The following is a 60948-nucleotide window of genomic DNA, read 5'->3' as shown; positions in this document are numbered from 1 at the left end:
CAGTTGGAACTGACAACCAGAAGCGGCAGGTACAAACCACTACAAATGCCGGAGGAGAGATCACAGAAGCGCTTCACAGGAGGCTCCCAAGCACTGAGGATGTCACCTAGACAGGGGACGAAATGTCTGCAACACAAATTTCCAGCTCGGCGAACAGAACCACAACATTCTTGACAGGTGAAATAGTCCATTATCACTATATTTGCTGAAAACGAGATTGAGACAAAAGAGACTTTCACAACTTATTCTGAAACTAGGCAATGGCTTGCAATTTTCTTTTCACTCAAAATAGTTTTCACGCTGTGTGAATCAGAGACAAAGAACAAGGGGTTAAAATGTCAGCTAAAAATGTCTATACAGAAGTGTGATAAAACTTTCCCTATTGAATGGGAAGTGGAAACAGCTGCAGTTGTTGCTTTCAAAAGGGAAATAATACACATGATGGGTGAAAGTTGAGGAGAGGGATCAGGGTGTCGTTGAAAGCAGGGTGGATGAATGAACTGACTGTAGCACAATATATGGAGGTGCCAGTGTTGGACTGGGGTGGACAAAGTCAAAAATCACACAACACTAGGTTATAGTCCAACAGGTTTATTTGGAGGTACAAGCTTTTGAAGTGCTGCTCCTTCATCAGGCTGGCTATCTGATGAAGGGGCAACGTTCCGAATGCTTGTACTTCCAAATAAATCTGTTGGACTATAACCTTGTGTTGTGATTTTTGATTTTGTAGCACAATAGTACAGGAAAGCATTTAAATGAGGGAGTTAATTGAAATGTATCAGTAGTCAGGATAATGTAGTCAGATATAGACACAGCTCTCTGCATCCAAGAGCAAGAATCCAGAAGGGTGTGTCACAAGCCTGATACTAGAGTGCAACACATCTTCACGGGGCTCCAGAGGAACTTGCAGTGGGAAGGTAAGCATCCAACTGTATGTATCAATGCCCTAGGTCGGATTGGGAAACAGTTTCTGATTATTTAGTCACAGGCGAGGTCCCAGAGGGCTGGTGAATAGCCAACATTATTGCCCTCCTTAAACAGAGGAACAGAGATAATCCGAGAAATTACAGGCCAGTGATGTCAGTGGTAGGTCAAATTATTGTTGAAGATTCTTAGAGATAGGATTTACTCACATTTGGAAAAATGTGAAGTTTTTAGCAGAGGCAACATGGCTTTGTGTGGGGAAGATCATGCCTCACAAATTTGATTGAGTATCTTGAGAAAGTGAAAAAGATGACTGGTGAGGGCAGGGCAGTAGATGTCTATATGGACTTTAGCAAGGTCTGCCTGACCCGCTGTGTTTTTCCAGCACGACACTCGTAACCTTACTGTAAAGCCTCTTCCAAGGATGCCCACCTTGAAGAAGTTCTCCTCCTCCATTCACAAGGATCTCTGAGTCTTTTTCTCACTGCCCTTCTCCCCCCGCTGCTCCACTTCCCCAACCCTGGTCAGACCTATTGCCTTCAAAGCTACCTAACCCCCCTCCTATTTATCTCTCAGCTGTTTCTCCCTCCCACCTCCCCCAACATTCCTAATGAAGGACCTATGTCTGAAACATAGACTCTCCTGCTCCTCAGATGCTGTCTGCCTGCTGTGCTTTTCCAGCGTCACACTTTTCGATTCTAATCTCCAGCATCTGTAGTCCTCACTTTCTCCTTTAACAAAATGTATCATGACAGCTAATACAAAAGGTGAAGTCACATGGGATCCATGGTGTGCTGGTAAGATGGATACAGAATTGGTTTAACCATATAAGACAGAAAGTAGTGGTGAAAGTAGTGGTGTTTTTCTGACTACCCCTCACGTGTGGAGTTTGCACATCCTTGCTGTGCCTGGGTGGGTTTCCTCTGGGTGCTCTCATTTCCTCCCACAGTCCAAAGATGTTCAGGTTAAGTAGGTTGGCCAAATTGCCAAATTGTCCAGGGATGTATAGGCGAGGTGCATTAGCCATGGGATATGCAGGGTTATAGAGATAGGGTAGGAGGCTGGATCTAGGTGGGTTGCCGTTCAGAGGGATTTAATGGGTTGACTGGCCTACATCCATACTGTAGGGATTCTGTGATCCTACATATCTGTTACCAGTGGTATTCTGCAGGGATCATTGCTGGGACTCCTGCTGTTTGTGATATATCTGGACGAGAACGTAGGTGGACTGATTAGTAAGTCTGTGGATGACACAAAGATTGGGGGATCTGCGTATAGTGAGGAGGATTGCCAGAAGATACAGCAGAATACAGATAGGCTGGACACTTGAATGGAGAAATGTCAGATGGATTTTAATCTGGGCAAATGTGAGGTGATACATTTTGGGAGATCTAATGCAGGAGGGAAGTATACAGTAAATGGCAGAACCCTTTGCAGCTTCGACATACAGAGGGATCTAGGCGTCCAGGTCCACAGTTCGCTGAAAGTGGCAACACAAATGGATAAGTTGGTCAAGATGGCAGATAGCATGCTTGCCTTCACCAGTCAGGGGGTAGAGTATAAAAATTAGCAAGTCATGATGCAGCTGTATAGAACTTTAGTTAGACCACATTTGTCTACAGTCTGGTCTCCACATCACAAGAAGGATGTGGAAGCTTCAGAGAGGGTACAGAAACAGTTTACCAGATGTTGCCTGGTTTGGAGGGTATTAGGAGAGATTGGACAGACTTGGTTTGTTCTCACCCGAATGTTAAAGGATTTGGGGCAACCTGATAGAAATTGTCTTTTATCCCAGGATAGAAATGTCAATTACTAGGGGATATAGGTTTAAGATAAAGGGGGCTAAGTTTAAAGGAGATGCGAGGGACAGGCTTTTTATACACAGGGTGATAAGTGCCTAAGCGCTGGCAGAGGAGGTGAATACAACAGCAACGTTTAAGAGGCAGCTTAACAGATATATGGATAGGCAGGGAATTGTGGGATACAGACCAGAGAGTCAAAAAGGTTTTTGTTTAGAAAGACATCATTAATTGACACAGTCTTGGTGGGTCAAAGTGCCTGTCCCATGCTGTATTGTTCTTTGTTCTTTGAGTGTATAAACAGCTCGGGGCAAAATTGAAAGGCAGAACCACTAAACTCTGGATTATTACCTGTGCTATGTGCAAATTGGCATAGAATAAATAAGATTAGAGATTTAAATACGTACTTGAGATTGATGTGGGAGAAATGTGTTCATGGGGCACTGGGGAAGGCTGTAGCTGTACAGCTAAGCCTGTCTTCACCAGAACTGTGTAATTAGGACGGTAGAATAGTGATGAACTATTAGTAAGTATTAATGAACTAAAAATAAACTAACCAGGGATGAGGTTGCAAATGATCATGTGAGGCAAGTTGTGATAAAAGAGCTAGGACAAAGCAAAACCGTAAGGGAAGTGACAGGAAAGGATAGCGTAGATACTTAATATTGCATCAGTAGATAACATGAGAGGTTGTGAAAATACTAAAAGGAAAATGAATTGATGGCACAGTTAACTCATATTTACTTACTTTTCATTTCCATGATGGAGATGCAGTCGCTGGTGAACAAAGCTGGGAACTAAATGTTGGAATGTGGTCAACATTTAGAAAGGATAGGCAATATGGAAGAGGTAAAGTAACACTGTTAATAAAGGATTGTTATATTAGAGCAAGAGGATTGGTTAGCTCAGTTGACTGGATGGCAATGCAGAGTGACGCTAACAATCTGGGTTCAATTCCCACACCAGTTGAGTTAATCATGAAGGAATCTCAATCTCTCCCCTGAGGCAGGGTGACTCTCAGAATGAACCACCAACATTTGCCTCTCTGTCTCTAATGAGAGAGCAGCCCTAAAGTCCAGTAGGACTATGGCAACTTTACCTATTAGCAAAAAGATTTTAAGTCACATTGATGGTGGTTAGTCTCAAAATGACAGTAAACCATTTAAGACTGGAGCTGAGGAAGAATTTCTTCATGGAGAATGGTAAACCTTTTACAGTTCTATACATCAGATATGAAAGCTCAGTTATTGGGTACTTTCAATACAGAGAATGATAGATTTCTAGACAGTAAATATATGAAACAAAATCAGGAGAGTATGAGCATTGGAGTAAAAGGTCAGCCATGTTTTAATTGAATGGCAAAGCAGACTTGAAGAGCCATATAGCCTAATCCTTCTAATTGTGTTTATATCAAAAGATGTGGCCTTGCTTTTAAATCTGATCTACCAGCTTCAGTACACCACGTTTTTTAAGGACACAGTTTTTATCTTTGTATTTGAGTCATAGAGATATACAGCACGAAACAGACCCTTTGGTCCAACCCGCCTATGCTGACCAGGTATCCAAAATAAATCTAGTCCCATTTGCCAGCATCCCTCTAATGCCTTCCTCTTCATTTACCCCTTCAGACGCCTTTTAAATGTTGTAATTATACCAGCATCCACCACTTCCTCTGGCAGCTAATTCCATACACACACCACCCTCTGCATGAAATATTTGTCCCTTAAGTCCCTTTTAAATCTTTCCCCTCTCACCTTAAAACTATGCCCTCTAGTTTTGGAGTCCCCCATCCTAGGGAAAAGATCTTTCTGTTTATCCTATCCATGCCCCTCATGATTTTATAAACCTCTATAAGGTCACCTCTCAGCCTCCGATGCTCCAGGGAAAATAACCCCAGCATATTCAGCCTCTTCCTGTAGCTCAAACCCTCCAATCCTGGCAACATCTTTGTAAATCTTTTCTGAAGCCTTTCAAGTTTCACGATATCTTTCCTGTAGTGGGGAGACTTTAATTGAACACAGTATACCAATAATGGCCTAACCAATGATCTGTCCAGCCACGGTAGCACAGTGGTTAGCACTGCTGCTTCACAGCGCCAGAGACCCGGGTTCAATTCCCGCCTCAGGCGACTCTCTGTGTGGAGTTTGCACATTCTCCCCGTGTTTGCGTGGGTTTCCTCCGGGTGCTCTGGTTTCCTCCCACAATCCAAAAATGTGCAGGTTAAGTGAAATTGGCCATGCTAAATTGCCCGTAGTGTTAGGTGAAGGGGTAAATGTAAGGGAATGGGTCTGGGTGGGTTACGCTTCGGCGGGACAGTGTGGACTTGTTGGGCCGAAGGGCCTGTTTCCACACTGTAAGTAATCTAATCTAAAACATGACCTCACAACTCCTATACTCAATGCCCTGACAAATAAAAGTAACAATACCAAATGCCTCCTTTGCTACTTGTGACTTCAAGGAACTCTGAATCTGCAATCCAAGGTCTCTTTGTTCAGCAACATTCCCCAGGACCTTACCATTATGTGTTAAGGTCCTGCTCTGATTTGCCTTTCCAAAATGCAGCACCTCACATTTATCTAAATTAAACTCCATCTGCCACTCCTCAGCCCATTAGCCAATCTGATCAAGATCCCATTGTACTCTTCGCTGTCCACTACACCTCCAATTTTGGTGTCATTCTCAAACTTAGTAACCATACCTCCTATGTTCATATTCAAATCACTCACAGTTGGTTCTGCTATAACACGAGAGTTCATTTTATTGCACTCCTGTGTTAAAAAATTGCGTTAAAGCAGCGCCATTTAAACTAATGGGACCAGAATCGCATTATAACCAATACATACTTTAAAAATTCGCACTTTAGAAACAGTGTCCCCAATTTGTCAATCATGTTATAGTGAATTCACATTAACAAAACGTGCATTATAGTGGAGCGTGTATATAAATGACTAAAAGCAGTGGACTCAGCAGCAATCCTTGTGGCACACTGCTGGTCACAGGCCTCCAGTTTGAAAAGCAACCCTCCACCACCTTTGAGTCAGTTCTGTATCCAAATAACTAGTTCTCCCTCTATTCCATGTCATCTAACCTTGATAACCTTATCAAAAGCCTTACTGAAGTTCATATAGATCTCATCTGCCTTCATCAGTCTTTTTCATTACTTCTTCAAAAAACTCAATCAATTTTGTGAGACACTATTTCCCACACACAAAACCATGTTAACTATCCCGTATTTGTTACTTCTACTCCTCTTCCATACTTTCCTGCCTGTAAAGACTTGCTTAAAACCTGCTAGATACTGAACTTCAACCAATTCTGCAGATCAATGAGCAGAACTAACTGGATTGTACTAGGGTCAGAGGTCTCACTGGGTCAAAACCCTGGAATTCCCTCCCTTAAGGCATTGTGGATCTACCTTTGGCACATAGACTGCAAGAGTTGAAGAAGGCAGGTCCCCATCACCTTTTCAAGGGCAACCAGGGACAAGCAATAAATGTTGGCACATCCAGCAATGTCGACATTCCATGAGTGAATTTAAAAAATAAAGAACTGAAAATGAGGCAGCCAATTAGGAGACAACCACTTCAGAACAAATGTGCCGGTGTTTTTATGGCTGCTCAGTTCACATTTGGGACACCAATTTGGCCCACATCGGGTTCCAATGCACCTGTGAAAATCCAGTCTTTTTTTAAATCACCACGATGCTTCATGACTTGTCGAGTTTTCTATCATTTTCTGCTTTTATTGTATATTATACAGAATCTGTTTTAAAATTAATAGTCCTGGAGGGTAAGGAATTACCAAGAGTTCTGCAGTTCCCTTTTGTTTAAAGATTACCTCTTACTGACCAAAGCTAAGAAGTGAAAACAGTTTACTTTGTCGAGTCATACAGCACAAGCATGGCTTGAGAGAGTAGACTGAAATCAATTGTCAGATATTCTAGATGGTCTTAAAACGGCTGACACGGGCTGCTGGCTGCTAAATACCAAAAATGCAGCAAAGGAAATCCCCTGGGACCCTGTTCCTGCTGAAAAGGATAATACCTCAATGACAGAAAAATAAAAATAGTCTGCTTTTTCAGCCTGTTTATTTTTATTAAAAAGTCATATTTTCAACATTGATTATAATGTGAGATTCAGTCTTGCTTTTATGACATTCAATGTTTGCATTTTTGCAAGTGCATATAATTATTGTCATATTTAGTTTTTTTTTAAACAAGGATCAACCTTGGAAAGGTTCACACCAATACCAATTAAGCAAGTCTGTACAATTATTTTAAAATGCGATTCATGTAATATTATAACAGCTGGTACGTTAAAAATAGCTTGTTATTGCACATTATTTTTAAAAAATCATATAAACATTTTACTCTCACACAGTGTTCAACCTTTACATTTTCAATAATGGGCATACCTTAAACCTTTCCCCTCCAATAAAACATCACAAAGGGGGGAAAAGGTGAGACCAAATATTTCTAATTATTGCTATTTGGTGAACTAGCAGTGAAGACAGAAATAACGTGTACAGGTATCCTGTGTGCTATTGCTGGTGTGGACTGCCTCATCCCTGAGTTCCTTGCCTTATTTTTAAATAGATTCCACCCTAGAGCTAAAACATGCTACATCATTGATTGGAAGCAGTGCTTGGTTGTCCGTAGGCTAGTTAGAGTTAGCTGCTGGCAATAAACAGAGAACAGATTCCAAGTTCTTCCTCCTGGGACACTGAGAATCATTTGCTTTGGAAAAGTAATAAAACTTATTGGGGGGGGGGGGGTGAATGTTGCAACCAATGTCACTTGCTGTTTAGATAAGGATTTTTGGCTATTTCTGGAGGAAGGCAAACTCAGGAAGGATTACAGAGGATAACTGATGTAGGTATAAAAACTATCATCCTACAAGATGAGGTTGGACAGTCTGCAATGATTATTAGTACATCTAAAATTGTCCTCCAGATGTAGTCCAGGGCTGTAATAAAACAAATACTGTAAACTACATTAAAGATGTAAAGTTATTTAAATGTCCTTCTACACTTAAAATAGTGATCCTGAAATGCTGATTGACAGACAGTCATTTCTGCATCATAGACTGGAGTTGCACATTGAGACCCTGAGGAATTAGACATAGCAGACTCCTTGGCAACTGCCCACGAAATTGAAGGTTCAGATAGGCAATTCTCCTGCAACTGAATCCCTTAATGCCAGTGAATTCAGAGGGCTCTTCTTAACCAGGAAGCTAGGCTTTTGATTGTCTGAATTCTGGGTAACTGTTAAGCTGACCACACTGCAACCCCAGTTTACCACATATGAGCTCCACAATCCCATCCACCAACTACATTGCCCCTGACTCCTTGTATCCCCAGGACCTTTAATAGCCATCTCCCTCAACTTAATTTTCTTCTGACCCAGAGATCTTTTATGTACACCCTAGCAGGCAAATGCATCTCATTTGAAAGGCAATAACTAACGTTATAATGATTTCTTAGTACTGCACTAGAGTGTCAACATTAATTGCTGTACTGGATTTCAACCCAGAACCTTGTCTTTCACAGGCAAATATTCAACCAACTGGCCCATAGCTGAGACCATAGCAATGGTAGTGGGATGGTCAATATATATAATCTTTCAACTTTACCTTGTTTGTGGATATGTGGATCTGCAACTGGTTACTTTATGCGAAAGCTCTTCTAAATCAATTGGAAGCACATTATCAGCACCAAGTGATTTCCTCCCTGAAATATGTTCAGTATAATCCTAATAATAATGCTACTTGTAAAAATGATACTGACAATAAACTGACTCTTCACAGTGTACGTTGCAAAGCTGTCACCGTCTCAGAGCATACTCCCCAAATAGCCTGATCTCACATTGCCATTGGACACCTTCTATGGTAATGGGAAGAGATTGACACTATGAATTGCCTGAGGTGTTACCAAATGGAATCAGGCATCTCAAATGAGCTGTAGGCCAATAAGGAACATTTTACAGGCTTGAAATGAAAAGGAGCATTTACATAAAGAGAAGGTACTTTAATTAATCTAAATAATCCAAGTGTTAAATTATCCAGATGGCTCAACTGTTTGAAAAATAAGAAGATGGTTAGCGATGATAATACTTTACGTCTTACTGAGCTGCAAGCCTATTAACTGCTGGACTGTGACCAGACTGCACTATAGGCCTATGCTCACTTTTCTAAATGAGAAAGTACAAATTGTTGATTGGAGCCCTGTAAGTTCATCCCCAGCCAATGTGTTTCTTTTTGTGGGCTTCAGGAGAATAAAAAGGGGAGCACATGAGAAGCAAGAACAACCTCACAGGCTGAGTCTTGTTCTGCATGTAGAGCTCAGGGCCTTGTTTACCTGAGTTTGTGTTGCTGATCATTTTGTGTTGCACATTTTTAACCTGTACATCTCATTGTCATGAACGAAAAGGGGATTATGCAACACACCCTGAACATCTGATAACGTAGCATAGCAGTGTAGTAGAATAGTGGTATTCATCAGTTGGCCCCCACTTATGGCTAAAGTAAATGTGCTGGGAACACGGGCTGACTTATTGCAAGGACAGCTGCTTGACCTGAATGGCCATAGGGAATAGAGGTAGGATTTAGTCCGGTCTCCCATTCTTCTCCTCTTTGAGGGGTAATCACAGGACCACAAACACAAGCAGGGGTCCACCAAATGGGGACGTGCTGTTCTCACTTTTAGCTCATAACCTTTTGTGGGACAGTTGGTTGGACCATGCAGCCTTGAGCATGACTGCTGAATTTGTGACAATAAAAGAACGTTTAAATTAATGAATGGGTTTCTCATTTGACAGATCTATTATGGGACACCCATTTTCACTCTGTAATCCTTCAGTCTTTGGGCATTTCCATATAGGCAGGCCCACTCTCTTCAATTGACCCTCTTGTCATTGGTCTGAGCTGGGACAGTTCTTCTCAGTTTTCAGAATAATTGCACATTTTTTAAAAATCTGAAAAGAATTGCTGGTATTTGCATCTCACATAGATCTTTTGAAACAAAGAAATGGACAGCATTGCAGTCTAGCAGGCAGATAAGATTGCACTTAAAATGATGAGTGTTAACTCCCAATCCTTTGTGAACTCACTTCCATTACATAGGCATAGTCTCCGCTCTGGAAGAGCTAAGGATGTCATAGTGCAAGGACAGTACTCCAAATTTCCCACACTGCCCTTCTGTTGTGATAACGAAGCATAATGACTACATTGAACATTAGTGAATGAGGAATTCAGCACCCTCAGATGAGATAGGAGAAGAGGACAATTATAGACCAAAGAGGTAGATTTTTCTGCCTAGAATCCTCCCTCCTTCTCGTGTTTTGAAGTGTTTTCTCTAAAATATACATATCAGTAATGCAAATGTAATTCTGATATTAGCAGCCGGCTTTCCTACAGCCATTTAATCACTTCATAGCTTACTCCATCATCTTCCCCTTTAAACGTGCTGTGGCAACCCATAGCTGTTCTGCCAGTAGTCACCACCAAAACAAACGTACTTCTCTGCAGGCAAACATCCATTTGCGGTTTGTGAACCAATGACAGTCAATAACTGTGGTTTCTACTCTATTTTGGAATATCAATTGATCGTACAGTAATGGGACATCTAATGCGAATGCCTCACCACTGCACTGTACGATTTACTTCAATGGACTGAACTGAACTCCTGTTGACATGCCAGCCTGCTCAGTCCTATTAACCAATTGAAGTTGTGTAGTGCGTGATGGCCGTGCTGATCAGTATGTTCAATGCTTGAGGAAAATGTGGAGGGTGCACCATCTATGCAAGAAAGTCTGTATAAAGCAGTCTCTCACACTGTCATACCCAGCATATTAACCAGAAGGCTAAACTGTCCATGAGGCATATTAAAAATAAAGCTTTTTGACAATCACAGACTTAGAGTCGTAGAGTGACAGAGATGTACAGCATGGAAACAGACCCTTCGATCCAACTCGTCCATGCCGACCAGAACCCATGCAGTTTTAAATGTACCATAGTCCTCTTGATGCTATTTAAACAAGGGCTTATTCATTGAGCTGAAGATCTCCGAGAATGTCATATTTTGTAAATGAACAGGGAACAGCTGACTGTATTCTGTTCCTAAAATCATACTCTCCACAGCATGTCACACTTACCCATTCACTGGTCAACGTGACTAACTTAGAAACTTTTACCAGCTCACAACCTTCTCATGGTTAAGAATCCTTGCTACTGATCAGAAGAAGCGATCGTAGGTGCAAGATCACAATTCCTTCATTTTACATCTACTTTCTGTTTGAAGAGATCCTGTTGACTTTATGACTTTCTTTTCGCTTCACCGCTCTCTCACGCTCTGCTTCTTCGGCTCTTCTCTTCTCCTCCTCCTCCGCCTTCTTTCTTTCCTCCTTCAGCTCCTTGTACTTCCACTGGGGTAATTCCAGGAAGTTGCTGCCCCCCGTCGCACTGCTCTTTCTACGTATTCTCTCAGGCTCATAGGTCGGTGTAGGTGCCTTAAATAGGCGCACCTTAGGCACCACTATCCCAGGCTGCACACTACTCCACTTCATCATACTCAAGGGCATCAGACTCCCCCTCCTGGAGGAAGAAGCTGTCACACGCTTGGAGGGAGAGGTCAGTGGGGGCAGGCTGGCCCTCCGTTCCTTCTTCTTTGGGACAATGACAAGATGAGAGTTCTGAAATAATTTCTGGTGTTTGATGTACTCCTTGGCTGAAGCCTTCATGTCCCGAGATTTCTGCTTCCTCAGGATCTCTTGCACGGTGAACCTCCTCTTGCCAACACAAGGAGGGCTGCTCGGGCAGACTGTTCTACACCCGGTGGCAACAAAAGGGCTGGAGATGGCGGTGGTCATCCGGACCATGTGGTCAAGAGGCCCATCCTCTTGCGGATCACGGGGAAAGTTGATAGTCAAGGTTGATGTGATCGCCTCACAGAGTTTTGCCAAACAGTTCTTGGGCTCATTGGCTTTGGCTACGAGTTCTTTCAATTTTGGCCATTCGGGCTTATATCGGTCACTGAACTGGACTGGACAAGGCCTAGCCAGGAGTTTACGCATGAGACAGATGGTTTCATACCGTCCTGTAAACTGTGCCCACTGTTGTGGGGTAAAACCCCTTCCCGGATCCGTGGCATTCATATCTGCACCTAGAGAACAAACATATACAAATAAGAAACAAAACATATAATGTATTTCTCCTTCTTTCAGAATTTAACATCGTTACTTCATTAAGATAGACTTCAGGCAATGTGGAATTGATTATTATCTAGAATTAAGTGACAAGCTTGGCTCAGTGATCTATAATTGAAATTATCTAAATTCCCTTACTATTGACATAGACTCCATAATACTGCAATGCAATGTACTACAGCACACATTAATTTTCCCAGATCACATCCAATAATTCTCATTCCATCAGAAGGCAATAGCAGTTCCTGAAAGAAAAAAAAATTGATAGGACTCCCCTCAGTGGTAGCTCTGCTGCCTCACAGCACCAGGGTCCCAGGTTCGATTCCAGCCTCGGGTGACTGTCTGTGTGGAGTTTGCACAATCTCCCTGTGTCTGTGTGGGTTTCCTCTGGGTGCTCCGGTTTCCTTCCACAGTCCAAAGATGTGCAGGTCAGGTGAATTGGCCGGGCTAAATTGCCCATAGTGTTAGGTGCATTAGTGAGAGGGAAATGGGACTGGATGGTTTACTCTTTGGAGGGTCGGTGTGGACTTGTTGGGCCAAAGGGCCTGTTTCCACACTTAGGGAATCTAATCTAATCTAAACCAAGGATGCCTAAGAGGATAGAAACTGATTGTAGAGTTCTGAACAAAATTTGGGGTGTAAACTAACCAAATTTATATGTTCTATCAGAGTCAGAGTTCCTAATGATGATGAGCAAACAAGCTGTGCACGGGACCCTGTGGAATATCCCTCTTGTAGTTTGAGAAAAGGTGATAATGCTATGACTAATAAATGGAGTTAGATCAATAAAATTGTAAAGCAACAGTATGAACCTAAGTATCAATTCAGATCATTGTCCAAACACCATAAGGTGATGTCCACTTAAATTTCCATTCCGGGCAACACACTGAGCTGCCCAAATTCATGTCACGTCCATCGACGGAGTTGTTTTCTGTACTTAAGATGGTGTGATTGCATAACAATTCTACAGCCAGTGAAGAGAGGACACATTGTAAAGGACATTGTCCAACATGACTCGCAGTGGTGATATTTATAACATTCTAAATCTACTCAAGCACCACCAGTCAATATTCTGAGATACATTTGCATTGTACAGGCACCCCCTCATGGACTTTTACTTTCTTACCATGACTGACTGTTCCCACCACAACCAGAATGTCACACCCTTCCTAGTTGATGCATTAATTCCTCCAATCCTATTTTGTCATACTCTGAATCCCTCCTCCATGTCACCAACACCACTGGAAAGTCCCCCCATTTCTCTTTCTCACGTTGGTTGGTGGTGAGTCTCCATTCTCTTGCTCCCCTCTCCTGTGCCGTAGAACCAAACAAGGAAACTCACAAAACACAACAAACATGCTAGTGACTTTCATCTCAGAATCTCAACCTGCTGTTGAGAAATTGAAACTTCATATCCTGTCTAATTAACTCACCCTGCACACCCTGAAATTATACCTTTCATAAACAACGGGTCCAAAACTGCTCCCAGTACTCCAGGTGTGGTCTCACCAGCAGTTGCAGTAAGAATTCCTTTCTCTTATCTCCAACTCCCTTTGTAATAAGGGCCAACATTCCATTAGTCTTCCTGATTACCCGCTGTACCTATATCCGGTCTTTCCCTGTTTTGTGCACAAGTACCCCCAAAGTCCTTTTGTGTTGAAGCTTTCTTTAGTTTTTCTCCATTTAAATAATATTCATCTTTTTTCTTATTTCCAAAATTAACTTCACATTTTGCCACATTGCGCTCCACTTGTCAACCTTTTGCCTATTTACTTAACCCATCAATGTATCTCTGTAAACAGACTGTATCCTTCTCAGTACTCGCCTTTCCACCTATTTTTGTGTTTTCTGCAAATTTGGCATTTCTGCAAATGATGTCACTTCTTTTCTTGACATCATTTGTACACCTTGTAAACAGTTGTGTTCCCAGCACTGATACCTGATTACAGGTCACCAACCTGAAAGAAAACATCTTATCCCTATTCACTGTTTCCAGCCAATGAGCCAATTTTTTCAATCCATGCCAAAATACTACCTCCAACACCACAGGCGCTTATCTGATGACATAACCTTTTCTGAGGAACCTTGTCGAGTGCTTTCTGGAAGTCCAAATACATGACATTTTCTGGTTCCCCTCCATCCACTCTCATGGAGACTAACTCAAACAGACTAATAAATTAATCAGATAATTTCCTTATCATGAAGCCATGCTCTACTTGATTAGGTAACGATTTTTCTAATGTTCTGCTATTACTTCCTTAATACAGTAGTCCCCGCCCCACCACCCACGGGGATACGTTCCAAGACCTACCGCAGAAGCCCAATACCATAGATAGGGGTGAACCCATTCATTTCAATGGGAAATTTACCTCCCCGGCAGCCCCCTGGTCCTGGTTCTGGAACATTCCATATAATATGTTCAGGCTGCGGTAAACTGTAGGTAATTGAAACCATGGAAAATTATTCCATGGATATGGCAGTTGCCCCATAATTGATTCGAATACTTTTCCGACAATAGATGTTGGATAATAGATGGCTAATTAGCCCATATGTATTCGCTTTCTTCCACCGCCTCCCCCCTCCCCCCCCCCCCCTACCACCCACTTCTTTTTGAATAGGGGTAGCAGTTTTCTAATCCTCTAATACTTCTCCAGAATGCAAGGAGTTTTGGGAAATTATAACTAAGGCATCTGCTATCTCTGCAGCTACCTCTTTTAAGATCCTATATGTAAACAAGACAGCTAGGGGACTTAACCGTATTTCATCCCATTAGTTTATGTCATATTATTTCTTTAGTGGTGATGATGGCATTTAATTCCTCCCCTGCATTCTTTAGTATTAATTTGTTGTTCAAAGTATCTTCCATAATAAAGACTGATGGAAATATCTGTTTAACTCCTGTGCCATTTCCTTGTTCCCCAAACCTGTGTTCCCAGATTATTCATCTAAGGAGCCTATGTTCACTTTGACCTCGCTTCCTTTATTATATATTTAAAGAAGCTCTTATTGTCAGTTTTTATACTGCTTACTATTTTCCCTTGTAGTTTAATTGTTCTGTATTTATTATCTTTTCAGTCCTTCTTTGCTGGCTTCTTAATGTATCCCATCTTCCCATCTTCACGACTATTACTGACTTTGGACTTCTTGTATGCTTCGCTTTCAATTTAATAATCTTCATAATTTGCTTGGTGAGCCATGGTTGGTTTAGCCCTCTTTTAGAATCTTTCTTACTTATTGGGATGAATTTTTGCTGAGAGTCATGAATACTCTCTTTAAATGTCTGTCTCTGTTTGTTTACTGTCATTCCTGCTAATCTATCGCTTGAGGTAACTCTTTCCTCATTTAATTGTAATTTTCTTTATTAAAGTTAAACAGTTATTTCCAACCCAAATTTCTCACTCTTGAACTGATTATTAAATTCCATATTGTTATGATCACTACTGTCAAAGGGATCTTCTACTCAGAGGGTCATTTATTAAAATTGCCTCATTACCAATTCCCAGATCCAAGCCAGTCTGCTCCCTGATTGGCTCCATAACATATTGCTCGAGGAAACTATCCCTAATGCATGAATTTGTTGTCGTAGCCAAACTTTCTGATTTGATTGAAATGCATAAAAGTGGATAAATCCCCAGGACCTGATCAGGTGTACCCTAGAACTCTGTGGGAAGCTAGGGAAGTGATTGCTGGGCCTCTTGCTGAGATATTTGTATCAGCGATTGTCACAGGTGAAGTGCCAGAAGTCTGGAGGTTGGCTAATGGGGTACCACTATTTAAGAAGGGTGGTAAAGACAAGCCAGGGAACTACAGACCAGTGAACCTGACGTCGGTGGTGGACAAGTTGTTGGAGGAATCCTGAGGGACAGGATTTACACGTATTTGGAAAGGCAAGGACTGATTAGGGATAGTCAGCATGGCTCTGTGCATGGGAAATCATGTCTCACTAACTTGAATGAGTTTTTTGAAGGAGTAACAAAGAGGATTGATGAGGGCAGAGCAGTGGACGTGATCTATATGGATTTCAGTAAGGCATTCAACAAAGTTCCTCATGGGAGACTGGTTAGCAAGGTTAGATCGCATGGAATACAGGGTGAACTAGCCATTTGGATATAGAACTGGCTCAAAGGTAGAAGACAGAGGGTGGTGCTGAGGGTTGCTTTTCAGACTGGAGGCCTGTGACCAGTGGTATGCTACAATGATCAGTGCTGGGTCCACAACCTTTTGTCATTTATATCAATGATTTGGATGGGAGCATAAAAGGTACAATTAGTAAGTTTGCAGATGACACCAAAGTTGAAGGTGTAGTGGACAGCGAAGAAGGTTACCTCAGATTACAATGGGATCTTGATCAGATTGGCCAATGGGCAGAAGGAGCTTATTTTAGGTAAATGTGAGGTGTTGCATTTTGGAAAAGCAAATCAGAGCAGTGCTTATATACTTAATAGGTCCTAGGGAGTGCTGATGAACAAAGAGACCTTGGAGTGCAGGTTCATAGCTCCTTGAAAGTGGAGTTACAGGTAGATAGGATAGTGAAGAAGGCGTTTGGTATGTTTTCCTTTATTGGCCAGAGTATTGAGTACAGGAGTTGGGAGGTCATGTTGCAGATATACAGGAACCACTGTGTGCTTCCTATCGGAAAGATGTTGTGAAACTTGAAAGGGTTCAGAAAAGATTTACAAGTATCTTTTCAGGGTTGGAGGATTTGAGCTACAGGGAGAGGCTGAATAGGTGAGGGGTGACCTTATGGAGGTTTATCAAATCATAAGGGGCATGGATAGGATAAACAGATGAGGTCTCTTCCCTGGGATGGGGGGTGTCCAGAACTAGAGGGCATAGGTTCAGGGTGAGAGGGGAAAGATATAAAAGGGACCCAAGGGGCAACTTTTTCACACAGAGGATGGTGTGCGTATTACATGAGCTGCCAAAGAAAGTGGTGGAGGCTGGTATATTTACAGCATTTATAAAGCATCTGGATGGGTACATTAATAGGAAGGGTTTAGAGGGATATGGGCCAAGTGCTGGCAAATGGGACTAGATTAGATTAGGATATATGGTTGGCATGGATGAGTTGGATCGAAGGGTCTGTTTCCATGCTGTACATCTTTATGCCTCTATGACTCTTAGATACAAAGCCTTTAAGTTTGTTCTATTATCGAATTTCCCTGTACTTTTATTTAAATTATTTTTTCTAGTCTGTCTAAATCTTACATAATTTTGAATACCCCATTAAATCTCTCTTTAACTCTTTACGTTCAAGGATAAAAATCCCAGGTATTCTGGCATCTCCATAACTAAATTTCCTCATCACAGGATCTCCTCTGTTTTGTCTCCAATGCATTGACATCCTTCCTAAACTGTGATATCCAGTAATAGATGTAGACGAAGGGCATTTGACCCTTCTGGCCTTACCCACCATTCAGCGCAATCATGGATGATCTTACCCACATCTCAGCTCCACTTTCATGCCAGCTGCTCATCGCCCTCAAATCCCCAATACTTCAAAAACTTACCTCCCTCCTCCTTAAATTCTGACAATGACTTAGCCTTAACGTACAATAACAACAAAATGTAAAACCAAACGATTTGTTGCAAAATGTGTAACCAATGTAACTTTAAGTCCTAGTCCTCAAACACTTTTTCTGTTCAGTATGTTCTACCTATTTAAATTAATGGTCACATGGCCCAGAGAACACTTGCCGCCCATTCCTTTAGTACTGCAACATGGAAAACAGGAAAAAAAAAGAATCTGGGCAAAAATACTGTACAGTGTTGGAGACATTCTCAATGGCACACCAGGATCAGTGGGCATGGAATTCAATGTAATATAACAAAAAAGAAGAAAATAAAGATTTAGCATCTCTTACTTTTGTAACTTTACTTCCCTATTTACAAAACCTAGGATTCCATATGCTTTGTAAGCAGTTTGATTGATTTGTCCTTCCACCTTTAATGAGGATTGTATTGGAACTAAATGCAAAGACAAGCAGATTGTCAGTACCTACCTGCCAACATCAGGGCTCTAACACAATCTGTTTTCCCTTGCATTCCTGCTTTCATCAGGGCAGTGAACCCATGCGCATTCCTCCTCTCGATGTCAATTCCGGGAAAATAGCTCAGCAAGCAATTTGTGATCGTGATGTGTCCTGTCAAAAGTACGGTGCAATGCTGTTTACATACCGCAAATCATATGGTCTCAGTCCACACAACAAATATTTCAGCAAAAAGCAGTGTTTCCCTTCTGGAACCTAGCTTTGAATCCATCACTGAATGATGACCTACCTGACCATAGCAAGAAAGAACATGCATTATTGTTACATTTCAAAAGCACAGAAATCTTCAAGCATTTTATGAAATGCTTTTATCCCCTGTGAAGTTGAAGTGACTGTTGTACTGAAGATCTCATGAAAAGGAATCTGATAATGGCCAGATATTTTGCTTTGATTGAGGAACAATTATTATCCAGTACACCAGGTAAAAATCTTCAGTTCTTCATCAAATTGGTGCCCTGAGATATTTTTCCACCCACCTGAGACTGTGACAGAAGGAACTTAGGTGGATTTAAAAAGGCTCAACTTAACAGTAAATTTTCCTCCATTTCCTAAAGTGAGTAAATGAGGATCAACACAAACATAAATTGGGAGTGAAAGGGTGGGGGAACAAATCACCTTTATAGTCTTACCAGTTTTATTACCAACATCAATGAAAATTAGAAAAACCTCTGGCCTGTTCCATTTGAACACAGGTCTATATTTCAGATCTGACTGTCAGTGAACACACTCTTGGCAAAAGTCAATTTCAGAAAACAGATATCTTACATGCAATTTCTACGGCAGGTAGAGAACCCACAGTTTGTGTTTGTAACCAAGAGAGGAAAAGAACAGCTTTCGCTTCAAGGCCCCAATAGCAACTACTAAAAGTGAAACAAAAGATCCTGGTTCTGTGGGAGTTTGACCACATCCCTTCAGGCTGCTTGTATTGTTCCAACTTTTAAAAGAAACCCAAGGCCTCACAAGTTATTTACTTTGCTGGCTTTCCAATTAGACAGCTCAACACCTCTGTTTTAAAACCTTTTTCAAAAAAAGAACAAAATAACCTCTTAAAGCCACAGCATTATCTCATAATTGTGCCAGTTTGGATGAGTTTATCTTATTAAGCCCAAGTGGATTGGGTGTAGTGGTATATAGGTAGGGGTGGTTACATGAATCCAGTGTTAATTACTGGATGTGCAGTGACCAGTAGGTCAATTGCAACCTGACCTAGGTGTGGTGTATTTCCAGTTGCTGCAACTGCAGTTTAACTTACTTACAGTTCAACTTTGATTAATTTAGACTATCTGCCTTTGGTAATCAAGGATCTGCAATTAAAAGCCACAAGGATGTGTCGTCTGTGGCAGTAATTGATGAATTGAAGACTGCAGTGACCAGTAATCAATTGAAGCCAATTAAAAAGTAACGCCAAGATCATCAGCCAACTGCAGTGTTGCAAAGTTCCTGGCACTTCAGCTGCTCCTTGTGATGCTGAAGGACATTGTGTTCCAGTCATAAATTGATTAAACTGCTCAAGTGTGCTGATTCATGAGAGATGGCAAATTCTAACCTTTGCTAACAGACAAATGCAGAAACCTGGGTGTAATTTACCCTTTGCAAACAAGGTACAATATCCAGACCATACCGCCAATGTATCCCCAGCAGAAACCTCAGCATTGTGAAACCTGTCTGTTCTTAGGAGACAGATTTCTTAGGAATTTAATAAACAAAGAACTGTAGAAACTGGAAATCTAAAATTGCCAGAGAAACACAGCAGGTTGACTCTGCTTTCTCACCGCAGATGCTGCCAAACCTGCTGAGTTTCTCCAGCAGTTTCTGTTTTTGTTACTTATTGTGTTGGCTGGTCAAATCATTTGAACTACAGCTCATTGGCTCATTAAATTTTGTTTTCTATTTTACATAATCTATCTTGATGGGTGAAGCAATCTGATTGAATTTTCCACGGATAACCCCTTGACAACTACAAATTGCTCACAGGGTAAGACTGTTCTTAGGAGTCCAGGTTCTCATCTGTTCTAGTGAGCTATGTATTACAGTCGATAGTCTACCAGCATATCATGAAAATGAATAAAAGCTCCAGGCATTTGTTTAACAGTTAAAGTAGAAATACATACCTTTTTTTTTCAATTTTTATGCTTAGCGCTATATTTTATCTTCTAGATTTTTTTTTATTGAGTCCCCACTGGCCCTTGGAAGAACTCGCACCTAGAGCCACCCTCTACCCTATCCCTGCGTTTCCCATGGCCAATCCAACTAATCTTTGGACTGTGGGAGGAAACCCACACAGACATGGGGAGAATATGCAAACTTCACACAGACGCCCATGGCTGAAATCAAACCAGGGTCTCTGGCGCTATGAGGTAGCAATGCTGGCCACTGACCCACAGTGCCAAACACGTGCCACCAGTGATTAGCACTGCTGCCTCACATGTCAGGGACCAAGATTCCAATCCATCCTCAGCTGACTGTGTGTAATTTGCACATTCTCCCCATGTCTGTTTGAACTTTCAGTGGGTGCTCCGGTTTCCTACCACAGTCCAAAGGATGTGCAGGCTCAGTGGATTGCTAACTTGCCCATAGTGTTGGGGGATGTGCAGGCTAGGTGAGTTAACCATGGGAAATGCAGGGTTACATGGGATGGTTTGCTCTTTGGAGGGTCTGTGTGGATTTGATGGGCCGAATGGCCTACTCCCACGCTCTAGGAACTCTATGATTTTGAATCTATGTAAGTTTGTTCTAGATGTGTGAATTTACATGCACAGCAATAGACATATTTTAAATTAATTGGGCAAAAGAACCAGGGAAGAGAAGACATTTTTTTTAATATATGCAGTATGTTGTTATAATGCCAGAATAGGTGGTGGAAATACGATGAATGGTAACTTTCAAAAGGAAACTGAATATTCACTTCAAAAAGGGAAAAGAAAAAGTTGCTGGGTTATGGGAGATGATTCAGACTAATTGGGTAATCATCATTGCTGGCCTCTGACAGCACTGTGAGATTCCCTGATGACAATGCATGGGTGGAAGGGTTATCATAGAAAGAAATATGAATCTCTGTTATACATTATAATGTATGAAACCGGTTATGGGAGGATAGATATTGTAATGGTCCTGAATGACTGAACCACTGTCTCCATAGAAGTAATATGCAAAAGGTGAACGAATGTTCATAAAGTCATAGAACACGGAAACAGACCATTTGGTCCAACCAGTCCATGCTGACCATTATCCCAAACATAGTCCCACCTGCCGGCTCTTGACCCATAGCCCTCCAAACACTTCTTATTCATGTACTTACCTAAATGTCTTTTAAACATTGTAACTATACTCACATCCACCATTTCCTCTGGAGGTTTGTTCCATACATGAACCACACCGTGTAAAAAAATTGCCCCTTTGTTATCGTTCTCCTCTTACCTTAAAAATACATTCCCTAATATTGAAATCCCCCACACTAGCAAAAATTCACCTACAATTCACATTATCTACACCCTTCATGATTTTATAAACCTCTATAAGGTCACCCTTCAACCTCCTATTCTCTGGTGAAAAAGGTTTCAGCCTATCCAGCCTCTGCATAACTCAAACCTTCTATTCCTGGCAACATCCTAGTAAATATCTTCTGAACACTCTCTGGCTTAATAATATTGGTTTGTCAATTGCTCCCAGTCTCTGCCCCACAGATAATTTAAAGTAAATTTAATGTTGATTTTCAAAGGTCTCAGAGGCACAGAATTTTACTGTCACCGCTAGACGTCAACCAGGTATCATTTCACTCCCCATTCGTACTCCCAGAGGAAATCAGGAATTTGTTCAGGAGAGATAGTGTCCAGACATAACAGGAACATTTCATTCAGTTTGCTTATAACAGATAACAATCAGCAATCTACCAGCTCCAGCTCAAACTCAGGCACGGTTCATCAACTGCATACTGACAGTCCACCAATCATACATTGACAAAGATTCTCAATTTTGAAGTGTGTGTCAGCCTTGAATTCCCTACTCTTGTAGGGGTAAATGAGGTCAGGTAAATTCAGGAGAACACAGCATTTGTTAATGTCAACTGACAGCAATGTCTCTCAATCATGATCTCCAGCTCCAACAACCGCGATTCTTCCCAGGACATTGTCCCATTCTGTCTCTGCCCCATTTCCTCCCTTCACATTCTCTCCTTCTCTCTACTGCTCTCTTCACATTCACAAACTATATAATTTCCTCTTTGTTCAGATTCAGTTCCTTAACCATCACTGTGCTGCTTCACTTCTCTGGTCCATTCCTTGGACTTTTCTAATCCAAAGAAGTGGGAGGAACCCTACAGTTGTACAGAGCTTTGCTTAAGCCCCATCTGGGACAGCACCTCCAGAAAGACATATACTGTGTATTTCCTCAACAGGGTGATCTAATCAACGTATTTAAGACAATTAATAGGTTAGACGTAAAGAAATCAGTTCCTGTGATGGAGAGTCCAGAACAAGGAAGACACAACCTTAAAATTCAAGCTACCCATTCAGGAGTGAGTTAAGAACATATTCATATAAAACGTGACGGACATCTAGAAATCCCTCCTCCGAAAAGCTTTAGAGATTGGTCAAATATCAAAACTAAGACTGAAATGGATGAAAGGCGGGGGGATGAAGTTAAAATATGGAAGATCGAGGATGTAACTGAATGGTGAGTCAGGTTAGATGGCCTAGTCCTATAATTATGCTTCACTCCCTGGGCTTCTTTAGGCCTGTAATGCTTCAGGCTAACAATTTCCAGTCACTGCTTGAGAAACTGCTTTGTCTCTTAAAAAAAAACTTGGAAACGCCATGAGATTAAGATCATAAATCAGTCTCTGGGTTCTACTGATGAGCAGAAACCACCTGAGCTTAGCTTTGGTGGTTTGCAATCTCAGCACAACTGCCAGATTAAATTACTGCTTTATATTTATTGTCATGCTTCTGTTAACTGGTATCTGTGTCTGACAATGTCACAGCATGTTCCTTCAGTTTGCACTGCCTACTTTAAACTGCCTATAATATATATTTTCTGTGTTACACAAAACTTCAGGTAAGTTTTCAATCTTCAGCAAGACGCTACCAAGAGACTTGAACTGTATGGTCATGTGATTTCCACTGGCCAATTTCTTTGCTTGTAAACAATAATGACAATTGCAACAGCTATCTGATTACTATTGATCTCAAGGGCCGTTAGGGATGAACAACAAATGCTGGCCTTGTCAGCAATGCTCACATAAAGAATTCACAAAAAAAAGGTGACCCAAAAGGATACTATCAATTATTTTAACTGAGATCACTGTATGAGTGAATTGATCCCAGTGTTAGAGTCACAATCTCACTGAGCTCAGCATTTCACCGGCATTGCTGAATTTCTATCAACGTGTTCTCTCCTGGATTGCAATGAAGCCAGATTGGTACCAATGATTATTGTATACAGCCCATATTTGTGTACATGCATTTGCTCTTGACTTTGCCTCTACCCTGACATAAATGCTTAGCAGCGTGGTCTTAGGGGCTGGCACCTTTTTAAAAGGAGACAGAGATGTCAGCTTGAGAAGCTTCCCAACTCAGCCTTCCCACCTCATTCACAAAAATCAGGACCAACATCTCAAGTTAATAGGCTTACATCAGATTATTTTCACAGTTCTGGTCATATTAATGAAGGTCAATCGCTGACATCTAAATTGATCGTGTCTGAGCATTGTGATGTATACACATTAACCTAAAGGACTACTTGATGAATCTGTGTTATTATGAGTGTCATGAATATACCAAACAGGCTCTGCACAAATATGCTGTTTGGGTGACAACCATTTTCTGGCACATCAAACGGAATACAATTGTCAGTAAACAAGACTTAAAGACTAAAATAACTGAGCGAGAAAGTCAAAGATACTTCTTTTCCAAGTATGGTTTCTTGCATTCTAGTCCTAATTAATGCAAGATAAAAAGATTCAACTTCATTTGTCCTTTAACCAAGGTTGAGCAATGCACTACCAAGCAATCATTTGCCATACTTGCATACTAACATGTTATTGCTCATGTACCAGGTTACCCAGATCCCTCTGTAATACTGATTTCTACACACTTAAAGATTATGCTGCTTTTCAATTCTTCCTGCCAAAGTGGTCATGTTCACATTTTCCCAATTATACTTCTTTCTTTTTGCCGACACATATAATTTGTCTATTTCCTTTTTCAGACTATCGTCTCTGGACAAAATACTTTCCTACCTATCTTGGTGTCATTGGCAAATCCACTAACATACAACAGCCCCCTCATGCAAAACATTGATGTGGATTTTAAATTGTTGAGGCCCAGCATTGTTCCCCGCCATTCAACTTGCTACAGCTTGCCAACCCGAAAAAGACAGGTTTATCACTACTCTACCTTTTATTAGTTAATCAATCCTTCCTTTGTGCTATTATGTTACATCTTACATCATGTGCTCTTGTATAATAACATTGGATGTGGCACCTTATCAAATAGTGTTTAAAAATCCAAATATCATCACATCCAATGGTCCCCCATACATACACCACCTGTTACATCCTCAAAAAACAGTAATAAATTAGTTAAACATGATTTCCCTATCCCAATACAATGCTAGCTTTGCCTAATCACATTACAATTTTCTAAATATCTTGCTCTAAACCCTTAATACAACAGATATTAATCTAACTGACCTGCTTTCCTACTTTCTTATTTCTTGAATAAAGTTGTTACATTAACTTTTCTCCACCCCGCTCACCCCCCCCCACATCACCACTACCACCCCAATCTATTTGGACCTTCTGAAATCTGAGGTATTAAGAAAGATTATTATCCCTATAATCTATAAATCCCTCAGGTGCAGGCAACACAGTGCTGGAAACTTGTCAACTTTGTCAACTTTGTCCCAGACCATCCATAATCTCATCACCTCAGGGGATCTCCCATCCACCGCCTCCAATCTCATAGTCCCACAACTCCGCACCGCCCGTTTCTACCTCCTGCCCAAAATCCACAAACCTGACTGCCCCGGCCGACCCATTGTCTCAGCCTGCTCCTGCCCTACCGAACTCATCTCTGCATTCCTCAAAACGGTCCTGTCCCCCTTAGTCCAAGAACTCCCCACCTACGTTCAGGACACCACCCACGCCCTCCACCTCCTCCATGATTTTCGCTTCCCCGGTCCCCAACACCTTATCTTCACCATGGACATCCAGTCCCTGTACACCTCCATCCCCCATCAGGAAGGACTCAAAGCCCTCCGCTTCTTCCTTTCCCGCCGTACCAACCAGTACCCTTCCACTGACACCCTCCTTTGACTGACTGAACTGGTCCTCACCCTGAACAACTTCTCTTTCCAATCCTCCCACTTCCTCCAAACCAAAGGAGTAGCCATGGGCACCCGCATGGGCATGGAACAGTCCATCTTCCGCAGCTACACTGACACCACCCCCCCCTTTTCCTCCGCTACATTGATGACTGTTTCGGCGCTGCCTCATGCTCCCACGAGGAGGTTGAACAGTTCATCCACTTTACCAACACCTTCCACCCCGACCTCAAATTCACCTGGATCATCTTAGGCTCCTCCCTCCCCTTCCTAGACCTTTCCATTTCTATCTCAGGCGACCGAATCAACACGGACATTTACTATAAACCGACCGACTCCCACAGCTACCTAGACTACACCTCCTCCCACCCTGCCCCCTGTAAAAACGCCATTCCATATTCCCAATTCCTTCGTCTCCGCCGCATCTGTTCCCAGGAGGACCAGTTCCAATACCGTACAACCCAGATGGCCTCCTTCTTCAAAGACCGCAATTTCCCCACAGACATGATCGACGCATCTCCTCCACTTCCTGCTCCTCCGCCCTTGAGCCCCGCCCCTCCAATCGCCACCAGGACAGAACCCCACTGGTCCTCACCTACCACCCCACCAACCTCCATATACAGTGTATCATCCGTCGTCATTTCCGCCACCTCCAAACGGACCCCACCACAGGATATATTTCCCTCCTCTCCCCTATCAGCGTTCCGAAAAGACCACTCCCACCGTGACTCCCTTGTCAGGTCCACACCCCCCACCAACCCAACCTCCACTCCCAGCACCTTCCCCTGCAACCGCAAGAAATGCAAAACGTGCGCCCACACCTCCCCCCCTTACTTCCCTCCAAGGCCCCAAGGGATCCTTCCATATCCGCCACAAATTCACCTGCACCTCCACACACATCATTTATTGCATCCGTTGCACCTCCTCTATATTGGGGAGACAGGCCGCCTACTTGCGGAACGTTTCAGAGAGCACCTCTGGGACACCCGGACCAATCAACCCAACCACCCCGTGGCTCAACACTTCAACTCCCCCTCCCACTCCACCAAGGACATGCAGGTCCTTGGACTCCTCCATCGCAGACCATAGCAACACGACGGTTGGAGGAAGAGTGCCTCATCTTGCGCCTAGGAACCCTCCAACCACAAGGGATGAACTCAGATTTCTCCAGTTTCCTCATTTCCCCTCCTCCCACCTTGTCTCAGTCAAATCCCTCGAACTCAGCACCGCCTTCCTAACCTGCAATCTTCTTCCTGACCTCTCTGCCCCCACCCCCACTCTGGCCTATCACCCTCACCTTGACCTCCTTCCACCTATCGCATTTCCAACGCCCCTCCCCCAAGTCCCTCCTCCCTACCTTTTATCTGAGCCTGCTGTACACACATTCCTCATTCCTGAAGAAGGGCTTATGCCCGAAACGTCGATTCTCCTGCTCCTTGGATGCTGCCTGACCTGCTGCACTTTTCCAGCAACCCCTTTTTAACTTTAGGAATAATAATTCTCCATACACCTGACGATGTTGATTTTTTTACATTCCCCCATCTCACCCACCTTTTCATTTTCGAAGTCAAATGTCAATGATACTAGGTTATAGTCCAACAGGTTTATTTGAAATCACAAGCTTTCGGAGCGCTGCTCTATCTTCAGGTGAAGTGATTTTCCCACTTCAACTGATGAAGCAGCAGGGCTCTGAAAGCTTGTGATTTCAAATAAACCTGTTGGACTATAACCTGGTGTCATGAGACTTCAGACTTTGTCCATCCCAGTTCGACACCAGAACCTCTACATCATGGGCCTTTCATTTTCAAGTATTTTTGGGAGGTTTTCAGAAGCTTCTACAGCGAAGACAAACACAAACTACTTTGCCTTCACCATTTCCTTGGTTAACATTATAAATTCACCAGACATCCTCCAGAGGCTTTATTCTTTTCCTCCTGAAATAATTGTAGAAACTCATTGGTTTGCTATTACTAACTAGTTTTCTCTCACACTCTTTCTCCTTCTTTACTATTTCTTCTGTCATCTTTGTTCGTTTTTAAAATTGGACAAATTTTTGATCTACCATCAAATTTTGCAGATTTGTACTGTGTTTATTTCAATTTGCTACTGTCCATAACTTAAATATTTAGCCACTGAAGATACAACTTTCTCAATGAGTCTCTCTCTTGCCGGGTTAAATCTTTGCTGCAAGTTATTAAATATTGACTTAACAGTCTGCTCTGCTACCATTTAAACTGGTTTCACATTTATTTCAGCTAGCTATACCTTCATACCTCTGTATTTATCTTTATTCAGGTTTAAAATACTATTTTTAGAACCTAACTTCTTGCCTTTAAACTAAATATTACATTTTCTTATGAACTTTAACTCATACTGGTATCCCAGTCCACCTCGATTTGAGTGAACATAGGCCTCCATAAGGAATGCTGTCCTCGGGAATCTGATGTTGCGTGGTGAGCAAAGTGGGGAAAACACAGGCTTTCAGTGGGCAAGAGAGTGATCTCTTCTGTATTCAGGTTGTTACAACCAGGTCATGCCCAGTACACTAGCATGTCACTTCCATTCTTCAACAGTACACTCTGTTAGGCATTAATTATAAATGACTGTACTCGTCTGAATTAATCATTAGCATTGATAAAAAGCACCATTGATCATGAGCCACCTCCATCATTGCAGAACTATTACATCACAGGAGGCAGAACTGAATGGCCTTCAGTGCATTGACAGCTGATCCAACTAATTACTTTAAGCTTTTAACTAAAAGGCTTCTGGTTATATGTCAAGACTATTACTCTTGTTGAATGCTAAAGTCAATGATAAATTTCTCTTTGTTGCTGTGGTTGCAATACTACAGTACAGTGACCCCATCCTCTGCTGGGACTGCTATGTTTCTTTTCATGCTGCTTTTTGGAACTATTACTTGCAGAGCAACCCAATGATGGAAGGCCAAGTGTAGCCACAGTAATTACGGTTTTCACACCGACTGCTGAACCAAAATGCCTTGAAAGAAACAACAGCTTTGGTTGCCACTGGTAATGCTAGATGTGTTTAATTAAAAAAGGATGGGGATGACCATTTCCTTTACTTCTGTGTCCATGTTTCACGGGTATAACAGAAACTAGCTTTATTTGCAGTCACAATCAGAGGTCATCACAATCAAATGGGATGATGGACTGGAACCACTCTGGGCTAGCAGATCAGTTGCATTATGGGAAATGGGGGCAGCCATTTAGAAATCATCAAGTACAAAATAAAATTAATAAGGTAGGGGGAGTTCCTCTTTCACATAACTGATGCATCCAAATGAAAATGTGGGATTGCACTGGAACAGGTCTGACAGCAGGTTGGCTTCTACCTCCTCAACTACTGGGAACCAAATTGGGAATAATGGAGAGGTGACACAGATGCACTGGTGTCAGAATGCACTGGAAATAATAAATACAGTGGGCAAACCAGTTCTTACCTGCTTGTGTTGCAATAATCAGAGCTGTGTTGCCTTCTTTGTCCTGCCAGTTGACATCAAGATGGGGGCATCCAGCCAATAGAAAGACAATGTCCATGAACCCCTGGTAACAGGCCACCATCAGCCCAGTCTGAAAACAGAAGGCAACCAGCAGTTTCAGAGAGAGGGAGTTTGATGGAGCACAGAGCAAAATTGCAAATTAACCAACAGTGCAAATTTCTGATATAATAATGAGCTGCTGATCAGGTGTTTCAGACACTCTATACAATCAACACAGGAATTCTTGGACATCATCAGAAATATACACATAGACAAGGAAGAAACCATGGTCTCATTATATGTAACGGCATTGTTCACCTCTATTGACAAAACCCGAGCCAGAGAAACAATAGCCAACCTGCTGAACAGACATAACAGACAACAGGACGTTGAACCCATCAACAAAGACAGCATACTTAAACTACTGGACTTGTGCCTCATAACACACTTTACATTCAACAACCAGATATACGAACAAATCAACGGAACACCCATGGGTTCACCAATCTCGGGACTCATAGCAGAAGCAGTAATGCAAAGGTTAGAACAAACAGTCTTACCACAAATTCAACCCAAACTCTGGGTCAGATACATTGATGATACCTTTGTAATCATTAAAAACACGGAAATAGAGAATACACACCGGATCATCAACTCCACACTCACAGGAATCCGATTCACTAGAGAGGTAGAAAAGGACAACCAACTCCCATTCCTAGACATGAGGGTACAGAGAACACCAAACGGAGAATTCACCACAAAGGTATACAGGAAAGCCACACACACAGACCAAGTCCTGAACTATGAAAGCAACCACCCCAATACACACAAACAAAGTTGCATCAAGACACTATTCAAAAGGGCCACAACACACTGCAGCACACCAGAACTGCAAAAATAGGAAGAGGAACACCTATACAAGGTATTCGCCAAAAAACGGATATCCTCGCAATTTCATCAACAGATGCCTAAGGGAAAGACAACGGAATGAGGACATGCCGCAACCCAAAGGACTAGCCACACTACCATACATCAAGAACATCTCTGAACTGACAGCCAGACTACTGCGACCACTAGGACTTATAACAGCACACAAACCAACAGCCACACTCAGACAACAACTCACCAGAACGAAGGACCCGATACCCAGCATGAGCAAAACTAATGTAGTGTACAAAATCCCATGCAAGGACTGCACAAAACACTATATAGGACAAACAGAAAGACAGCTAACGATCCGCATCCACGAACATCAACTAGCCACGAAACGACACGACCAGCTATCCCTAGTAGCCACACATGCAGACGACAAGCAACATGAATTCGACTGGGACAACACTACCATTATAGGGCAAGCCAAACAAAGAACAGCCAGGGAATTCCTAGAAGCATGGCACTCATCCACAAACTCCATCAACAAACACATCGACCTAGGCCCAATATACCGGCCACTACAGCGGACAGCTGAAACTGACAACCGGAAGCGGCAGGGACAGACCACTATAAATGCCGGAGGAAACACCACAGAAGCGCTTCACAGGAGGCTCCCAAGCACTGAGGATGTCACCTAGACAGGGGACGAAACGTTTGCAACAAAAACTTCCAGCTTGGCGAACAGAACCAAAGCAGGAAAATTAAATAGTCAACAAGACCGATTGTAAAAATGAAAGTTTTGTGTTTAAACAGTTTCAAGCCAACATTTAAATCGTCAACAGTGATACAAAATTACTGAGGTCTAATGAAGGTGAAGAGGGTCCAATGATGAGATATTACAGGTCACAGAATCTCCAAGCAAGGCCACTCTCAGCAACAAATGGACTATTCTTAGCACCGTGAGGATTGAAAAAAACAGACCTGGAACAAAACTACAGCATTTCATTTAACAACCATGGATCAAAACGAGGGCTGAGGTGAAAGTCAACAAAGATCAAAATCCTGCAGATACTCAAAATCTGAAATAAAATTGGGAAAGAGTGTCCTGAAAACACCGAAGTCAGGTTGGAAGAGGGAGGGTAAGGTCAAATATTTCAGGTCAGTGACCTTTGTTCAGAAACTGGAGATATGAGAAACACCTGATGAAGAGTCACAGAGACAGGGAGAAAGGGGCAGAGGGAAGACAGGAAAAGATATCACCCACCGGTGAGGATTTAATGAATGCACAGATGACAGCACGGGTCAAAATAAAAGGTAATAAAGAAAGAAAATATACAAAAGTGAGACACGGATATTTGAGAGGTCTGAATACTGCTGTTACGAAACAAAAATGAAGCAGCCACCAAGTCATTCAGGCAAGGAAATGGATATCTGACTGTTCAATTCCACTCTCCTCCTCCCCACCCAAGCTTAGTCCTGTTCTGTTGATCATTATTTTAAAAAATGAGCAATCTCCTTTCTATTTGCGAGCACAGGAGCATGTGTACATATTGACCATTGCAGCCTTTGCATGACTCTGCATTTTGGTGTATAGGAGAGTGAATGAATTCCCTTCAGATAGACTCTTCGCATAACTGAAATCTATATTAAACCCTAACAGTTAGAATTGCTTTAGTTCTGAAGAAGGGACCCCAAAACAATTTCTCTCCACAGATGCTGTGTTTTTCTAGCAATTTCTGGTTTTGTTGCTGATTTCCAGCATCCTCAGTTCTTTTGTTTTTTTAGTTACAATTGGTAACTGAAGTTCAATACACAAACAGCTACAAGCATTGTGTCAATCGTGTTTAGGTCTATATCAGCTTCTGCTGATAAATTTTTATGAAGTAAATATTATGGGACAGTTCATTGTTCTTTTATGGCAACCACCAATAATGTGGCAAAAGGGGCACTGAATGTATCCCTGGACATATTTTAAATTACTTATTGTTAATTTTACTAATTCATTCACTGCTGTCTGGACACAACTTAGAATGTTTTTAGATGTTGAGAGATTATTGTCTGCAGGAAGTCTTTTAAATCCATACATTCTTTCTATGGAGCAATCCTGACAGTCCCATTGTCCTGCTCTATATCCGTGGCCCAGCAATTTTATTTCCATCAAGTTCCTATCAAATATTCTCTTGAAATCAATGTTAGCTCCACCTTCCACTACTCTCACAGGCAGTGAGTTTCTAGGGGAATAAAATCACTTGTGTTAAAAACTCCCCCTCCTTTATAATTCTTGTCCAAAGTGTTAAATCTAGTGTCCCCTACTTGTTGTACCATCAGCGTTAAAAAGGCTCTTCTTTATTTACTTTTAATTGTTGTTCTACATCTCTATCATATTCCCCCCTCCCAATCCCCTTTCCTAAAAAGGGAACAACCCCAATTTTTCAGCCTAACCTTGGAGCTGAAATCTCCCATTCACCCTCTCAAGGGTCCACTCATTCTTCCTAAAGATTAGTGACCAGAACTGGATTCTGCCCTCGACTCTAGCAGTGGCCTCGTTTGAATGTCATATCGGTTCACCATAATTTCGCTGCTTTTGAGTAAACCTATATTTAGGAAGCTCAAGAAATTGGATATGTACCTGGAAGGAAACACTTGGTGGGCTATTGAAAACAATCAAGGGAATGGGACTAATTTCATAGCCTTTTCTTTTTTTATATATATTTTTTTTCCACAAGTTTACAAAAGAAAACTAAAAAAAAGACCCAAGTATAAACATTGATATACAGTTAAATCTTAAATAAATGATAACCAAAATCTATCAAACAAGAAAACAGAAATACCAAGAAAAAAAGACAAAACTCAACTAACTACTCATCTAACTTACAACTAAACAGAGTGTATCATTAAAATTCTTACATTATTCAAGAGAGAAAAAAAAATCCAACGGATAACACATAAATTGAGCAGTTTATACCTGCTCGGAATGTGTTAACATCAGATCACAACAAAACCCCTATTTATCCAAAACATCCCGAGCATAGAGCATATAAAATTCACAAAAATAAAAGCTCTTTGGTGCATTCAGATCAATATAATAAAAAAAACTATTTATAAATAGTTAAAAAAAAGTATAAAACGTGTTTAAATGGAGATCTTCCCCCTTATTCCCAGGGGGCATCACTTCCTTTCCAAAAAAACCATCATAACCTCTCCCAACCAGTGCTCCACCCTTGACCCAGGCACCCCACGATAGGATAAAGAAAATTCAAGTATACTACTGAACTAGAACTAACAGTGAGTACCCTATTCCCCACCCCCACCCCTCCCCCCCACCCACACCAACACCTGGATATATTTGGTAATGTTAATACCATATATGAACATATATGACTATAAGATTACAGTCTCAGCAAATAATAATTAAATATATTAATACAAAATAACAGGGGAAAACAACCCCGCTCCAAAGGACAAAGATAAAATAAGATAAGGTAGCCATCTTCCCCCCATCTACATTAACTAGACCCCCTGGCCTATATATATATAAAAAAAAAAGGGAAAGGAAATCGCTAAGTAAAGCATGAATAAATAAGCCCTTCTTCCCACCCCCCGGAGGTAATATTAAACAGTAAGATAATGAAAGGAAAAAAAAGGGGTTTAAACCTGGGTGGGGGCATGGCAAAACAACATAAATTAACTCTTATAATTTGTCTAAGAGAGTCCAAAAGTTCCTTGGCCTTCTCCGGTGATCCGAAGTTAAACACGGACCCTTCATGGCTAAAGCGTAGTATAGCTGGGTAGCGCAAGGAGTATTGAATGTTTAAATCCCTTAAACACTTCTTTGCTTCATCAAATGCCTTCCTCTTTTAAACCAAAGCTGGGGAAAAGTCCTGAAATAACATAATCTTGGATCCTTTATGGGTCATGGCTTGTGGATCTTTCCCAAGATTTCAGGAGGCTTCCAAGAGCATCTGCCTCAACTTATAGCTCTGCAGCCGGAACAGGACCGGGCGGGGGCGCTGGTTCGAGCCAGGCCCGCGTATTGCGACCCGGTAGGCCCATTCTACCCTTACCTGGCCTGATCCAGCCTCCAGATTCAATAACTGCGGAAGCCACTGTTCAAGGAACCTTTAAGCTGGCCTTCTTCTTCCCGTTCGGGAAGGCCCAGCGGTCGTCAATGTGGTTCTCTAAGGTCTGGACTTGCCGCTCGAGAGTCCGGACCCGATCCACGGCTGATTCTGCAATGGCCTCCGAGGTCGCAGCCTTTAGCTCTGCCCCTCCAACTCGGCATTCAATTTCTTCGATGTCTTGGCCGTGCTTTTGTAGCGCGGCCGAAAGTGAATTCCACCAACTTCGGGACTCTTCTATGAAAGCATTGATCTTCGCATCAAGTTTGGAGATTATTTCTGCGAGGCTCGCCACCGTAGGTAAGTCCCCTGGGGCAGCTGCGGACACCTCTGCTGCAGCTGGGGAGAATGGGGGAGGGGCTCCTGCCTGCTGAGAACTGCGGGCTCCTTTCCCCCTAGTCATTTTTACAGGGGACTGAACTGTATAAATTTAGTACTAAACCACTAATTACATTAAATAAAAACTATTTTTAGTTGATTTGGTGAGTGTGGAGGGTGGCCCACTTTGCCTAGGTCTTGGGAGGAGCAATTTAGACTCAGACTTGCTGAGTCGCCGCCATCTTGGATCTCCCTCATAGTCTTTTCAAAGAGCTAGCACAGGCAAAACTGACTGAGTGGTCATCTTCTGCACCATATGATTAATATGACCATCTTGTACAGTATCCACTCAGTTCAAAAATTAGGGAGTCTCTCATTTAAGATACAGAAAAGGAATCATTTCCTCACTGAGTGCATTGTTAACCTTTAGCATTCTCTTCCCTAGAGTCCTAGTAGAAGGCTAGGTGATTGGATATATTTAAGTTAGACAGAAGTTTTAATCGACAGGGCAGTCAAGGGTTCTGGGGGCTAGACAGTTAAGTGAGTTAAGGGCACAATCAGATCAGCCATGACTTTACTGAACCACTGATGTGCCGAATGGCCTACCCCACTTTTTAAAAAGCTATTATGAACTAATAATCTCTACACTTGGTTCAAGTTTCTGTAGAGAACTTTTATAGTATGGGAGAGGACACCAAGTGGGCCAAAACACGATTCAACACTTGGTAGGTAGGGAATCCTTCAAACAAGGATATGAATAACACTGGCTGCTGTCTACCCTCTGCCATCTCCTCTCCAGACCCTGTATCTGGCATGATATATATTACAAGGCAGAGGGACTTTCTAACAGTCCTGTTGACACCAGGTTGGAATCCCTATCTGAAGGGGCTTTCTCACAGCAGGAACAGTTTCAGAAGCTGACTCATTTATTTTATTGTTTGCCTTTTTATTTATCATATATGAGTACTCATGGTGAAACCATGGATAAGTGTCAGTCAAAAATTACAGATTACAGAAAAGCCCTAAAAACTTTGCAAAGATGCAAATTTCATAACAGGTTATGATCTTCTAAAAGGAGAAAAAAAGTACAGAACAAAGTAACAGAGTTGAGAAGAAGTTGTCTGTGGACCACTGAGTGGAGGAGCACAGATGCATAAACTCAACTTGTTCTCCAGCCCCTTGCTCAAATTATTGAGGAGCGATCTAATTAGTGTTTCCAATGGTAAAGGAATAAAATGATAAGAGTAGCTATTGAGGGATGAAGAAATATTTCTATGTGGGTGATTTAATTAAAACTATAGGGTTACTTTCATCAGAGAGAGACAAATGCTAGTGGGTTTAACCAGAGGGTCACCATGCCTCAGGTAAGGGGAAGAGGATGAGGAAGAGAATCCTGCAGCCAGAGTGGGAATTGAACCCACACTGTTGGTATCACTAACCAGCCAACCAGCCAACTGAGCTAACCCAAGTGAGTAGTATTCTAGGTGTGACCTCAGTGGCACAGGGTGTAGCAAGACTTCCTGAGTTTTGAACTCTAACCCTGACCATTAAAAGCCAAAACTCTTAGTTACATATTGCAGTTGCACCATTTGTTTCATGCACATAAACATGAAGGTTTCTTTGTGTTACACTTTATTTTGGAATCTCTCTCCACTAAACAATAGTCTGCTCTTTTTTGATATTTACCATCGAAATGCATTACTTCACACTTTTCCACACTAAACTCTATCTACCAATTATTGCCCACTCACCATGTTCCCTGGTAGATTCCTTACATCTTAAATGCCCCACTATTTCAGTGTTGTCAGCAAATTTAGATACATTGCACTCTGTCCCCTCCTCAAGGTCATTAATATAGATAGTAAATAATTGTGAGACCTTAGGACAATACTTGTGGTACCTGACTAGTTGCACCTTTCCAACCTGAAAAGACCCATTAATCCCAATTTTCTGTCTATGTATTAACCAATCTCCAATCCATGGTAATATTTTACCCCCAGTGCCTTGAGGTCCTGTTCTAAAACAATAAAGTTTTTTGTGGCACATTATCGAATGTTAGAAATCCAAATGCACTACATCTACCAGTTTTTCTTTATCATCTCTGCTGATTGCATCCTCAAAGAATTCCAGGAAACCAACAGCCACTCTCAGACAACATCTCACCAGGACAAAGGATCCGATACCCAGCATGAGCAAAACCAACGTAGTGTACAAAATCCCATGCAAGGACTGCACAAAACACTACATAGGACAAACAGGAAGACATCTAACGATCCGTATCCATGAACACCAACTAGCCACGAAACGACACGACCAGCTATCCTTACCAGTAGCCACACACGCAGATAACAAGCACATGAGTTTGACTGGGACAATACTACTATTATAGGACAAGCTGAAAAATGTGTTGCTGGAAAAGCGCAGCAGGTCAGGCAGCATCCAAGGAGCAAGAGATTCGATGTTTCGGGCATAAGCCCTTATGTCCGAAACGTCGATTCTCCTGCTCCTTGGATGCTGCCTGACCTGCTGCGCTTTTCCAGCCACACATTTTTCAGCTCTGATCTCCAGCATCTGCCGTCCTCACTTTCTCCTATTATAGGACAAGCCAAACAGAGAACAGCCAGGGAATTCCTAGAGGCATGGCACTCATCCACAGATTCTATCAACAAACACATCGACCTGGACCCAATATACCGGCCACTGCAGCGGACAGCTGGAATGGACAACCGGAAATGGCAGAGACAAACCACTATAAATGCCGGAGGAAGCGCTTCACAGGAGGCTCCCAAGCACTGAGGATGTCACCTAGACAGTGGACGAAACGTCTGCAACACAAATTCCCAGCTCGGCGAACAGAACCACAACAACTCCAGGAAATTTGTCAACCGTGGTTTCCCTTTAAAAAAATCACGTTGACTCCGACTGTGTTAATCTTTTCAAAAGAGCCTGCTATTTCTTCCTTAATAAAGGACTCATGCATTTTCCCCAACAGATGTTAGGATATCTCACCTACACTTCCATCTCCCTTCTGTCTTATACAGTGCCATCATATTCCAGTGATTTTTGGAATATTTCAACCAATGCCTTCTCTATTTCTGCAACCATCTCCTTTAAAACTCTTGGATGCAGAAGACTTGTTGCCTTTAATCTCATCAGTTTGTCCAATACTTTGTCCCTTGTAATAGAGAACTGTTACAAGATCTTTTCTCCCTTAGCAACTTGGTCATCTGTTAACATTGGGATGTTTATAGTGTCCTCCACCATGAAAACCAATGCAAAATATTAGTTTAAATTATTTTCCATTATTAATTCCCCAGTTAGAATCATAAAATCTCTACAGTGTGGAAGCATTTGGCCCATTGAGTCCACACCAACCCTCCAAAGATCAGCCCACCCAGACTCACCTTCCTACCCTATTTCTGTAACAGTGCATTTCCCACGCCTAACCCATCTAGCCTGCATATCCCTGAACACTATGGGCAATTTAGCATGGCCAATCCACCTAACCTGCACATCTTTGGATTGTGGGAGGAAACCCACATGGACACAATGAGAACGTGCAAACTCCACACAGTCACCCAAGAGTGGAATCAAACCCATGTCTCTGGTACCATGAGGCAACACTGCTAACCACTGAGCTACCGTCCCACCCTTTTTTTTTCTGTCCTGTCAGGGTCCTCAGAGGGCTTTGGGTTGACCAATATTTCATTTATCCCCGCTGAGAGTGATCCTGAACAGTGTCTCTTATCCTGCATAGAGAGGGCTAACTAAAACTGTAGGTTCAGCCATGTTCTACAGGGTGGTAACATGGCACTGGGCACTAACAGTAACATTCAATTGAGAACGAACAAAAAGAACCCAATCCTGTTTCTTCCACAATAAAAGAATTCTCCCTAACATGCCATGATTGCCAATGCAAATGAGGTGACCAGTACAGTCAACTCTCTAAACTAATCTCAACAAATACCAATGGTGCACATGAGTAAAGTGAATGTGAAATATTTCCAAGTGATATTTAATTTTGAAAAACATTCCTGACCGCTTTGTGCTCTCAGATCTTTATGTTAACGGTGGTGAAGTCGGACAAGAAAATTTGTGGCCGAAATGCAATATTTCACAAAACGATTCTTTAATAGGCTGCCCATTGTTGGCTGCAGCATTATCAGGTGATAGAGGTTTTCAGCGACGCAAAGCATTTGCTGTTTGGAAACTGCATGGATCATCCTTGCACGCTGCTGGCACTTTAGAAATAAACTGGGATCATGTGGGAAATGGGAAAAGGCAGATGAAGACACACGGCGCAAACATCCAGTTGGCCCATTGGGAACGGCATGCTGTTGAGATGTGAAACCTAGGTCAGATGTCCAGCCCTCCCAAGTGCTGAGCTCACCCTCATATTAGAATGAATGGGTCTGAAATCAGCAGCCCACCCACCATAAGTAAATATGTAATCAATGGTCAATTGAATTTGCACAAGGAGAACTCCCCTGCTCTTATTTGAATAGTGCCATGACATTACATGCAACTCGCCGAACAGGCAGGTGATACTTTCGTTCAACAGCTCCAGAGTTCAGTACTCAATGAAGATTAAATACAGGTTGCTCAAATTCTGGAAGGGGGCTTTACACAGAAACCCCTAGATTCGATGGAGAAAAACCAGCAGCAAATAAAGTTACTAAATCTGACTGGACATGTTCCTGATGGTTTCATCACATGACTTTCTTCCTCCAATTTCTCCATCCATTTGATCAACATTTTCCCCATCTGCAATATTTAATAGCCAAAAACAAAAAAGTGTTCAAAGAAAATGTCTTTTAAAAAGGCTGTTTTTATTTCTGTCCAGTTGGTTTCTGTTAGTGTCCAGGAAATTAATCAGTAATGTCTGGAGACTCCAGGTCAATATTGAAGAATCATCAAATCTAAGAGCACATCAAACCCAAAGCAATCATCATCGATAAACACATACAGGAGAAAAAACCTTTGTCACCTTTTAACCTTTGAGAGATTACTAAATATAGTTTTGCATGATGTAATCAACTTGCTAATTATACATCCTCCACTCGAACAGATTCGAGAGCAGCTGATACAGCACAAACTCTTCCGAGAGGGCAGCATGCAGGAGTTTGTCGACTGACGCTGGGTTCAGAAATTGTTGCTGAGTTTGATACTGAATCAGAGACTCTCTGACCGCCTGAACCTAGCAGCACTGTCTGAGGGGAAGAAAGAAAAACGGAGGGGCTTTCATCCCACAGCACCTTACAGTCAACTAATTACTCGGCTCTAAACAGAATAAATTTCAGCAGCATATACAATATTTCTCTACTGACAGGCTCAGGACAGCAACTTTCCAATAACTAACTCATTTTCTGTAATAAAGCTACTGCATTCGAAGTCTGTCTCTCACTCGTGGGATCTCACCCCTGAGATTTCTTCACTGATGACGATTACATTATAAATCCAATAGGTCCTCAGGACTTGGGCTTTAAAATCAATAACAGCCTTTAGCTTACTCAATGTTGTATTACTTTACATTCAAATAACAATACAACATAACTGTCAGCATTCTCTTTATCAGATGGCATAACATGGAATTGATTTGGGGCAGTCAATCTAGATGATTAGTATAATACAAACAAGACAGAAAGAAGCTAAAAAGAAATATAAAAGGGTAGCTCACATGGAGGTAGGATTTTATTTTAAAGGTCAAACGGCATGTACTCACCCCTTTACTGATCGTTACTGATGATATTAAGCTAAAACCTTCAAGGCAGGATATAAAAATGCCCCCCACCGCAGACTCACAGATGATAGTAATTTCTGGAACCACTGGACTGAAACAATCTATCAGTTAGCTAAATGCACTGCATTGTGCAGAGAGGTAGCTGAATTGTTCAGTTTTATTGGCCACTTGCTGGTAAATGGGAGATTTGAGCCTTTCATCAGTCATGTTGTTAATCAGTCATTATGTGAGATCTACAGTAGAAAGGTTCCGAGAGGATGTGTTGCCTGGAAACATGTCCCTAATCACTCTGCACTGTCAGGTTCGGCAAGGACCCTAATGCAGAGCTGGTTGTTCCTCGGGTATAGCTAACATGGTTTCAAAACAAATATGAAATGTTATTCATCTCACCAGTGGAAAACATACAAAATAAGAAATTCTAATTGCAAACAATCAGCCTTGGTAATCTGTCTATTCATCTTGTCTTCTCACTAACGTTAACTATTTTCCATCACAGTCACATTGTGGTTAAGTGATATGGTGATGCAACATGATTCAGTTATGCAAATGGGATCAGCATGTGGGCAGATGTTAAATGATTGACCAAAATGTATAGGCAATATCTTCCAGAAAAGGCTGTTATTAGATGAGGAGCTCACCTTGCCCCAGTCCCTATATGGAAGGAAATAACTGCAGTAGTCTAGTGCATGAAGCTCTCTTTAACATCAAATGACAACATAACTATAATCAACAAACCTAGGAGGTTTTAGTTCATATCCTAGGAGGTTTGTGAATTCAGTTTACAGCAAGGCAACTCTTCGAAACTTTGATTTAAGGACAATATGGAACTGCTGGGTTGACCACTAAAGTTTTTAAAGTTCACAACTGTGCGAATTGTTTGGACAGACAATATTTTATATATTTGCAATCCTGACACAATTCTTCAGATGCCCAGAGCACATATTGTATATTTGGGTGCAGGGTATAGTCTTCTCCCATCCTCATTCCTGTGGTGTTTCATCTCTTAAAATTACTGAGAGGGCATCATTATTTGGAGGTCCCTTAAATTCCCAAAGTGTGGTGACTGTGTGACACTCCACACAATCAGCGGAGACCCGTAAAGTCACTTTCAGTGTTTTTCATGATGAAAGTGGGTAAAATACACTTTTCCATACCTCACCAGTTAACCCAACTGCTCACCAGCTGGAAGAAGTCTTATATACAAGTGAATACCCACCCTGTATGGAAAAGTGCTTAGGTGCCAGTTGTGGGTCAGCAGTAACTTACTAAACTTTGAATCAGAACTTGTGCATTTAAGCTTTATTCAAAAGACACAAATACAAATCTATCCTTTGTTTTGAATGAGACGTTAAGGTAATAGCTCATCTGTTCTGTCAGCTGGATGAAAACAATCCTGTGCCACTATTTTTAAAGAGGATTTGGACATTTTACCACAGCCAAGTTCTTGCTCATCCCTTCACCCACACCTAAAAACAAAAAGGTTTTTTGGTAATTATCTGATTTTTGATTTTATGAGCTTGCTGTGTATGATCTGGCTGCTATGTTTCCTAAATTAGAATGGAGACTATACTTTGCTGGTTGTAAAACAAAGGCAAAATACTGCAGATGTTAGAAATATGAAATGAAAGCAAATGATGCACAAAGTACTCAGCAAGTAAGGCATCATCATTTGTGGAGAGATGTTGCAGGTCAATGACCTTTGCTAAAGTATGTCTTAAAGTCGTTAAAGGCATTACAGAACTTACAGTTTAAAAAATAAATGTATAAATTTGCATTCCCAGCACAAACATTTTCAACAGAGGAATGCAAATTTGGGAGTAGAACTGCCTTATCACGCTTGCTTGTCAGTCCTTTCATTATTTAGTTATGGTTGTGAAAGTCAGAAATGTTCTTTGTTAGGACTATCAATTGGTACATCCAGCTCCCACATATATCATCTGTTTATCACATGTATGTTTGGTTTAAATATTATCAAAAAATTTTAGTTACTGACCTTTCGTTCAACCTTATTGCATAAATGGGTCCAAAAGGGTTAAATAACAAGGACAAGTGACATAGACTACACTTGAATTCCCTTGAGTATAAGAAATTGTAATACAATCTAAACAAAAAGTTCAGGATGATCAAAAGACTTGAAGGGGTGAGGAAGTCAGAAAAGTGGAGTAAGGTCTAAATTAAAGATTACAGTTAGACCTTTCAATAGTGAGGTCAGCACTGGGCTATGTAAATCTGAAGTTGTTTCCCCAAAAAGCTCTTATTGGTTGTTCAATTGAACATTTCAAGACAAAGATTGATAGTTTTTTTGTTCGTTAACAAAATTAATGGATATAGCTCCAAGGTGGGGAAATGGAGCTAAAGTCCAAATCAGTGATCTACATATCTTCCACTGACTGAAAGGCTATTTTCACTTGCCAAAACTAATCGTCATGACTTGAAAAAGTAATCTTGACATCATGTAAAAATGTGCATTTTCATAGACAACACATATTAGTTATGGCAGAGTCACTTATGTGTTTAATTTACTGAGTCCTAGGTCTAAAACCTGTTACATCCTGTTGATCTGGCATTTGCACTTTTCTTGTAAAGTATTGTCATTTTGTGACATTAGTCATTTAGGAATACGTTCTAAACCAAAAATACACATGAAAGGGAAGTGCCTCATAACGGCCAAGACAGCAATGTTTTTCCCACCACACCAAATTCTTTTGCCTTTCAATGGGTTGAAATTGTTCAGATACAATCTGCTTTTCTGTCTGATGCAAGATCATTGACCTAAAATGTTAATTCCATTTTTCTCTCCCCAGATGCTGCCTGACCTGCTCAATATTCCCACCATTTTCTGTTTTCATTTCAAATTGCCAACATCTGCCCACTGTTTTGATTCTATATCCTGTTGAAGTAATGAACTTCTGCTTTTGTGAGAAAATGTTATCCTAATCAAACAAAAAATCATTTTGGAATGGAGCATTCAGCGACTTAAAATGTTGCAGATTTTAACAAATAATTATTTGGCATGATTTAGGCCTGGATTTTCGCAATGGTAGAGAATGTCATAGAGTCATAGAGATGTACAGCATGGAAACAAAGCCTTCAGTCCAAACCGTCCACGCCGACTAGATATCCCAACCCAATCTAGTTCAGCCTGCCAGCACCCAACCCATATCCCTCCAAACCCTTCCCATTCATATACCCATCCAAATGCATTTTAAATGTTGCAATTGTACTTCCTCTGGCAGCTCATTCCATACACGTACCACCCTCTGCGTGAAAAAGTTGCCCCTTAAGTTTCTTTTATATCTTTCCCCTCTCACCCTAAACCTATGCCCTTTAGTTCTGCACTCCCCGACCCCAAGGAAAAGACTTTGTCTATTTATCCTATCCATGCCCTTCATAATTTTGTAAAGTCACCCCTCAGCCTCCGACGCTCTACGGAAAACAGCCTCAGTCTGTTCACCCTCTCCCTATAGCTCAAATCGTCCAGTCTTTTCATGTTTCACATAGGCAGCTGCCCACAGAGCTCAGCAGTTGTATGCACTACTCCTTTGAGATCTTGCAATATGAAGTACACAGATCAGACCTGTCAGGAGCAGAGCCTGAGATTTGTGATTCAGTTGGATTGCCAGGGATCTCCTTTGGAGAAATATGCTATGCCTTTTTGTAATATCCCAGGACACCTTCAGGAGAGATCAGATATCTTTTAGAAGAAGGAAGGTGAATGTTAAATAGAGACATGATGATGAAAAGGAAAGGAGCATAAAATCATGAACTGTTCAAACACATCACAAACACCAACACAGTCGACATCAAGGCAATTCAACATCTTGGCTCAAACCTTTTAAAAAAGATTGGAGTATCAAAAAAAAGGTTGATGATTTCATTCTGTTGAAATGAAAAAAACGTTTCTATTTCTGGACAAACGTTGCATGACTGATTTCACAACCATCAATTATCACAGTATGTGCCTGTCAGTTCACCATTTGATTGATGACTCCAGGCGGTTACAGACTCTGATGTGGGCTATGAATTCCAATATTTATTGTTATAAAGAACAATAAACTCATTGAGCTAATGATCGTTGTTATCAGGCTTTATGAGATAAAACTAGGAGAAAGTGAGGACTGCAGATGCTGGGGATCAGAGCTGAAAAATGTGTTGCTGGAAAAGCGCAGCAGGTCAGGCAGCATCCAAGGAGCAGGAGAATCGACGTTTAGGGCATAAGCCCTTCTTAAGGAATCAGTTTCCTGAAGAAGGGCTTATGCCGAAACATCGATTCTCCTGCTCTTTGGATGCTGCCTGACCTGCTGCGCTTTTCCAGCAACACATTTTTCAGCTCGTTTATGAGATAAAAGAATACAAATTTAGTACATAGCTTTTTATGATTAAGAGCTTTTGCAATGCAATAAAGGCTGCAATAGGTACTCAGAGCTTTAGTTTATTTAATCAAACATGCATCCTGAGATCCACCCATGGTTGACATTATAATCAGTTGACCTGGCAGGTGTAAAGGCAAAATTCGTTGTGTGGCAACTACGGATTGGCATCAGGATATAAAAAGGTGGGTAGAGGACATGAAGTGGCAGGGGTTGGTATGGAGGGGGCATGGAAATGTGTGAGAGGGTGAGGATGGAGGTGTGGGGTAGGGGCAGGATGTTACTTTTTTTAAATTTTGGACCCAAGCTCTGAAGCACTCCATCCACCATAATTCTTAACATGGTCTACCCAACAACCCATCTAACTTTAGGGTGCGTTTTTAGAAAACAGGTTCAGGGAGCTGAAAATTCTCCTCACTCCATACAGTTAACATACAGAAGAAAATCCTGGTGCTAGGCTCTTGTAAAATCTATTTTGCATACTGGCAAACATAATGTCTGATCCAACAAACTGGAATGTCAGTGAAATAAGAAAATCTTTCTCTAGGAAAGACTAGGCTGAGTCTTGTAACTCAGTGCTCCATTGTAATATCATCAGTAATAGGTCCAGTAGGGAATTCAGGAAAAACATCTTTACCCGGAAAAAGGGGCAAATATGGAAGTCTCTATGAAAAGAGTGGTCAAGGTGCACAGCATAGATCATTTCAGGGAATACTAGAAAAACACACTTTGGAAAAAAAAAGGAGATAGAAGGTTATGCTGCTGGAGCTTGATAAAATAAGGTGGGAGGATACTTGTGGAACCCAACACCATCATGGATTTGTTGGACTGAATGGCTGTTTCTGTGCTGTACATACTGCACTTCTTAATTCTATTTAACTCATTGACAGAATAAATTTGATGGGCTGAATGGTCAGAAATATGGGCACTGGAGTATACCTGTATATTCATATGATGTTGCACAACTTAGACAGAGGCAGGTGTTCGGCTGGAGCTCAGCGACTGTGATTTCTACACTGCAGAAAAATACACTGGACAACATGTAAAACTACAGGATTAATTGATAGTGAAGGGGGAGATAAAGGCCACTTGTGACTTGGGCACTTTGCCAAAATTTGCAGAAGTCTTTTAATCCTTGACAGTGAAATCGTCCCATCATCATGCCATAATAATACCAACTGAAATTCTGAACAGGCAGCATAGTGGCTTAGTGGTTAGTACTGCTGCCTCAAAGCGCCAGGAACCTGGGTTCAATCCCTGCATCGGGTGATTGTCTGTGTGGAGATTCCTCATTTTCCGTGTGTCTGTGTGGGTTTCCTCCCATAGTCCAAAGATGTGAAGGTTAGGTGAATTGGCCTTGCTAAATTGCCCATAGTGTTAGATGCATTAGTCAGGGGTAAATATAGGGTAGGGGAATGGGTCTGGATGGGTTATTCTTCAGAGGGTAGGTGTGGAGTTGTTGGGCGAAATGACCTGTTTCCATACTGCAGGAAATCTAATCTAATCAGTGAACTGCTGACATGAAGAAAGATTACCTAAAGAAGAAGCATGTGATTATTTTCATGCTTAGCCCTGTAAACAAAGGAGAATAGGGATGACTGCCATGGATAAACGAATATTTACTCTAGTACAGCAAATGTCAACCATGATCATATTGTCACCACTAAATCAGAAGGTTGCACCTTCAAACCACTCCAAGAACTTGCGCATATGATCTCGGTTGATATTCCAACACAATATTGAGGGAGTGTTCCATTGCAGAAAGAGGTGTCTTTTGGATGCAATGTTGAACCAAGATCCTGTCTGAGCGTTCACATGGAAATACAAGATCCCATGGTCAATTTCAAAGATGAGCTATAGAGATCTTCCAGCATTCTGACAAATATTCATCACTCAATCAACATCACTGAAACAATATAGCTGGTCATTTACCAACTTGCCGTTTGTGGAACCCTGACGAAGTGAGCACAATAATGTGGCTAGAAGAGAGACAGGATTAGCAATAAAAATTGTGGCATTAGTTCAATGATACTAGACTTTTTTTTGAAATGGAAGGTAAAACAGACTTGAGCAAGCTGGCATATTGGCCCGAGTTCTATGACAGGAATTTCAATTTGCCCACTTTCCAACATCTAAGTCACTGACAGCATACTCATGAGGTAAACATCCAATACCCATGGATGTCACTGAGATATGGAGCAGTCACCTATTCAACAATCACCCCTCTGCTCGCCCAAATACACATTGGCTGCAGATTCCTGAGCAGTACGGAATTCTTCTCCCATATTGAATTCCCTCATAATTTTACCCCTCCAATCTCCGACTTCCTTCAGCCTTTGAGCCCTTTCTGAGAGTTGTTATTTCTTCTAACTTTGACATCTTACACAGCCCTGATTTCCTTTATCCCAATGTTCCAGTGGTTATGCCTTCAACTGTATTTCAGCATAATTTCTGTGCTTAACCTCTCTGCCTCCCAGTTCAATCTGAAACTTTCTCTTCAAATTCTACTTTGACTAAGTGTTTTGTCATCTGATTGTTCTGTGGATCTGTTACAGAGCTATTTTTGACTTGAAACGTTAACTCTGTTTCTCCCTTCATAGATACTGCCAAACCTGCTGAGTATTCTCAGTACTTTGGGACAATACCATGCATTCTCAAACTATAAGTCATTGCCTAGGTGAAACCTCCTTGAATGTTTACTGGAAAACCATATAAATAACATCCATAGGCACTCTTATTTATTGCGGTTTTTAAACAATAGAGTGAAATTGGCTTTCCAATCCAAGGACGATTCATAAATTGAGAGAGTTTCTAATGGTTATGGTAAGTGCTCCAACAATTTCTTCAACTCCATCTCTTAATGCCTTGGAGTGAAAACTAGAGATACGTCTATATTTAAACCCCATCAGTATTTTACAAGGACTTCAACTCAATTAAAATAGGGAGAGAAAATGGGGTGGGATGGAATGAAGAGCTTGGGCTAAAACAGCCAAGAGGTTAAAGCAAAAGCTTTCCTTTAGAGGAGGGGGTGAGAGCAAAATCCAGCTCATCAGGTTCAGTAACAAATGTAAGTTAATAACAAAATACATACTTGATAAAGACTGAACAGAAGTGATAAAATCAAGGAATGTGATAAGTTAAAATGGGTGTTAAGAACATTAGAGATTAGGTTACAACAAAAGTCCAATTAAAAGTTCTATGTTGTAGTGCATTTGGACAAAACATGAACTTAAAGATCACGGTGGCCATCACAGAGACCTGACTACAGTGCTGGGTATGACTTGGAGATAAATATTCCAGGTTATATGAACTTTAGAAAGGGTAGGCACAATGGAAAAAGAGTATCAATATTAATAATGAATACTAATAAAGCATAACAGGGGATATTAGTCAGACAGATGAGCCAATAAGTAAAAATATTAAGTGTATAACTGAAGAATATAAATAAATGGAAGACTCTGGTGGGAGCTGTTTATAGCTGTCCAGCCAGCGGTGATAAAACAGCAGGTTACATAGACATAGAGATCAAAAGAATTTTTTTTAAAAACAAGACACAGAGTTTTAATGTCATAGTTTTAATTTCCTTATGTAGTGGGATAAGCAACATAATTCCTAGCACCAAATATGTCAAAATCTGTTCAAGACAACTTCCTGCAAAACATATTCCAGACACAGCTGTCAAAAATTCAGGTTTTAAAATTTAAATGTGTGAGATTTTGGAAGGATGAGACAGGAATTGAGCAGAATAGACTGGGCAGAACTGTTGCTGGTTTAAACTATCTATACACATTGGAAGGGGATCAAAATATGTATGATAAAATAAAAGACCGATATACAACAGCTCCATGTGTATAACTCAACAACCTTGGTCAACAAGAAAGTGTAGTGCTGGAAAAGCACAGCCTGTCAATCAGCATCCGAGGAGCAGGAGAGCTGATGTTTCTAGCAATAAGCTCCTCATTCCTGATGAAGAGCTTATGCTCGAAATGTCGACTCTCCCGAAATGCCTGACCTGCTGTACTTTTCCAGGGCTACACTTTTTGACTCTGATCTCCAGCACCTGCAATCCTCACTTTCTCCAAGAAAAGTGCAAAGTCACATAGTATTAAAGGAAATATCTGTTATGTAGATTATGAACGTTAGAGATCCCACAGATTGGGAGACACATAAAAAACATTAATCGGATAAAAATTAAATGGTAAGTACCATAAACATGGGCATTTGAAGAAAGAACTTCAGGCTCATCAAGGACAACAATAAATGTTTTTACAAATATATCAACAAGAGCAGTTATGAGTAAAACGATTACCTGATGATAGACATGGGTGATATTGTAATTGGAAATCAGAAAATTACAAGTTTATTTACTTTGTACTGTCTTCACTGTCAATCTTTTGAGATGAAATACCAGAAATAAAAAAAGAAAGTAAATGAACTGAGGGGAAATGCAATATATGTGAAAGAAATGCTTCAGAGTGGCTACATCCATCAGAGTATGAACGTGCAAGACAGTGTGTCTGTCTGTGTCTAGACCTCAAGCTATGTGTATGCATGTTGGCTGGCAGTATGTGTACTTTCATTTGTAGTGTGGGTGTTGGGGTTTAGCAGTGTTTATGTATGTGTATGCACCTGGCAATGTGAGAATCTGTGTCTGACAATGTGAACACGCATCTGGCAGTGAATGCATGTTCCTAGCAGCATGTGTGTGTGTGTGTGAGCGCGCGCGCGCACATGCCTGCATGGTATTTGTCTGGCAGCATGTCCATTTGTATCTGCCAGCATATGCAAGTGTACATGTGTATTTATACAAGCGCAAATCATGCCCCAGTTCCTCACTTACTCTTCCATTCCTGTCCTTCTCCATCACCACCTGTTCGCTCAGCTCCTGACACATCAATTCCTTAAGTCCAATGGCATTGTTTATGGCGCAGGCCTGGTACAGGCTAAGTGGCCCATTTTTTGCGATCTCAGCCTCACTGTTAATTGACTGCAGGTCAGGAGGATAGAAGGAATCATCTGACAAGATACTGTAGGTATCAGGTTCCTTGCCTGCCTCACCATTTTCCTCAGACTCGGCATCCTCCCACTCCTCTTCGAACACCTGCTGGAGATGGGTTGTATTGGGTGACATGGCAGTTGTCCTGGTTTTCTCACTGTCCTCTGCCAATCGCAGCTCCGTCATCAGCAGCATGTGGTGGGGTCCCCAGCAATAAAACAGAGAGAACTGAGGAGAGGCAGGCAGGGAAACTCTCACAACTACCACCCCTGGGAACCCATTGCCCTGGATCCGAGTGTGCGATAGTTCTTTGCTGACACAAGAGTTCCAGGCGAATGAGAGTCAGGCTCCTCAGACAGAGGTCCTGGGGTCAGGGTTGTGAGGGTGCTGGGGTCAGGGTTGTGAGGGTCCTGGGGTCAGGGTTGTGAGGGTGCTGGGTTCAAGGCCTTGGGTGGGGGGAGGGGGGAGGGGGGAAACAAATAGTGTTGAATCCTGATGAATTGGGTCCTTGGAGGTTAAAGGAGTAGAATCCCAGGATGTTCCTTTTGGGTTGGATGGGAAAAGGAATGGGCTACAGTCTAAGGATGTTGGGCGGAGGGGGAAGTAGGTTGAAGTCCTGGGTTTTCTCTGGGGATGGGGTCTGAGGTCCGAGTTCTTTTGGGGGTGGTAAGGGGAGGGGATTAAGGTCCTGGGTTTGAGGGGAGAAGGTGGGTTAAGATCCTGGGGGTTTATTTTTAGGATGGTGGAGTGGGTTGGGAGCTGGGTGGGTGGGTGGAGTGGGTTGGGAGCTGGGTGGATGGGTGGGGGGGATGTGAGTGTTTGGGCTCCTTGTCTCCCTCGGTGCCTGTCCCTGTGGGTTCCTCCCGATCAGCGATCATCCTTGAAGCCCCATGTCCTCGCTGCCGCTCCCCGGGTGCGGAAAGCCCGCTCTGAAGCCGCACCGCTCCGCTCACTCTGCGCTCGGGGCTCGGGCTCTCACTCGGAGCCGCTTCCTCCCCCCAGACTCCAGCTCCGGCTCCAGACCATGCTGCTCTGACACATAGACACGGGGCAGCGGCTCGGCTCTAATCCGATGACAGGAGCTCGGCTTTAAAGCGGCAGCGGGAGGAGCCTGAAGCTGCTGTGTTCTTACTCGGTCATTGGGACACCCCCCCCCCCCCCCTCACAACACACACACACACACGGCCCGCCCCCATCCCCATGGCCCGGGGGGGGGGGAGAATCCCAGCTCAAACTCAGATCTTCACCACAGGGTGGGGGGAGGCTCATTTACTTCCCCTTCCTCATCAAATCGCGTACCACATACCCTCCCACCACTCTCCGCCCCCACCCCCCACCCCCTTCCCCCACTCTATCACCCCCCACTCCCTATCCGTACTCCTATTCAATCCATTTTCCTCACTCAATCCACCCTTCTGTCTACCTCCACTTCACCCTTTCACACTCCTCCCTCCCCTCTCCCCTTCCCCAGCTATCCACAGGGAGCTGGCTGACTCATCTTCACTGTGGGGGAGGGCAGAAATCAGCCCCACCCCTAGACCTGAAGGTCAGCTCTCCCCCAGCTCCCTGGGCCAGGAGGCCGTCATTGTAATGGGATCTATCTCACTGTAACTGAAACCATATTCATGCATACATTTTGGTCAGGCTGGAGTTGGGGAATTCCGCTGGGTTTTCAGACTCGAATTTCCATCGCGGTTATTTACCACAGGTGTCCCCGTGACCGGTTTCCAGTAAATGTCTAGTTAACAATGGTCTTTAAAGAGCATACTGCACTGTTGTTTTGGATTCCTTTATTACTGGGTGGAAGTCGCCGTGTGGACAAGGACAGAGGCAATAGACTGTCTGCTCTCGACCTCAGTCTGTCATTGACAGGCCTTGTAACCGTTGAATCGAACAGATGGGTAATCGGATGCTCTGAAATTACTTTCCTCTTTAAGTACAGGAGGCTTTTTTTGGCAGCCTTAAAATTCACATTTTACTTGTTGGGGAAAAAGAAACTTTCAATAAGTTGACGATCGAATTGGCTGATTTTTTTTTCATTCAGGCAGTCGACATAACAAACACACGTTTCTGTTATTTGAATTGAATTTGATGTTAACCATTTACTGTTTACACGGAGTAATGCGAGCCCGAGTGAGGCATGTGTGTTGTTCAACTGTGATATTTAAAACTTCTTACAGCAAGTCGCAACCATTGCAGTCGGTATAAATAATAATGAAATGTTACCAATGGGAATGATGTTTTCAGTAATTAAGTGTAGTAGTAAAGTCATTACTTTTCTGAGATCATATTACAATATCTCTCTTTAATCTTTCACACCATGTGCGTCTGAGCCAAGCATACACTATTTCCGCGATCATTTCCCCCTCTATTGGAAACAATTATATTAGTCACAAATAAGATGCATTATAACTTTTGAACAGGTAACCCAATGGTCGAAAACACTGGATTAAGCCTTGCATCGTTTTAGTGACGATGTCGAGGTGCCGGTGTTGGACTGGATGGACAAAGTTAAGAATCACACAACATCAAGCTCATACTTTCGAATAAACCTGTTGGACTATAGCCTGGTGTTGTGTGATTTTTAACTTTGTCTACCCCAGTTCAAAACCGGCACCTCGATTTTTAACTTCATTTTCATGGAGTAGCGGTAACGTAGTAAATTATTTACTCAAAAACATGATAATCAGATGACTTTATCCAATCAACAGTGATAGTCACAATTGAGCTGTTAACTCAATAAGTTTATTGTTGCCAAACTGTGCACTTGGTGAGGAAAGAGCTACAAAGAACGAGTAATTGAGAGGCCAGGCTAATTTGTTTTATATTACAAAAGTATACTTTATTCATAAAACAAACTTTAGGTACATATACAGCTACTGAAGCAGTTCAGTCCAGTATTTGCACATGAAGAACAACAAACATTGGAATTTGGAATTGCTTACAGTTGTGAAAAAAACCCAAAGCATTTCTTATTTATGCAGGACTATATTTACATATATCTGAGGCACTATGCTCTAAGGACACAGCTTCAAATTCTACCATGTCAGCTCTTGGGAGTGTAGGACTTTCTCAGGTCCTGTATACTGGTTCACGTTCCGCCTGGCTTGTCATAACATGTCTGCACAGGTTGGGTGAAAATCATTATTTTCAGAGAAGCTTTGTTCTACAAATCAGTTTCAAATTCTCACACAGGGAATTGATAGGTTAGCTCCAGTTCCTTGACAGTTTTCTTTCATACATTATGTGTTCCCCCAAATGCAGAGAACCCACAAGCAAAGATCTAAGACAGGGATTGGACATTGTGTGTTGATATCGTTGTCATATTGTAAGGAGACACTGGCCCATTTTATGTGGGAGGGTCAAGCAAGCCATCAAACAAGCCTATCTTCCATCCATTGACTGGATCTACACTTCTCATTGCCTCAGAAAGTCAGCCAACATCATCAAAAGACCCAGTTATAATCTCTTCCGGTCTTTTCCATCAGGCAGAAGGTACAAAAGCTTAAACACACTACCAACAAATTCAACAACAGCTTCTTCCCTGCTGTGATTAGACTTCTGAATGGGGCTTTCAAATTTCAAATCTAATATTGATCTTGCTTTTTTTTTGCTCCTTCTTTGCAGCCATAACTTTATATTCCTCACTCTGTCAATCACCAGGCAGGGTGATTTTGTATGGTATGATCTGCCTGTACTGCATGCAAAACAAAATGTTTCACTGTACTTAGGTACATGTGACAATAAGAAATCAAATCAAATCAGGGTCTATATTTGAGTTGAAATGAAGACGTTCTAAAGACATGGTGCAGTTATTAGCCAACAACTATTCTCAATTTGCATAGTCTTTATAATACAGACACCATCTACTCTAATACAGATTATTGGCCATCAACATTTTAAGAAATCTGTGCCCTTATCCTGTTGGTATTTATGTATGAAGACTGTGGATGCAGCTCTTGCCTCACGAAGTGCACAGACTGGCAACAGTAAACTTATTGAGTTTAACAGCTCAATTGTGGCTGTCACTGTTGATTGGACAAAGTCATCTGATTAGCATGCTTTTGAGAAAACTTCATCCCTTATTGGTTGAGTGAAAAACAAGGGTGAAGATGAGTGTGACCAGAGGGTTGGTCAGAGAAATTTGAGATGGAAGCTGGCTGTGCGAAACGTATAGTACATCCCATTTGGACAGACGCAACAAATTCTGCAAAGGGTAAACTTACCACCTGCTCCCTCACCTCAATGCATTTTGGCAGTGAATAGTTGTAGGAGTTAAGGGTCTCCCTTGTAAATTCCACTCAATCTGACTCCTGATAGACTGCATGGAATCGATGGGTGCTCACACTGGGTATGTTAATAGCTTGCTTCTGGGAATTGAAATCTGGACTAACCATGACTAGAATAGGCAGAAATTTATCATTTTTTGTTTGGTATGGCTCTGGAAAAATAGTAAATGATGGGTCAGAATGTTAGCTGTTCATTTCACCACCGATTTCAAGCCGGTGTTCTTCTCTGACTACTGCCTCCTGCTGGCCGACTGTCACCTACAGGACGAGCAGCGGGCTGGTAAGGGAACGTGGAAGCTGAACACAAAGCTGTTGACCCCGGGAAACATTGAGGAGCTCAAGAGGGACTACGCAGGTTGGAGAACCATGAAGCCCCTCTTTGAGTCCCCAGTGGACTGGTGGAAAACAGTAAAAGGGAACATCAAGAGGTTCTTCATCCTCAAAGGTGTCCAGGAGGCGAGAGAGAGGCAGGGAAAACTGTCCAGCTCCAGGAAAGTATGCAGAACCTGCTCCTGCTGCAGACGATGGGGGTCGATGTCACGGAGGACCTCAAGGAGGTGAAGGGCCAGCAAGGCTCGCTCTTTGCCTCGGAGGCCTCCAAGATAATCTTCCGGTCCAGGGTCCCCTCGGTGGAGCAGGACGAGACGTGCTCACGTTTCTTCTTCCAGAAGGTGCACAAAGAGAGCTCTGTGCTCAGCAGACTGAATGAAGAAGGTGGCTCGAGAACATCATCTCAGGCTGACATCATGAGGATCAGCAAATCCTTCTATGCCAATCTGTATGACGCGAAGCCGACCAACAGCACAGCCTCCCAGTCGTTCCTGTTCTCTATCACGGAGGTCTTAGAAGACAGAACATGGGAGAGGCTGGACCAGCCGCTATCTCTGGACGAGCTGACCAAGGCCCTCGAGTCCTTCGAAAAGAATAAAACTCCCGGAAGCGACGGCTTACTGGTCGAGCTCTATTCTGCTCTGTGGGACTTGATTGGCCAGGACCTGCAGGAGGTGTATGTCAGTATGCTCCGGGCAGGTACCATGAGTGAATCCATGAGGAAAGGCATCATCACTCTCTTCAACAAGTGGAAGGGGAAGAGGGAGGAACTCAAAAATTGGAGACCAATCTCACTGTTGAATGCGGATTACAAAATCCTGTCAAAGGTAATCGCCAACTGAGTCAGGTCTGCTCTGGGGTCGGTGATTCACCCTGACCAAACCTGTGCTGTGCCGGGCAGGAAGATCGCTGAGAGTCTCGCACTCCTCAAGGATACGATCGCCTACGTGCAGGACAGAGGGTTGGACACCTGCCTGATCAGCTTGGACCAGGAGAAAGCCTTTGACAGGATATCACACATGTATATGAGAGATGTTCTCTCCAAAATGGGCTTTGGGGAGGGAATCTGCAATTGGATCAGACTGCTCTACACCAACATTGTCAGTGCAGTCTCAATCAATGGGTGGGAATCAGATAGCTTCCCTGTCAGATCTGGAGTCAGGTAGGGCTGCCCTGTCTCTCCTGCCTTGTTTGTGTGCTGTCTCTCCTGCCTTGTTTGTTTGCCGAGTCCATCAGGAAAGATGCGAGCCTGAGAAGAGTGACTATTCCTGGCAGCGGGGGCCTGCAGGTCAAGGCCTCCCTGTACACGTTGCCATTTTATGCTCGGATCCGCTGTCTGTGCACAGACTAATATGCATATGTGACCAGTTTGTACGGGCCTCGGGGTCCAAGATAAACCGAGGCAAGAGCGAGGCCATGCTCTTTGGGAACTGGGCCGACCAATCCTCGATCCCCTTCACCGTCAGGACTGACCACCTGAAGGTGCTGGGTATTTGGTTCGGGGGGGCTGGGGCGTGCGCCAAGTCTTGGGAGGAGTGTATCAGCAAAGTGAGGCAGAAACTGAGCAGATGAAAGCTATGGTCGTTCTCCATCGCGGGAAAAAACCTGGTCATTAGGTGTGAGGCACTGTTATTGCTGTTATACGTGGCACAGGTCCGGCCTATTCCCAGAACCTGTGCCGCTGCAGTCACCCGGGCATCTTCCAATTTATATGGAGGTCAAAGATGGACTGGGTCCGAAGGGACTCGCTGTACAAAGATCTCGGCAACGGGGGAAAAAAATACACCCAATGCCACCCTCACCCTGATGGCCACCTTTGTGTGTGGCTGCATCAAGCTGTGCTTGGATCCCCGGTACGCAAACACCAAGTGTCACTACGTACTGAGGTTCTACCTGTCCCCGGTGTTGCGAAGGATGGGCCTGGCCTCGCTGCCGCGGAATGCTCCGAGTAGTTGGACCGTTCCGTATCACCTCTCCTTCATGGAGAAGTTTATGAAGAAAAACACCTTTGACCACAAGTCCATCAGGAAGTGGTCAGCACGTAGTGTCCTTGAGACCCTTCGGGAAAAGGAGAGGGCGGATCCTATCGAGCGGTTCCCTGAGCAGACTGTCAAAGTCATTTGGCAGAATGCCTCATCGCCAGAACTTTCCAACAAGCACCAAGACATGGCTTGGCTGGTGGTGAGAAGGGCCTGTGAGAGCCTTTATGCACACCTGGACTCTCAGCCGCACCACACGCTGCCCTCGAAGTGGCTGCGGGGGGGGGGAATGAGACTGTCACACACCTCCTTCTGGAATGTGCCTATGCAGAAGAAGTCTGGAGAGGAATGCAGTGGTGTTTGTCGAGGTTCGTCCCGAGCAGCGCCGTGACGCGGGACTCCGTGCTCTACGGCCTGTTCCTCGGGACGCACACCGAGACGAACATCAACTGTGCTTGGAGGATCATCAACTCAGTGAAGGACGCTCTCTGGGCGGTCCGAAACCTGCTGATCTTCCAGCTGAAGGAGTTGACCCCGACTGAGTGTTGCAGACTGGCACATTCCAAGGTCCAGGACCACGTGTTGAGGGACGTGCTGAAGCTTGAGGCAGCTGCCGCCAAGGCACGGTGGGGAAAGACCACCGTGTAACATCTGCCTGCCTAAAAAAGAACAGGGGGCCCGCGCAGTCATTTGGGCTCTGCTGACGCCTCAGCTAAATATATGGACATATGATTGATAAATGTACAGACCTGTATATACAAATGATAAATTCTGATCTCTGTATGTAAATGTTTACGTATGTATGGCATGACCAACTGTACAGACCATCAAATTATTTTATGAATAAAGTATATTTTTGAAATAAAAAAAAGTTAGCTGTTCATTTCTGTCATCATTCTCATTTTCAAGGAGTTTAATGCTTTCCTTAAAATGATATAATCGTTCAGTGGCAGATTAATGTGGTTAGTTTCTGATCACAGAGTACGGCAACGATCTCTCAGACAATTCATTAATTTTCTCCATGTCACCGCATTCCTTTTAGTCAGCAGTCCCATGGGACTTCTCATCTTCGTGCTGAGTGCTCGCTCCTGGATACAACTGTGCAGCCTGTAGCAATGGATGTGATTTTGTGTGTGGAACATCTTGCCTGACTTTTCCAAATAATGAACATTCTTAGTACAAAATAAAACAAAGAACTGCGTGTACTGGAAATCTGAAACAAAAACAATTTCTGGAAAAATTCAGCAGGTTTGGCAGCATTTGTGGAAACGAAGCAGAGTTGACATTTTGAGTCCAGTGACTCTTCTTCTGAACCCTACTGAAGAAGGGTCACTGGCCTAGAAACATTAACTCTGCTTTCTCTCTCTATTGATGCCATTAACTGTTTGTAGTATTTCTTTATGGCGCACTCAATGGAAAGCAAAAAGCAACTTTTACAACCTCAGGCAGTCTTGATACTACTCTTCAAATCAGTGAATTATATTTGTAAGTTTGAAGTGTAGTCACTGGTGTAATGCAGGACTTGCAGCAAGCTGTTTTTCAGGGAAGTCTCTCCTGTTCTCATGATATTTTTACTGACCTGGTCAGAGAAAGTTTCTAAGGAGTCATCAGCCACAGGTACAAACACTATGCTGTCAAATCAGGCTTTTGTTGATATTTTTAGCCCTGTCAAGTAAATACATCATTTGGTCCCCATTATTAGCATACAATATCAGCCTAATGGAGTGGCATGTTTTCTTGTCAGTTATGCATAATAGGTGACATTTGGAGTCCATCCAGAAATGTTTTCTTTCAATCTTGAACAGTTAGTTTTTCATTTACAACTGCTCTGAACATGTATAGTTCTTTTTGTTGTCCCTTTCCCCCTGCAGCATTTTCTTTTCTTTTATTGCTTCATCTCTCTCCTTCCTCACACAACTCTCCTGCGCCATTTGTTCTTTCCTCCGTCCTGCAACCACACCACCCAACCCCCATCCCACACTCCTGTTTGAATAGCTGAGTACAGTAGTTACAGTCTGACAAATTTGCCTGAAATATTAACCCTGTTTCTCTCAACAGAATTTGATGGACTGGCTGACTATTTCCAGTATTTTCTATTTGTATTCTACTTGAAAAAATCTGGACTGGAGGAAATCTTGACAGCCAGCAAAACCTCTTTGTCCTCTTGAATTGATTTCATCTTGCCACAGAGAATGTTATTGAAATGCTTCCCAGGGTAAGCATGGTATCACATAGCCGCCTCACAGTGAAATGAACTATGGACTGGCTTATTTGACACTAGTCATTTGTGATACCCTGGAACAATCCCGACAGCACTGAATCCTCAATACCATTTATTACCTTCAGAATCATGGGAAGAGCAAGCCTTATTATTTAAACTTTATACAAGTCAGAATATAGCAGATGCACAGTCTGATTAATGACACTGCAATGGGGGTGAAGACACTTGTCCTGTGGTATACTCAGTAATGCCAACTATAATTACAGCTCCTTAGTTATGACTAGAGCAAGTATTCTGCTTGTGGGATCAACTTCCAAATATGAAAGGGTTCTCCTTAGGCAATTTATGTTGCATACTGTTCCCAACTCAAGCAATTATCAGTTTAACAACGTTCAAGTTGCAACTTTTAATGTCAGAGCAACTAAATAGAAAATTCTTGCCTTCCAAGGTGAAGGGTTTTGTAAGGTACACAACGAGGAAAGATCACACATTATATTAAATATACAATCTGAATTCACTGAGCTGCTGCTTAGCATTGCACTTGTAATTTTTCCATTTAGCTTGGGAGTTATACCATCATGCACCTCAGTCCTAACTGTTGGAAGTTGTCCCTTAAATGTCACTGCCTCTGAATTTTGTGTTGTTTTAAAATACCCCTGAAAACATTCTTCTGTGATGAAGCATTTGGTCACCTGTCAGAATGGCACTGTTCTTTGGTCAGTTAAATTTTGTTTGATAATAATCCATATCGAGAATTTTGAGATATTTGAATATGGTAAATTATATAAATGCAAGCTATTTTTGATCAATATGAGAAGTACAAATTTGAAATCATAATTTTATACTCGTAGAACAAGAAATTTTATTTGATGAAAACATTAAAATTTTGAAATAATAGTTGAAATAAACCAAAAAAGAAAATGCTGGAAAATCTCAGCAGGTCTGGCAGCATCTGTAGGGAGAGAAAAGAGCTGACGTTTTGAGTCTAACTGACCCTTCGTCAAAGCTTTTATCTAGTTGAAATAAACAGCCCGTGTACAGTGACTGACTTGCATACATGTGCGGAATGTACTATCAGAGTCAATGATTAAAGCACAGACTGTCAACATTTAAGAATAGGCTGTTGAAGAAAATATGATTAAAATGATTTGGGGCAGAACATGTATATGGGTTTAGATCAATTGCTAGTGTGCAGGATGGACACCATGGGGAACTTGGGCTGAGTTCCTAGTTGCTGTGTTTTGTAATTTCTATTTTACTAATTGTAAAACATGGAGTAAATATTCGCAACCAGAAAACTAGCACCTGCTCACGTTAAACTGCAAGAAGAATTCCTTTGCTTTAAGGATTATACTGAAGCAGATCTGGCATTAAGAACAGTAATGTGCCCATGTTATGTGGCAAGGTGTGTGTCTGAGTGAAGCTCGACTCAAAGCTTGGCATTTGACATGGAATTGTCTTTCAATAATTCTTTCATTTAAACAAACCATTGACTTAGTTAGCTGAGCCATAGACCTATTTTGACCAGCAGAATGACACTCCGTAAAAATGTTGCAAGACATGTAAAAATGGCTCTTCGTGCCCATTTTTGAAGGTCCAAAATCCTCTTTGATTTTACACGTTATGAATACTCCTGCTTTACCCTTGAATGATAAGAGACAATAAAGTTATGTGCAGAAAAGTGTCACATATTGGATTCTAGGAGAACTCAGCATGTGATGAGTTCTGATGACGAGTCACCAGACTTGAAACATTAACTCTACTTTCTTCCCACACTTGGCTGCCAGACCTGCTCAGTTTCTTCAGCAATTTCTGTTTCGGTTTCAGCATTTGTTGCTCTGGTTCAGAGAGATTAAGTGGTACTTCAAGTTAAACAACAGGAGGAAATTACAGCACAATTGCTTCCAGATTAAGGAGATATCAGCGAAACAGCAACTGACTAAAATCAAACAACTACTGTAGCCTCAAAGTCAGGAAATAGGGTGTATGCAGGCCTGAGACCTAGGCAGTGATCACTTAGGGCTGTTTGACAGCTGAGTAGACACTTAACGAGGATTAGCGTAAAGAAACTTACTGAACAATGCCACGCTCAGAACACAGTAGGAAGACAACATTAATTTAGCGTAAGAAAGTGTGCAGTTTGGAAAATAGAGATCTTTTGAAACTAACGTGGCAAGGGATGACAACTTTGAAAGAAAAGTGAAATACAGGTCTGAATTGTTAAGATGTAAAGACCAAATTTATAGAAACAAAATGTAAGCCAATAGTGATAGCACTAATTAGGGATGTTATGTCAGCTATCACAATATCATTTAGTAGAGTGTCTAGCAGGAAAGTGCCTGGATATAGAATTTACAGCACTAAAGCAGGCCATTTGACTTGATTGGATGATGCCTGTGTTTATACTTCACATAAGCCTCCAGCCTATTTCGCCTAACTTGTAATTTATGAGTCAGGAAAAGTAATTTTGATAATTGGGCTTGCATCTGAGCTAATAGGAGTTAAAAAGAATAGTTAAAACCAGTATACATTGAGACCAAAACCCTTGCAAAGTAAAGGAGTGGACTGTACAGAATGATTTGAAAATACTGTAGATCAGACCTTTCTGCAAATTTAATTATCACAAGATTAGGTTAAAAAAAATCCATGATAACAGTTAGAGTATGGTTAAAAAGAAGATAGAGACAAGACACAGGGATAAAAGGTACAGAGCAGACAAATTAACTTTCAATGTATTGTCTCAGAAGATTCTGCCTATTATCACAGTATGCCTCCTTACAATTTGTTGTCTGTGTTATTACAGGTGGTTCATATGTAGGACAGAAGATACAGACAAGTAATAAAGTTTTACCAAGCCATCTATGGGAAATATCAAACCATATTTAGAATGGTACTTACCACCCATGGTTAAGATGCATTG

General features: G+C 42.1%; 1 protein-coding gene across 2 annotated transcripts; it reads right to left on the bottom strand.

The window, feature by feature from the left end:
• Window positions 1-6542: 6542 nt before the first annotated feature.
• On the bottom strand, window positions 6543-50396 carry LOC122564412 (ankyrin repeat domain-containing protein 33B-like). Of its 2 annotated transcripts, XM_043719237.2 has the most exons (4): window positions 49054-50392; window positions 28756-28885; window positions 17925-18065; window positions 6544-11879 (listed from the first exon to the last, which is right to left on the bottom strand). In XM_043719237.2, exons 1-4 carry the CDS (start codon window positions 49402-49404, stop codon window positions 11002-11004), a joined length of 1500 nt encoding a protein of 499 aa, XP_043575172.2. In that variant the 5' UTR covers window positions 49405-50392; the 3' UTR covers window positions 6544-11001. The 2 variants fall into 2 exon arrangements, with proteins under 2 accessions (XP_043575173.2, XP_043575172.2); XM_043719238.2 differs by lacking the exon at window positions 17925-18065 and having other exon boundaries at window positions 6543-11879; window positions 49054-50396.
• Between the last annotated feature and the right edge of the window lie 10552 nt (window positions 50397-60948).

The sequence above is a fragment of the Chiloscyllium plagiosum genome, unplaced genomic scaffold, assembly GCF_037043375.1.
Source record: "Chiloscyllium plagiosum isolate Xiang-an unplaced genomic scaffold, Cpla_swu_hap1 HiC_scaffold_34, whole genome shotgun sequence".
NCBI classification, from domain to species: domain Eukaryota; kingdom Metazoa; phylum Chordata; class Chondrichthyes; order Orectolobiformes; family Hemiscylliidae; genus Chiloscyllium; species Chiloscyllium plagiosum.
The sequence above is the reverse complement of the archived record's forward strand: the minus strand, read 5'-3'. Positions and strand labels throughout refer to the sequence as shown.

Excerpts from the sequence above, each read along its gene's own strand:
- LOC122564412 (XM_043719237.2), bottom strand. The coding sequence starts at position 49,404 with ATGCTGCTGATGACGGAGCTGCGATTGGCAGAGGACAGTGAGAAAACC. Across the intron at positions 28,886-49,053 it reads AGAAGGACAGGAATGGAAGA|ACTGGGCTGATGGTGGCCTG; the intron begins GTAAGTGAGGAA and ends TTCTGTTTTCAG. Across the intron at positions 11,880-17,924 it reads TAGAGCCCTGATGTTGGCAG|GTGCAGATATGAATGCCACG; the intron begins GTAGGTACTGAC and ends TTTGTTCTCTAG.